The sequence below is a fragment of the Primulina eburnea genome, chromosome 8 (assembly GCF_022965805.1).
Source record: "Primulina eburnea isolate SZY01 chromosome 8, ASM2296580v1, whole genome shotgun sequence".
Lineage (NCBI taxonomy): Eukaryota > Viridiplantae > Streptophyta > Magnoliopsida > Lamiales > Gesneriaceae > Primulina > Primulina eburnea.
Window position 1 is genome coordinate 3,558,298 of NC_133108.1, and position 61,347 is coordinate 3,619,644.

At 34.8% G+C, this 61,347-nt stretch overlaps 10 protein-coding genes and 1 pseudogene across 14 annotated transcripts; 5 read left to right on the top strand and 6 right to left on the bottom strand.

Annotated features, from left to right (window-relative positions):
- LOC140838497 (phosphoenolpyruvate carboxylase 2-like) overlaps nt 1-4,607 on the bottom strand; it is a 5,707-nt pseudogene extending 1,100 nt beyond the window's left edge.
- Nucleotides 4,608-15,713: 11,106 nt separating this feature from the next.
- LOC140838496 (protein LIGHT-DEPENDENT SHORT HYPOCOTYLS 10-like) lies at nt 15,714-17,080 on the top strand. Its single transcript, XM_073204853.1, is given in 3 exon segments — nt 15,714-16,116; nt 16,119-16,527; nt 16,840-17,080. Coding segments are annotated over 2 exon segments (573 nt in total). The 5' UTR covers nt 15,714-15,911; the 3' UTR covers nt 16,487-16,527; nt 16,840-17,080.
- Nucleotides 17,081-20,707: 3,627 nt separating this feature from the next.
- On the bottom strand, nt 20,708-24,305 carry LOC140838488 (uroporphyrinogen decarboxylase 1, chloroplastic). Its single transcript, XM_073204844.1, has 6 exons — nt 24,166-24,305; nt 23,904-24,070; nt 22,776-23,158; nt 22,344-22,628; nt 21,618-21,853; nt 20,708-21,144 (listed from the first exon to the last, which is right to left on the bottom strand). The coding sequence occupies exons 1-6, from the start codon at nt 24,186-24,188 to the stop codon at nt 20,976-20,978; spliced, it is 1,263 nt and encodes a 420-aa protein (XP_073060945.1). The 5' UTR covers nt 24,189-24,305; the 3' UTR covers nt 20,708-20,975.
- Nucleotides 24,306-24,975: 670 nt separating this feature from the next.
- On the top strand, nt 24,976-27,801 carry LOC140838486 (uncharacterized). Its single transcript, XM_073204837.1, is given in 3 exon segments — nt 24,976-25,525; nt 25,527-26,914; nt 27,495-27,801. Coding segments are annotated over 2 exon segments (1,803 nt in total). The 5' UTR covers nt 24,976-25,015; the 3' UTR covers nt 26,820-26,914; nt 27,495-27,801.
- Nucleotides 27,802-29,095: 1,294 nt separating this feature from the next.
- On the bottom strand, nt 29,096-30,403 carry LOC140838495 (protein DOG1-like 3). Its single transcript, XM_073204852.1, has 2 exons — nt 29,768-30,403; nt 29,096-29,497 (listed from the first exon to the last, which is right to left on the bottom strand). Exons 1-2 carry the CDS (start codon nt 30,218-30,220, stop codon nt 29,267-29,269), a joined length of 684 nt encoding a protein of 227 aa, XP_073060953.1. The 5' UTR covers nt 30,221-30,403; the 3' UTR covers nt 29,096-29,266.
- Nucleotides 30,404-31,495: 1,092 nt separating this feature from the next.
- LOC140838493 (uncharacterized) lies at nt 31,496-33,362 on the bottom strand. Its single transcript, XM_073204849.1, has 2 exons — nt 32,492-33,362; nt 31,496-32,318 (listed from the first exon to the last, which is right to left on the bottom strand). Exons 1-2 carry the CDS (start codon nt 32,706-32,708, stop codon nt 31,537-31,539), a joined length of 999 nt encoding a protein of 332 aa, XP_073060950.1. The 5' UTR covers nt 32,709-33,362; the 3' UTR covers nt 31,496-31,536.
- Nucleotides 33,363-37,284: 3,922 nt separating this feature from the next.
- LOC140838489 (uncharacterized) lies at nt 37,285-40,974 on the top strand. Its single transcript, XM_073204845.1, has 8 exons — nt 37,285-37,453; nt 38,449-38,565; nt 38,707-38,900; nt 38,986-39,091; nt 39,182-39,329; nt 39,547-39,686; nt 40,201-40,367; nt 40,446-40,974. The coding sequence occupies exons 1-8, from the start codon at nt 37,393-37,395 to the stop codon at nt 40,737-40,739; spliced, it is 1,227 nt and encodes a 408-aa protein (XP_073060946.1). The 5' UTR covers nt 37,285-37,392; the 3' UTR covers nt 40,740-40,974.
- Nucleotides 40,975-42,473: 1,499 nt separating this feature from the next.
- LOC140838494 (pathogen-related protein) lies at nt 42,474-44,780 on the top strand. The gene is given in 4 exon segments (XM_073204851.1): nt 42,474-42,787; nt 42,960-43,092; nt 43,968-44,266; nt 44,409-44,780. Coding segments are annotated over 4 exon segments (741 nt in total). The 5' UTR covers nt 42,474-42,634; the 3' UTR covers nt 44,565-44,780.
- Nucleotides 44,781-44,877: 97 nt separating this feature from the next.
- LOC140838487 (protein GRAVITROPIC IN THE LIGHT 1-like) lies at nt 44,878-49,309 on the bottom strand. 5 transcript variants are annotated; one of them, XM_073204839.1, is made up of 3 exons: nt 48,876-49,309; nt 47,606-48,387; nt 44,878-46,508 (listed from the first exon to the last, which is right to left on the bottom strand). In XM_073204839.1, exons 2-3 carry the CDS (start codon nt 47,639-47,641, stop codon nt 45,156-45,158), a joined length of 1,389 nt encoding a protein of 462 aa, XP_073060940.1. In that variant the 5' UTR covers nt 47,642-48,387; nt 48,876-49,309; the 3' UTR covers nt 44,878-45,155. The 5 variants fall into 5 exon arrangements, with proteins under 5 accessions (XP_073060940.1, XP_073060939.1, XP_073060942.1 ...); XM_073204838.1 differs by having other exon boundaries at nt 47,606-48,507; XM_073204841.1 differs by having other exon boundaries at nt 44,879-46,508; nt 48,326-48,387; nt 48,876-49,307.
- Nucleotides 49,310-49,461: 152 nt separating this feature from the next.
- On the top strand, nt 49,462-52,133 carry LOC140838492 (uncharacterized). Its single transcript, XM_073204848.1, has 4 exons — nt 49,462-50,261; nt 50,834-50,951; nt 51,064-51,303; nt 51,942-52,133. The coding sequence occupies exons 1-3, from the start codon at nt 49,591-49,593 to the stop codon at nt 51,301-51,303; spliced, it is 1,029 nt and encodes a 342-aa protein (XP_073060949.1). The 5' UTR covers nt 49,462-49,590; the 3' UTR covers nt 51,942-52,133.
- Nucleotides 51,332-60,024, bottom strand: LOC140838485 (probable LRR receptor-like serine/threonine-protein kinase At1g53440). The gene is given in 25 exon segments (XM_073204836.1): nt 51,332-52,224; nt 52,636-52,786; nt 53,048-53,285; nt 53,375-53,585; nt 53,769-53,887; nt 54,017-54,151; nt 54,237-54,432; nt 54,963-55,327; nt 55,407-55,456; nt 55,543-55,581; nt 55,713-55,772; nt 56,020-56,085; nt 56,214-56,285; nt 56,453-56,524; nt 56,637-56,708; nt 56,816-56,887; nt 56,997-57,031; nt 57,033-57,069; nt 57,330-57,401; nt 57,549-57,620; nt 57,717-57,788; nt 58,323-58,391; nt 58,485-58,556; nt 58,889-59,066; nt 59,627-60,024. Coding segments are annotated over 25 exon segments (3,057 nt in total). The 5' UTR covers nt 59,748-60,024; the 3' UTR covers nt 51,332-51,813.
- Nucleotides 60,025-61,347: the final 1,323 nt, after the last annotated feature.

Below are 61,347 nucleotides of genomic sequence, written 5' to 3' on the forward strand. Positions count from 1 at the left end.
ACTGAACGATACTCTTCTGTGGCAAAACAATAGCGATTTCATTCATCTAAAAGTGCTCGCCACTCTGGTTTGGGTGAGATTGGGGGATTCTGTGTTCGAGCATGGCGGCAGTAAAGCGTTGGAGTGTTCTGAAGCACAAGTGCTCCTCCCCAAATGATTGCTCAATGACTTCTCCCTGAATCACACGAAGAGATCCATGTACCGTGTCTGGTGGTTGAGACAATATAGCAATGTGAGTGACCTCCTCCTCTTCCAAAAGTTCCTCCTCGACTATGGAACATCGTTAGTTCATGCCATATTTTTTGGCAACTTTTATAAGCTCCTCTTGGGCCTCGTACAATTGCCATGGCGCAGATAGCCGACCGACTTCTTTGTCAGAGTCTGAATACCAATCCTGACTTCCTGCTTACCATTGATCTCGTTTTTGTATCAATCAACTGAGAAAATACGTGCAACAGCAGCAGGAGCAGCCTCTAGATCAGCTAATCTCTCGAAAAGTGGAACAACTCTTAGTGGCTGCTTCACATGGCATTCACGTTGCAGAAGTTCGACAGCCGACACATCAGATGGGGCTGTAGCCATTGAAATTATATATATACCAAAGCAGTCCGATGGGAGTTCCGCCAAGATATGGAACGTGTTCAAAACATCGAAAATATTTTCCGTCTTTTGAATATCTAGTCCAAATAGGGGTCGCTTGCCACTGAGTTCAGACAGAAGCCATTCGTGCCGACGTTCTTCCGACCACTCTTTATATGAACCCATATCCAAGTGCTTGGTAATGGCATCTAAAACATCGGTGTGCCTGTCCGACTCTTGCCTTATGTCGAGCGTCACAAGAGAGAGACCAAAGGTTGAAACCTGCCTTAGAAAATCTAGCAGACTCCCATCAGCTATTGGACGGTCCCCACAAGCACAAAGCGATCTGTAACAGAGCTCGAGAGGCTCTAAGAACTGTGTAAAATTAGAACTTTATTCAGTCAATAGCTGAATAACCCCATATAGAACATCTAATATTTCAATTGTACCATCAGGAATTGGGGAGCACTAAGAAAACGTACAAAAGCAAGCAACTACTTGAAAGCTACACACACGGAGACTATTATTTACTTGTGACAGGAGGAAAATCATCAGTTTATCATAGAATTTAGAGTGGGACCTGAGCTTTAAATGACGTTCATGAAAATGAAGGAAACCTGCGCAACATTGGTGTATGAAGCATCGTCTGAGATGTCAGATGTTCCATGAGCTAATAAATGCCGGGAGCATTAACGTGTCTGATAGAACCTATCCCTCACGTCACCAAGAATGACACGATAAGGTTCGTTCAGTGAGATTGTCTTCCAAATCTCTGCATAACAAGGAAGATTGATACTCTTAACATTTGGAAAAATTGGCTGACGGTTGCTCACGGTCATAAAAACCGTAGATTATGTAATAGAATGCAAGTTGTTCATGTTTTGATGATAGAAATTTTAATGCTCTAAGCCTCTGATGAAATATTTCATAGAAAGAAGTCAGGTTGATAGAAGATAAAGAGAACATATTTGAAACTACATTATTGTAGTAGGGTACCTATAAAATATTTTGCATCTCTCCTCGAATATCTATGGAATTCATCTGCTCGAACACGAAGCTCATCATTGCAGCACCACATTGACAACTAGGAAACATAATGGAGTTATAAAAATCAAAATTCGCAAACATGTGACAAGGCTTAACACTCAAACAAGAAGAAATCCAAAAAACATAGAGATAATTGTTATGTGATTACTTCAAACATTAGATCCTCAACTCGAGAAAAGTACAGGTTAGCAGCCATCATTCTGGCCAATAAGCACATGTGACCTCAGGAGTTACCCTCGGATTGCCTGTCATTAATTAAGCAAATAAAGAAGCGTTAATTTAAAGAGGACATGTATAACCGTTTCTCAAGAACTCAAGAAAATGGCAATCTTTTATAATGATGTAAGTTTCACAACTGCCGAGGCAATCGAATCTCAGTAGTTTGAGAAACTATATGAATGGATATTCATTTGTCAAGGAAAAGTGAAATACCATCACGGTCTCTACTCATCCAAGAAGAAAATTGAATTAGAGGGGCATAATACGCTCTTTAATTCCTATATTCTAAAGTGCGGTATCAACACGGTGCAGAAACTTTGGTACCCCTTCCCAGATTGTTTCATGGAATTAACTCATCCCTGCCCTCATTTCATCTTGGGGAGCAGGGGGAGTCCTATGGATTTCATCAGTTCTGAAAGCAGTTTGAATCTGAAGACATGCAAGGTTTTTTTTAAAGAAACAAAAAAACAGAAAAAGAAAAGAGGCATTTACAAATGGGAAAAATAAAATAACTCCAAACTTGATAGGAAAATGAACCGACTCTATTATACCAAACCATGCCCTTGTCTTTTCTAAGAAGTTTTTTTCGAAATGTTATTTCTATTGATGGCATTATGATAAATCTTCCAATGGTGACAAATGTGAAATAGGAATTTTCCAACAAATCTTTTAGAGCAACACATTTTTTGTCTCATGTACTAACTCAGTTAATTCACGAGTATCAATCAACTCAAAAAGCTAGCATAGAATCATCCATATTCGAGTTCAACGATGTGACTGAAATTAGATAAAAATAAAAGAGTAGTTCCATCAAGGTGATCTCTTATCTCATGTAAATGCATTACTATTGAAATCCGTAAGTACATAAGAGTTGTGAGTGTATAAGATGATGGGCATTGACATTCACCTCCCTCTGCAACGTCTCATCAAGCTCCTGTTTATCATCAGGTGTAATGTCTTTGTCATACAACTGGGCTAAGCAATGCCGAGTCCTGAAAAGTGGTGATCAATTAGCGGGGAAGAATCAAAGAATTTAAAGTAAGAGGCGCTTTGCTAGGAAATGTATGCAACAAAACATCAAATATACAGTCTCCTTCTCGATGAAAATACATAATCCAAAAAAGAAAAAAAAAAGTTATAGTAAGAGAACCGACCTTCCATGCTTCAATGATCTTCTGATAGACTGAGTGGGATGAGCAGTGAAGACTATATCCACAGTCTGATTCTTTAATGCATCAAAAACTTCATGGGGAGATTTTTTTAGATCAACCACAAGTCGCTTGAGAGCCTTTTCGATGTCCGATTCGGTAGTTGCGGAGCTCTCATCCGTATAATCTCCCTTTTCAGTTTGTTCCGTCGATTGTAAGCAATCTATACCTCCTCAAACAAGTTGTCCAAGTTAAGCATGCGAAAGAAAGCCTTCGCAGTAACCATAGAGTCCCCAGGATCCAATCTTGTCAACACATTCCCAAGCTCTTCCAGCTTTTTAGGATCACGTTTGCTTTCATACTCAGCCGAAAGTTCACATCATTCTCTTTTTTTTTTTTTTTTTTTCAATGAAATTACTTCATAAAAAGATAGTGTATGTATAATTACACTGGCATCTCCACGAGAAAAGTTACGGGTTCGAAACTCTGCTTATGTTACTACAAATCATCAATGACATAAATCGCAGTGGGAATACATCAAGAACATACAATTTAAATATTCTTAACTATGACTTCGACATCCGACTTCTCACTCTCAAACACAGCACGATTTCTTGCATTCCAAACAATGTAAACCGTAGCTGGAAGAGCAACACTCCTCATCTTATTAAGGACTGAATCACCTCGGTAGACTCCTCTAAAAGCTTTAAGCACAGCTGTTGAAGATCCCATCCCATGGACTTCCTCATCCCAAGCCACTTCCAAATTTCATCCCAGATACGAGTCGAGACACTGCACCTGAAGAATAGATGTCAAAAGATTCAGCATTCACAGTACAAAGTGCACAAGATGTATCAATGGTATGTCCAAGTCGATCCCGAGTAAAGAACTTGTTATGAGCAAATAACCAAAGGGCAACTCCACGTTTTGGGAGGATGAAAGATTTCGTCAAGAGAGGCTTCTTAGGCCATCTTCCCACTGAACTAGCAAAGATACCATACCATTCATCTTTTCAAGAACCATAGCAAACACATGTTAAATCCAAAACTCAGATAGTGCTATAAAGCATGTACTAAAATCTTTACATAGTCAGGTCCACCATAAAGATTCATTCTTAAAACAAATAACAAAACCCAAAATTCCAAAAATCAACTTGTTTTGATATTAATATCTTGTTGATCAGAACCAAAGCAAATGCCCATTCTTGACTAAAAAGCTATTCCAGAAGATTAAATTTAGTTCTTGCACATTAATCTCAACTTGGATACACACCAAAATGTACACTTTCGCAACAAATAACTCCTACAATTGCAATCGTTGTTGAATCCTAGGGTTAAAACACTAATGAGAATCCATGATCGCTACAAAATCAATGCTCTTGTTCTAAAACCAAGGATCAATCTTTTTTACCATCGAAATAAGACAAAAATAGCGTAAAAATTAATTTATTTCGTGCCATTTCTCTAAGATCCAATCCATGCAAATCCTGCAGAATGTCAAGAACCGATCCAAAAGAAATTCATCATACTCGACGAGCTTATCATCCTCGGACACTTATACAGGAACCAAAAGCCTCAACTGGGCATCTATTAATGCCATCTTCTCCACATTTTTTTCCAGCCATGAATCCCTTAAATTACCTGATTTCTCAGCACAAAAATATAATATAGTCTGGACCTTGCAAAGAAGTGAGTGCAAAAATCAATAAAGAAAAGCCCACAAAAATCTGACAAAGACCAAGGGAAGTAGTGACTACACATGATTACATTAATTTTAAAGGATCAGAGATTCATAGAAAACAGCGTATTCGTGTCCAAGGCTTAAAACTTACGTGCAAAGATGGGTTTGTTTTTTTAACCTTTTCTGAAAGTTCCAGATTCAAAATCCAAATGCGATCAAGATATGACATTTTTATTGGCATATAATTCAAAAGCTTTGCAAATTAAACCTTTTAATCTATAATTTTTGATAAAATAAGTAATGAATATACAATATCATGAGCAAACAAACACACGCCCTTGTAAAAATCTATTCTTTTTTTAAAAAAATTAATGAAAATATGTTTGCTAATGTTTTTCATATTTCAAACTACTTGCTCTAAAATCTAAACTCCCCCCTTACAAGTTAGCAACTGGGTATTATTGGGCTGATATAATTCAAGCCATTCGTTGGAATTTCCATAAATAATTTACAAAGATTAATTCTTTAGTTTTTTTAACATTTATTAAGATATGAAATAAAAATATTATATAGATATATTAAATAAAATATACCAACTTAACAGATTGACAAATTTTAAAAAATAATTCTGCAATAAATTTTTAACATTTCTTGTTATCGTCATAGTTGAAAATTTCTTGCAGAATTATTTATTTATTTCCACTAATCCAATATTCTTCAATAATTATGGGTTTACGTTATGGGATTTGTTTTGATTTTCTTTGAATGTCAAAACATTGATTCATTTTTGTATTAACTGTTCGATATATTGTCTAAATAAGAAAATACTTTTGTTCGTTACATAATAATCTCATCTCTTATGGAGAGATTATGTTATGCATTCTGTATATTATATATATGTTTTTGTTGGGAAGTCTCATTTACAGGGAGATTACGTCAAAAAATTTGTAAATTATTGTGCAATACATAATATAATTTTGTTGGAAAGTCCCATTTACAGGGAGATTATGTAAAAAAAAAGTAATATAAAATATTATGTTATACATTATATTATGTTATACATTATATTATGTATTCTATTGCACACATCGCATGTACGTCGATCGTTAATATATATATATAGACTACAATCGCCCGAGATCATAAATATATATATATATATATGGGTATATATATATATATATATATATATATATATATATATATATATATATATATATATATATATTTGTGTGTGTGTGTATGATATAATCAATTAAAATTTCAAAAGTTTGGATAAAAATTAAAGAAAATGTTTTAGTACTTTTAAAATTTTTGAAAAGTAAATATAATAGTGATAAAAGAACTCGTAAATTTCTAAAATACTTTTTTTCCAAGCTAGGGCTGCAAAGAATTGAGTCGAGCTTTTATATTGACAAAAACTTGTGTAACATGATGTCACGAATCGTATTTTGTGAGACATATCTCATATTTGGTTCATCCATGAAAAAAGTATTACTTTTTATTGTGAATATCGGTAAGGTTAATCCGTCTAACAAATTGTGAGAACCTGAAATTCCAACAGTAGCAGCAGATAGCATAATATCAGCAGCAACTCATATTTCAGAAGATGGCATTTTCCAGCAGACCAAAATCCAGCAGATTAGAATCCAGCAGCAGAAAAGCGAATTCCAGCAGACAGTTACTGTTTCAGCTTAAACTTGTAACTGAAGCATTTAACAGGAAATAAAGAGTGTTAATGTCAGATTATGGCCTTAATTGGGAGGCCAACAGTCAGAATTTCACCTATAAATAGCACCCTCAAACAGCTGAATTGGTTTACCAAAATCTTGAGTTATCACTTGAAATTAGAGCTAAGAGAGTGCATTTTTGAAGCTGTGAAATCCAGTAGCAAGGCAAGCAGATTTCCAAACCTCAACCGAAATTCTTTAAGCAAATTACGGTAAGTGGGCTTATGTATAGTATCTTGAACTTCAGTTTGTTAATCTATGTTTTAAAGCAAAGTTTTGTATGATCGATTTCTGATATTTGAATTTTGAAGCACTGAAACATAGTGAACTAATGGTAGGAATATATATTCCGAACATTACTGATTACTGATTACTGGCCTCACCCCTTAGAGGAGAGACATATAGGGGACTGATATCAGTTTAGCCATAAAATTCACGAACGTGCTCAGTGCTTACTTGTTAAACTTCTGATTTCTGATTACTGAATACTGATTACTGATTTCTGAATACCGAATACTGATTTCCGTTATGAAAATAAGAATTCTGTATATTTTCGAATTACTGTTTCCGTATTATAATGATTTCGAAAACTGGGAGTTATTCCCGCCCCTGCTTACTGAGTGACAATCATATCACTCACCCACCAAACTCATCTCAGATAAGAGTACTGAAGAAATGTTAAAAGAGGAAGAGCAGATCCAGTTCTGGGGCTGGTGAAGAAGACTGTTATTATCAGTTTTAAATTATATTTTCCGCCGCATCTGTAGAAGCAATGTTTTGTCTGTTTTACATTGCCGCTGTAAAACATTTATCTTTGAGTTGTATCGGACAAGGAATTATTTCGTGTTATGAATAAAAGACTAGTTTCTGAAATTTTGTACTTCTGAGGCTTGTTGTTTTCGAATGTAAATTGGAGAGCAACGCCGGTGTCAACCAACCCCCGTCCCGGGGCATGACACAAATAAAGATTCGTGAGACCGTCTCACAAGAGATCTAATCTTTTATATTTTGTTTAAATAAACTCAATCGTGTAACTTTAAAGGGAATCTGAACTGTATTTTTAATATGATCTATATATTAATTCATTTACCTATCATAGAAAATCTAGTTGGTTGGTCAAATTTAATTTCTTTTCTCGTACAATAAAATTATTTATACGAGCCAACAAATTGGTGTAATTGTTTGAAATTTTTAATGATCGCGTTAATAAATTCCTAGGAAAATGTCCATTTCAGGAAAAATAAAAAATAAAAAAACTACCTTTGGAAAAGTTAACTGGGGAGAAATAAAAATAATAATCGGAAGTGGTGGGGGCTGTAAAGCATTATATGCTGATTAAGGCTTTTTAACAAATCTTTTCTCTAAATTTATTTGTATACCTACTATGGACATTGAAATTAATTTAGAGGAGACTTTTGAAGACAATAAAAACAAAATTAACATTTTTTTTAATTTTTTGAGAAGATTGTAATTTGGTCTTATATAGATTATCAGTGTTGTCAAAATTCAGTTTTAGTTACATATTATTCATTTTTTTTCGCATTTTTGTCATTTTTCATAGAGAATGTTGATATGTAACTATACATTTCAGCATCATATTTACATCACATCAATGTCATATCAGTGCCACGTGAGAAAAATAACTAAAATTGTAAAAAAAATATAATAAACTAAAACTGAATTTTGACAATCTGAAAAACTAAAATATGTTTTTTTTATCTTATTTATTTACATAAATGAGCGTCATTTTTCGTTTTGACGATCATTTTAAATTTGATTATCAATAAGACATTTTGTATTTTCCAGCATTAATTAATTGAATTTTTTAATCTAGTAAAATAAATAAATAAATTATATATATATAATATTTAATGATTGTTGCTCGCGCATGTGCTGTTATTCGAGATATGAAAAATTTTATATATTTGAATTCAAAATTCTCTATGATGAAAATTTTGACAGATTATAAAAAGTTAGGCGAGATTTTGACTAATTTATACTGAAATGTCGAAAAGATAATTTGTAACTACATATTTATTTCAGGATATTTTTATAAAAATTTTGAACTCATTATTTCGAAGCGCAATCGACGGCCTAGTTGCTGTACCCATTTCAAGATTAACAAACATATATATGGTTATTACACATCTGTTACATACACACACACACACAGATATATTAAACATCTTTATGTAAATTTGGTATTGTATAATTGTATTTGTAGTAGCCCGAATTCCAAATTGGGTAATTAACGGAGTAATGGTGATTAAGAAGGTTTAAGGTGTAATTTTGGCTATGGTCATGATCGGACGGACCGAAGAGGGTTCGGAAGCACCGAAGAGTTCGGACGATCCGAAGTGTAGTTCGGTGAATCCGATCATAGGTGTCAAGTGTTGATCGACACGTCATTTTCCATGCATGTTCGGACGGTCCGAAGTGTATGATCGGAGGATCCGATCATGAGCTGTCAAGAGCCAATGGACACGTAGCGTTCGGACGTTCCGAAGTGTTGTTCGGAGGATCCGAACATGGCCTATAAATAGTGCTCGGATTTCTCATTTGTGACTTGCCAATTCATGATTTTTGCCTCATAGTTGAGAGGATTTGGAAGGTTTCTAGGGTTAGTTGTTGGTCGAGCGATAGCCAAGAGCTGCCAGGAGTAGTAGCGTAGCGGCGCCTGAGTTTCAAGGCAATCGACATCAAAGGGCTGTCGAAGGACGAAGGTAAACCCTAAACCTTTGGTAGTACTAGGGAGTACTGGTTTTGCTAGTCGAGCATGGTAGTATTGATTGAGTATGCTTTTGATGCGTAGGCTTGTGCTAGACCTGATTAGCGGTGTTGCGTAAGGCTAGGCTTGCTGTGATAGAGGTACGAAAGTACTATCCGAGATATCCTGGTTGAGTATACATTCATATATGTGTTGCATGAGTATTTGCTGCATTGTTATATGTCATATGATGCATGCTATTATGTCACGAGTTATGATGCATATTGCATATCATGTTGAGCCGTATCTCCTTCGAGATAGCCTTTACTGTTGAGCTGTATCTCTTTCGAGATAAGCTATATCTTGGGGCCGCTCAGCCCTGTCTTGTGGACGCATGGACACCGAGAGTACACAGTGGCCGACGGGTCGGGAGGGCTTCGGTGGTCCGGGACATTTTAGGTCCACGTCTGTCTTGTAGTGGATGCAGTGACCCAGAGGTTGGACCGCGCGGCACTATCCACTTGGCGCCTCTAGACTGAGCATTTTGAGATCCTTTGTGATTCCTGTTTCTTGACTACCCTGGTATCATATCATAGCATGTGCATTTCATATAGGTTTGTATACTCATACTTTTGTACTGGGCGTTCTTATCGCTCACGTCCTCGGTTTTGTTTATTCTTGGACACCCCATTCCCACGGGGCAGGCCTCAGGTTGGATGGCTCAGGAGGAGCAGGAGGAGGACGTTGAGTAGCTGGTTGGTTTAGTTTTCAGTGTTTTCCATTTGATTCGATATGGTTGTACTGGATATTTCATTTTGAGTTAGTCTAGACTTCGATTTCGATTGGGTTGTATAACTATTGTTGTTGGCCATATTTCCGCTGTTATCTCTGATTATAATTAATTAGGTTAATTGCATGCTTAGTTTTTGATTAGTAGGTGATTCTGGAACGGGTCACTACAGTATTTTAGTTTTGTATTTTTAAATTTTTAATAATCTTGATCTTTTTTATATTGAGAATGATGATGTAACACTTGATACATCATTGTGTCAGCATTTCATCTATATCATATCAGCGTCACGTCATAAAAATGATTGAAATTACAAAAAAATAAAAATAGTAATCTAAAATTAAAATTTGGCAATATTGATTAATAGCTTAAAAAAAATCACATATGTCATGTTAGTAACGGATTATAAAAGATCTAATGCAATATTTATATACATCAATTCAGAATGTTCATTTTTATAAGATAATTTAAATGTATTGTTTTAAACAAAAACAAAAGCAATAAAAAACTGGAAAATAACTTTTATGAACGACGAATTTCTTTTGTGGTTAATAAATCTTGTAACAATTTATCTATCTATTATCCATTTTATAATCATTAATTTTTAAAATAAGACTCTCATTTTTAATTCCTCAATCTAAGAATTGAAATCAATACAATTAGCTCAAGTTAGTCTTAATTTCATGAGTTTAATTAGGGTCTCTCTCACACACACACACATATTATTAGTAACAATTAATATCTCATTGTCACTCATAGAATATCAATGAGATATTAATTGCAACTAATAATATATATGTGTTAGATTGTTAGAAGAGGCAAAGAAAACAACTTTCCAGTGGTCGAAAGAAACTATTTTCCAGTGATCAGCAATTCTATAAGTGACATTGAATGTATTTGCTACGGTTTATGTTGGACAAACCTACTGCCCATGATCAATAGTGATGCATGAGTATGAGTTGAGGCTTATGTTAAGTCATTTTATGGCTTATGGTCGTTAAAAAAAACGCTAGAGCAATTTGTACCAACTATTTAGGAATCTAGGTACGTAAGTCTGGAGGTCCTAAGTTCGACTGTTGGGAGATGTGAAAGAAACAACTTTTGATGGATGCTATATTTATGAGTGACGATACATGAATATATGCTATGATGCATGGATATAAGCTATGGCTAATGTCGGGCCAACTTACGCTTCATAACCAATAGTGATACATGAATATGTGCTAATTATGTTCATGTTAGGTCAACTTAGGTCCCATAATCATTACATTTTATTTCAATAATTTCTTCTTCCTTTGTTACTTTTTTCTCGAAGAAAAGGGATAAATGCCGGTAGAATTGGATTAGTTCGACCTTACCCTTGCGAATTGGGATGATCAACTGATGATATAATATACCGATTAATCATAAAATACCAATTTACTAGAAATCATTATTCTCTAATTACCTAATAAAGGAAAGACTTACGTTAATTGAGATTAGACTTGGTCACGTAAAAGCCACAAAAGCAAAGAACAATCAAAGAAATTAAGCCGACTAATGACAACAAAAACATCACTGACAGCACTATAACCGCATACTATTATTATAATTAAGCATTATTAGCTGCCTTAATCATATTAGCGACGATTGTTACCTAAATTTTTAGTTTTATTTTATCACAAAACAATTATTACTTCAAATTTTATTTTTATTTTATCACAAAATGATTATCGAAAGATCTTTTTCTGGTGAAAAGTATTCTGTTGAAGTATAAAAAAAATCAGTAGATCTATTGTGAGACGTTCTCACGAATTTTTATATGTGAGACGGGTCAACCCTACTGATATTTACAATAAAAAGTAATATTCTTAGCATAAAAAATAATACTTTTTCATGGATGACCCAAATAAAAGATCCGTTTCACAATATACGACCCACCGTCTCACATAAATTTTTACCAAAGAAAATATATACACGAGAGTTAGTACTAAACAAGGAATAATAATTCATATATAACTGTATATATTTTTTCTAAGATGTGGCTTCACATGATTGGGTGATTAAAAATTAGCTTTAATTAGATACAACTTTTGGCAAATCTTTAAAAAGAGTCAACTTAAATCATGTAAATGAAAATTACCTACTTTTCCTTGTTGGAGTCGAATTATGTGTGGAATGGTCCAAGCTTAGGCCAAATATTCTCACCTTTTTCCTATCCTAACCTTTCTAAACAAATTTTTTTTTTGGCTTAAAGTATTTATATCATATAAGACAGTTTCAGATATTTATATCTATATTTACAAAGAAAATAATATTTTTTTAGTAGATCGGTCGGATTGGATACTTGCCTGACAAAATTAATTCGTGAGACAGTCTCATAAGAGTTTTGTGTAATATAAAATAATTTTCTATCTTGAATCTATTGTACATAATAAACTAGGATGTCAGACGAGTTAGCCAACTTACACGCGCATTGGAAATGTTTGATTCGGGCTAAATCAAGTTTAAATTTAGGATCAACTTTGCTTTCAATAAATCAGCTCGTAAAATCAAAATTAATATTCTCAATATATATATTCTCAATATATATATATATATATATATATATATATATATATATATATATATATATATATATATATATATATATTGATATCCCAGGGATGAACCCATCAAGATCCGGCCCAAACTCCCGGCCCATCTCTGAGGCCCACAGCAGCACCCTTAGCTGCTCCCCCCATATCATCAAGATCCGGCCCAAACTCCCGGCCCATCTCTGAGGCCCACAGGTGACTGGCCCATGACAAGCCCAGGTATTCTCCTATAAATACCAGGTTTGAGCGTATGATAATAAATTCAATATGTTGTTCTCAGCAGCACCCTTAGCTGCTCCCCCCATATATCCTCAGTCACTGACTTGAGCGTCGGAGGGGCTATGCCAGGACACTCTCCTGGCCCCCTCTTAACGGTCTTTTTCTTGATTTCAGGCTCAGGGTCATCTTAAAGCCCACGTCTGAACTAGTGACGCTCGTTGGGATCGGACCCTAGATTTCCCGTGAGTATCATATATATATATATATATATATATATATATATATATATATATATATATATATATATATATATAGACACACACACATGTGCACAAAGACACTGGTATATATAAATGTCATCGATAAATTTACAAGCCAACCCCGATAAAATTTACAAGTTCAGCACCTTATAAATTATTTAAAACTGGAACTCATTACACCGTATAAAATAAGATTGAAGAATTGTTTCGAATTTAGGGACAATGAAACAAATCAAATATTAATCTATTGAAGGAGCAGCTTAAATTTGGAACATATTTATTGATTTGAGCACATTATAATAAATAGTGGTAGATTGAAATAATAAATATGGAGTATTTATTAATTATAAGTACGACGTGCGGGTGTAACATTAAATGGTAGATTAAATTTCACAAATTCAATAATAATAGTAATAATAATTAATAAATAGTTGGAAGCAACTGTCCCAGCCCAGGGTAGAATAGGGTTGGGGGTCCACCATGCACATAATATTTCCGATTTGAGTGCCAACAAGAAAAACAAACAAATTGTGCAATGGGAAAATGCAATAACAATAGATGCTAATCGCCATCGGTACTAGCATGAACGATTAGCTAAAATATAGCCATTTTTATATTTTTTTTACCATATAATATAATCAAATAATTAAAATAATCTGATGATTACTATTATTATAAATAATGTCAATTCCATGGATTTTTGGTATGTGAGAGAACCTTTCAAATCAATTAATGTGTCAAGAAGACTTTCATACCCTTATCGAAGTTTGAAAAATAATGAGAGTTGAAAATCAAGTGAGATATTACATGAGAAATAAGTTGGATTCATAAATTCCATCATATATTTTTAGGCAAGGAATATTGCATTGAATAAGGGATAGGTTGAAGGCTTATTTTATGTAATATTTGGAGTATTTTTTTTTCTTCTGATGTGGTCAAATACTAATCTTTAGATCATCAACATATATATTAACTTTCATAAAATGTGAGATACTCACGTGATCTAGTGATGTTGAAATTGAGGGAGAAACACTCTTAATGTATCAAATAGTCTTGTATTTTTTAATTTTGGCAAGTTAATGTTTTTCACTGGGAATGATGATGTCGGCACAATGTTTTAGCGCTATATTGGAGACACATCAACGATATGTCAGAAAATGACTGATTTTTTTTTTAAAAAAATAATAAGCAAAATAACATAATAAAACTGAATTTTAGCAATATAAATAATCAAAATCACAAAAATATAATATTATTGAACAAAAAATTGGAATTTTTCCATCATCAAAATCGCATGTTTAATGTTTGAAAAAAAAAATAAACTTGTGAATATTTGAAGTGGTTTAATTAGGTGAATATGGAAAAATGTTATATATAATCTACGATATATTATTATGATTATCTTTATTTATTTATATTATAAAGCATGAGAGTATCATGAGTAACAACTTTTGGTATTTTGGTGTCATATTTTTTTAAGTAGAAAAAATACCACTCACATTAAAAATAACTCAATTTTATTAATAATAAAAAAAAAGATTTTCGCTAAATTTGTAATTTATCAATAAATAACATATCTTATCCACTTTAAAAAATCTTGTAAATTTCTAAAAGTATTTATTTATCTTTATGATGTGTATAATGTTGGATTATATTGGGTTGTATGTATTAATTAACTTCAATTCGTGTAAATGAAAATTAAGGAATAATGAGTTTGTTTTACATGGGAAAATAAAATTGATATTGATGAGCTTATATTGAGTTACATTTTATGAAAGTGTAAGAATGATTGATCAAAATGTTCTCTCGCTTGCATCTCCGCCGGGGGTGCAAATCAAAGGTCTGATTTGCACTGAAAAAAACTTGACTTATGTGCAAACGTACGAGCGCACATTTGCACTGGAAAATGTTTGACTTGTGCGCAAGAGCGTGACCTATTTGCATGTCATACCAATCAAGGAAAAAATCGCATAGCTAGGCTATGCCACCTTTTCCTATTTTTAAATTTTTTCCAGAAAAGACCTTTCACATGCCTGACTGCCCTAGTGTTGATGCTCCATCTGGTTGCTGTTGGTGCTTCATATGGCTGCTTTTGATGAAAACCTTTGGCGTTTCATATTGATGCAACCAACTTATATAAATAGAAGATGTGCCAAACTCGAAAACACACCATAAACGTCCACTTTGTCCCACGTGCAAGCTGCTTGTGGTTTTGATTGATCTGTCGGTAAAACTCAGATATTAATTTTGTTCGTCGGTGTGGTTGTTTATGCTACATTGCTACAGGTCTATCCATTGTGTCTTGGAAAACAGTCGCCCGACTTAATCTTCGAAGCACATACCGGATGAGACGAATCTGTTTTTAAAAATACTATATATACTTGTTACATGTCTCTTGATTTACTTTTCTTGCCCTTCTCAATCCATGAATGAATAATAATACTAAATGAAATCAAAAGTTCCCTTAAAAAATTATAAATCAAATCTTACTCCAAATCTCAGGGGAGACAAGTTTCATGATCACTCTAAACTCTAGGATAAAAGTAGGATTATATATATACCTCTTTAATCAACCTTAGCCACTTTACCTAGCGAACAAACACTGGTTAATTAAAAAAATCGCATTTAGAAGTACTCTAAAATTGAATTTTGACAGGGGCCAAAACGTAATTCTTTTTTTGTTAATATACCTTTCGATGATGCTATGCTTATCCCAAATACACAAAAATAATTAAATAAAAGAGCAGCAGGCCAGTACTACTACACTTGGTACCATTAAAGGAAGAAAATAGTGTGGAAAATGAATAAAAAGAGAGGAACTAAAGCACTTTGATTGGACCATATCATGTCTCCTCCATTTGCCCTTGATTTGATTACCCACTTGATCATGAAATTCTTGCTCATTTTCTATTTGTTTGCAAGAAATAATTCTTGAGCCCAAATCAAGTGTATCGATATGATGCCAAATGCTCTAGTTGGAGGTCAGGGATCGTCTTCGTCCACGTCATCGTCGGCATTAGCTTCAGCTGCAGCTGCAGCTGCAACTTCAGCGTCAGCTTCGGCGCCTACCGATCATCAGCCGCCTCAGCTGAGCCGATACGAGTCGCAGAAACGTCGTGATTGGAACACCTTCGGGCAGTACCTGAGAAACCTTCGTCCCCCTTGGCCCTGTCCCAGTGCAACTACAATCATGTCCTTGATTTCCTGAGATACCTCGATCAGTTCGGGAAGACTAAGGTTCACATACAAGGGTGCATGTTTTTCGGGCAGCCCGATCCTGCGGGGCCCTGTACTTGTCCCCTCAAGCAGGCCTGGGGAAGCCTCGACGCTCTCATTGGTAGGCTACGCGCCGCCTATGAGGAGAACGGCGGCGCGTCGGAGACAAACCCTTTTGCGAATGGGGCTATACGTGTTTATCTTAGGGAAGTGAGGGATTCTCAAGCAAAGGCAAGAGGGATACCCTACAAGAAGAAGAAAAAGAAGAGGAAAGTTAGTGATCAAGGAATGAGCTCAAATTTTCATCAGATTTAATCTTCTTCAATATTTGAACATTATCATGACTAATTTCCGTGGTAAGTTTATTTAATTACGATACATATAATATAAATTAAGCTGCTTATTAATTAATCTTTAATTTCGATCGTACGTATAACATGTAATTTTCCGACCTTGCAGATTAATGATATATGCAGTATGTATGTATATATACTCTCCGATCAATTATTGATTTCTCTTTTAATACATACAATAATATGCATATCAATCTCGATAATTGAATGGATGCATCTCGTGGAGAACCCTAGATGATTCTATTTCGTCAAGAATTAACCCTAAGCCAAGTTTTCTTGAACCCTAATCTGCATAGCCCTTTCTCTTCTTCACAGTGATCATATATACCGCCATTGTTTCAAAAGACGAAAACGATACAGGGACTATAACGGATCAAGAAACACACCCTCCCCCTGTCTTGTTCATCAATATATATATTTTGAATATACATACGGTGATCACCCACTGTGGGTATCTATGTGAGCATCGGTTGAAGTAACGTCCAACTATTGGAAGTTCACGACGTTATCACAGTTGTGCTTACAAAGATGTCCACATTGAGCGTATAATATATAAATAAATCTCTGATTTTTATTTTTTTTATATTTGTGTCTTTCTGGATTTAATGATTTTGAGGAACTCAGATTATAGTGACTCGAGCACATGCAATCGCCCCATAAAATTTGTAAATCTTCGAATTTTATTGATAATTGAAAAATAAATCTTTTGTACATGTATATATCTTGATTTAGCAGCAACAGAATTCATGTCTGGTACATAGTTTTAATTTTTCTCATTTATTGAATATTTTCTATCATTTTCAATAAGGATTAATATAGTAATTGATGTCTTTTTCTTACCAAAAGTAACGTTATTTGTCATTTGGTCTCTTCTCTACAAGATCAGGATCAGATTTTGTGACGATTCCATTGGTGTGGACATGTTTATAAATTTTCAGTTGTTTATCTGCAATTACATAGATGACTTATTTGGAAAAAAAAAAAAAAGGGAAAGACATTAAGTATATTTTATTATAAGCCATTAAAATCAAAATTATCATATCTAGTGCGAATTTTCATTTAACTTATCGTTAAAAAATATTAACAAATCAAGTATTCCTCTGCATTTCTCCGTATAAAACTAATTTTCATCTTTTATAATTACTTATTAGTGTGTGTATAAATAAATCATGACAAAAACTTGTGTGAGACGATATCACAGATAATATTTTGTGAGACGGTTTCTTATTTGGGTCATCCATTAAAAATGTATTACTTTTTATGCTAAGAGTATTATTTTTTATTGTAAATATCAATAGAGTTGACTCGTCTCACAAATAAATTTGTGAAATCGTCTCACAAGAGAACTACTCATAAATCATTTTGAAATTAAATTAGTTAGAACTTGTAATTTCTGCTTGGTGTCGCTAGCTCCATTAATTAATGCACCATATTTGGGAGTGAAGCCTGGTTATTTGTCTAGTTGTCGGCCGATTTGATTAGCACAAACGTTCTATTTCTGAAGAATTTTTGTTTTTATTCTTCACGTGTATTTATTTGTATCGAGTAGGGTTGTAAATGAAAATTTTAAAATAAGATTTTTCATCATATTTCAGAACAAATAAATTCGTGTTTAGAATTAAATAATTTTTTGTAACATCTCTAGATTTTATATTAAGATTAAGAGCTTTTAAAATGATATCTCATCATTTAAAAAAAAATAAATTAGAATATTTATTTAATTAATTTAGTAACATTTCTTTTTTTATAGTGTTTGATGATAATTTTTTGAACTAGTATTTACACGATCATTTAAACTTGGACAAGGTTTAAACATTTTTAAAAAAAATTAAAGTTGAATAATATAGAGATAGTTCTATGTTAGTGAATTTGCCATAATAATAATAATAATTTTTTTTTTCGGATTCCAAATAGTGCATAAAATTATGAAGAATTCCTGATAACTTATCTTTATCCACCAAAAATAACAACCCCGTGATCTCAAAATTCAAACCCTTACACCCACAATTATGTCGGATATATAAAAAAAAATGTTTTAACAAACTTTTAAGCTCCACAGTTATGTGAGGGACATTGTTCTCAATTTCCATATTACAGGAGTGAACCAATTGAAATTGTCTTACAAAATTGTTATATGATACCGTCTCACAAGAGTTTTTGTGTTAGTTGAATAAAGATTAACATTTTATTTAAAAACCCACAAAAACTCATATGAGACGGTGTTACAGATCAATTTTGTGGGATGATTCATCAACTCGATCTAACTCATGAAAAAATATTATTTTTTATTCAAAAGTATTACTTCTAATTTATGTATGAGTCGTGTCACTCTGTCTTAAGTATATAGAATCGTGAAATCATCTCATAAAATACCTAATAAAAAAAATACACATTCGTATATTGTTTGTCCACCGTAATTTTAAGCTCTTGCATTACACATTATAATGGGATTTAAATATATTTAATATCAACGCAATTTTAAACTTAAATTCCAAATTCTCAACCCTAATCGAATCGTTAGAATCAAATTCTCTCATTCCAACAAGGTAAAAGAAAAAAAGATCGATGGAAAGAATCAAATCAAGAGGAAGGAAAAAATAAAGAAGGGAAATAGAAATTAAAGAGTATTTCCCTTGAGCAATAATAATTAAAAAAAATTAAATAAACAAGGATGAAATTTGATAGTGGATTGTAAAATGAAAGATCATGGAGACCCCATTTGGAATTTTAGCTTTATGGATTCTGAAAACTTTTATTGCAATAATGATGGATCTACGCATTTAGTATAGTTGGAAATTTTTTGTATAGTTATTTTTGCATCTTTCCCGGCCAAAACATTGGATAAATAATCGTTACAAATTAATTATTAGGCTGCTGGACATGACATCAATTGCCCTTTATATGTTGCGAATGAGCACACAAGCCAAATGTTACATCTGTATTTAATTTATTAATTGATTTTATTTATATATGTTTTTTTTATATATAAAAAGGGTAATCATTACTATTGCCTGCAATCTTTATAAAATATTAAATTCTCGAATTTATGATTAGTAACAGACAAAAGACTGTTTCAGAGAAATTATTGATCTGAATATGACATTTCATCCTGTGATGGAAACTTGGATTAGAGTCGAGCCACAATTGAAAAACCTTAGTCTAGTTATTATATACTTTCAATTTCAAACTTGGTAATTATAATTGTCTAATAGACTATTAATTTCAGAATATGTATTTTGTGAGACTGTTTCACGAATCTTTATCTGTGAAATGGATCAACTTTACCGATATTCAAAATAAAAAATAATACTCTTAAAATAAAAAATAATAATTTTTCATGGACGACCCAAATAAGATATTTGTCTTACAAAATACGATCAGTGAGACTGTCTCACACAAATTTTTGCCAAATTTTTAGCACACCACGCTTTATGTTACTATTAGAAATGGAGTGAGTCTCATGTGAGACCGTCTCACGGATCATAATCTGTGAGACGGGTCAAAAATACCCATATTCACAATAAAAAATAGTACTCTTAGCATAAAAAGTAATACTCTTTTATGGATGACCCAAATAAGAGATCCGTCTCACAAATAATACCCGTGAGACCGTCTCACATAAGTTTTTGCCTTAGAAATGATATCATTTTGACAAGTTAGTCTATTTTCTATCGAAAAAAATTCTTCTCAAATTCCAACATTAAAAGATAATGTGAAATCTTTATATTTTAAGGAAAATTGAAATCATTTGTTGATGATTCAATAACTAAGAATTAAATATATCATAAGGATAGAAACACTGGAAAAATCTAATTTTGATATTCATATGTGAGTTTTCCTAGCTAGCTTTGCAAGATCAATGATCAAGCAAAATTAAATGTCAACCTAGTCACTCTTTTTGTCCGATTCTTGAATGTGCTATTATCTTTTGCCTAAAAGCAACCGGCACTTGTAATCCAAGAAAAGTGTGGCGCACGAAATTGTACGAGTAGGGGTTGTTTTTCATATTGGTAGAGCTTAAGTGGATCGTCTCATGAAAATGGAGATAACCCCACATACATGCACCATTCGGATAAAATAAATTCAGATCTGGTACAAACATTTTTCAAACGTCGATGGGTCGGCGTAGTCGTGATTTTTAATAGAAGAAATGGGTTATCTTTTAAAATTATGTCTCCGGAGATGAACGAAATTAAATATGCTGAATTTCACAAGTGGTTATCATTTGCATTGGAAGGACTGAAACCATATCCCTCTGCAAAATAAATATGGCTATCAAGGCTTACAATTACTAAGAGTAGGGGGAAAATGACCAAAAGAACACCTTTGCTACATGGCAAAAATTAAACTATCTGCATCATGAATCGAGTTGAGTTCGTCACCTCGTACCTGGTAATGGACAGCCTTTACATACAACAAAACTCCATCTTGCGCGACAAGTAATATCATTCTCAAGCTACCAAATTGGGTTCCCCAAATGCATGGCTCTCGACTTGGGAATCGAACTTCAAACTTTTTGCAACATCGAAGAAATGAGCCACTGCTTCCTCGGGGGTACCAACAAGAACACCGTGGCCAAGATTGAGAATATGGCCCCTCGTTCCTGCACACTTTACAACCCTGACATGCCATACAAATCTTATCAGCTTTCCATGGAGGCAAAGAAGTTTAATAAAATCGAGCTCAATTTGTTGCATAAACACCCTTCAGTCAATACAGATGCTGATGCATTTTTAGGTTGGGTTAAATGTCTCGGTAATGCTAAGGATGGAAGTTGATATATGAAAACATTCAACTTTAAAAAAAAATTCTTATTGAGTTAGGCCTTTTAAAATGCTTTTAAAACAAAACTAGAAGCATTTTTATGTTTGAGTTTGTGAGTTAAAAAAAAAACTACTTCTAATTTTCAAATAGCGCTTAAGCTGAAGCAGTCAAAATTACATTTTTTTGGCCGCAAGATTTCAGTTTTTACAGTCGATATTCCGATCCCAAAAGCTTGAACCAAACATCAACATTCAATCAGAAAGTGATTTTAAAATAATAAAGTTTTTTAAAAAATAAATGCTAAATCAGCTGATGTTCTTTTGACAAACCTTTCGATTTCATCCGTCAAGGCAGGAAGAGGAGAAAATAGGTAGGCCGGGTCAACATTTCCTTGTATACTGATATCATTTCCTAGTCGTCTCCTTCCATCAGACATGTCTATGGTCCAGTCAAGCCCAATCACATCAACTCCAGTATTTTTCATTCGTTCAAGAAGCCCGCCATTTCCATTGATATAGAGCACAAGTGGGGTTTGTGGGCAGTTTTTCTTTACTATGCTTACGATCTGCACAAATAGAGGTATTCAGAAAGGGGACGGGGAAGAAATTTGGTGCATGCATCAAAAGCTGAAATGTGATCACACTAAACAAAAGAGACACCAGAAAAATGGCTGAGAGCTGAACTATTTTTAAGGAAGAGGTATAGTACATCTTCAAAAAATTTTGAAACCTTTTTAACTTGTCTTGTTTTAACCTATGGCAGTAGATGAAGCAAATGTTACCAGATAAGAATCTACATAGTTTTACAGTTCTGTACAAATCTGATACTATTTATTAAAATTAATAATAGGTATAAAAAACTTCAAAATGGGACAATAAGACAAGAATTCCAGCAATGCTGAGCCCTAAAACCAGGCAATTCTCAAACTCAGAAATACATTAATACGAAGCTCAAGAAGATGAATCATTAGTCTCTTCGGGATCCAAAGTTCATGATAAAAACAAACAAAGAGAAAATAAAGAAAAAACATGGACAAGACACGAAAAAGAAGTCACCTCATCAATATAAGGTTTAGACCATTTTTCCCACATATCAGGAGGCAGTTGGCCGCCCCAAGAATCAAATATTTGTATGCAATGAGCTCCAGACTTCACTTGGAATATGATATATTCGGTTATTGCCTTTGCCAAATGAGATAGAAGAGCTCTTAGCAAATGTGGTGCCGTATGGCACATACTCTTTATAGTTGTATATGTGCGAGTTGTCCCCCCTTCTACTATATAAGTAGCAATTGTCCAGGGAGCTCCAACAAAACCCAAAACTGCAGCTTGTTCCCCCACCTAGAATCCAAAATAATAACAATAGCGAGAATGATAACAACACATAAAATTAACTTTTCAAAAAGAAATAGGATCCATATTCTTTCAAACTAGTAAGAAGCTGTCAGCATAAACTAACAAGTAAATGGAGGATGATCACTATCACACCTGTTTACGCAGTATCCTAAGAGATTCTCCGACAAATTGTAGTTTCTCCAAGTCAATTGGGTGTAATGCTTTCAAACCCTCTTCGGAGCGAATGGGACTGTGTATTACTGGACCCCTGATCTCTTCTATATCAAATGGAACTCCAAATGCTGGTAGAGGAGTAAGTATGTCAGAGAAAATAATAACTCCATCAGGCCGGAAAGCTTCCCAAGGCTGCAAAGAAATTTGCACAATGAGATCAGTTGTCTCCGATCTCTCTCTGAAGGATGGGTATTTCTCTGCTAGCTTTCTATAAACAGCCATATACCTTCCTGCTTGACGCATCATCCATGCAGGAGGTCGACTAACTAGATCTCCTCTTGCCGCCTTGACCAAAAGAGGATCTGCACTCCGTATGGAAAAATCTAAAGTAAGACCAGTGATTCCATGTATTACAAAATTGAAAACAGAGGCAAGTTCCAAATAATGCTGCCATAAACAAACTCGATCCAAAAAAACACGATTCAGGCAGCTACTCAGCTAACATTTCCCAGAAAAAAAACAGGTGAACAAGCAAGTACAAAAATTAGTCACAGAAAAATAAAGACCACCTGAAGAGGATGGATAAAAAAATATTATGCCACCACTCAAAAATCTTAAATATGAGATCATTCAAACATTCTCAAATCTCAAGTCAATGAGATGGCAAACTACTTTCAGGCTATCAGTGTCATTGCACCTCATTCGTTCTTAGCAACGTCAGTATTTTGAAAGGTGGGAAAGTTCCATCATTCACACTCAACAAAAAATGCATGAGTCTAGGAGTTCATTCCACAACGGTAAAAACATCATCTTGCAATGAATATGTAAGTAATTTGAGTACAAATTTATCGCAATTACTCGGGCATATGCATACAACCAGATCATAAATCGCCAAACCATATATCTCTATTTCTGGGGATCAAATTCTCAGCCTTTAGAAACAATTCATATTTGTGTATTCCACCTCAAACAATAAAACGGTGACATAATAATTCAGAGTCAGTCGACAAAAAATTATGCTCCGACAAACAAGAAGGTCCGGAAAACCAAAAAGGTGTTGAAAATTGGAAGACATGAATGACTCGGGCTAAATGATAATTAAGACACCTGACGAAGTAACGGATGCGCGAGGGGAATTGAGTTTATGGGGTTGCTTGGCCTTCTTGTGGGAGAACACAACTGCACTGGCATTGTTACTGGGAACCAAATTCAAATCCGTAAACAAGGTCGACGATTTCCAGCTCAGAGCCAGGTTGCAATAATTGCAGTGGGCACTGCACAATCACAAACAAACTCGTAAATTGGCCGAATTGTACCGATCGAAAATGAACCAAATCTTTTGCTAGAGAGAGAGAGAGAGAGAGGTTGCCTGCTTAAAGTGGAGAAGCCCATGAAAACGTGTGATTCCTTGTGCTTCTCGCTGAGTTTGTTTTTCCTTATCGCTTCCCTCTCTCCGTAAAGCAACGAGTTCTCTTTATTTCGATCCTCACGTTTGACCCATCATCAAAGTTACTCTCGGATCTTTTTTATTGTTTAATTTTTATTTTCTTTATAATTATCATTGACAATTAGTGATCCAACAATTTTGAGAAAATCAGGTATTTTGTGAGAAGATATTACGAATTTTTATTTGTGAGATGAGTCAATCTTACTGATAATCATAATAAAAAGTAATACTATTAACATAGATGACCCAAATAACATATTCGTCTAACAAAATATGACCCGTGAGACCGTCCTCACATAATTTTTTACCTTTTGAGAAATATGATGAATGTTTTGGATTTGTATCATGGGTGTGGCTGAAAACACGCATTTGGTGTTGTGTATTTTTTACACAAGATGATTATATGATGGATCTCACAGTGTCAAATGAAATTAACAAATTATTAGACAAAGTGATCATCTCATGTAAAAAGAGCACAACACTAGATTGTTTGAGCAACATAAACCATAAATGATAAAATAATAAATAAAAACCGAATAATATTTCATGAAATAGTGTTATAAAGCAGTGTTATAAAAAAATTTTGTTTAAACGGAAAATTGAAAAACTTTTTAATCTTAAACTTGACATTTACACACTTAGTGCGTTTTTAGGACATTGTTTTAAATTGAATTTTTGTGTATAAAAAAACTAATAAAAAATACTGTAAAAAGAATATATATAATTTATCCCAGAATCCAGTTTGTCAGTGTAATTCGGATACAGTTCGAGGATGCAACTTCCAACCCCAATGTTCCCTCAGACATTAAACCCTCCTTTTCCCCCCTTTCACCTCTCTCTCGGTAGAATTATCAACCCTTTTTTCGAAACTATAGCCCCGATTCGATCGTACCCCAAGACCCCCAAACGCCATATAGTCTGCTCCCTGACGCCTAACCGACGATTTCACGGCCTAAATGCCAGTGTTCGGCCGGACTTCCGCTCATTTGCTGGTCGGAGCAAAGGGAAACAAGGAGGCTCCTCTTCAGGTCGTATAGAGGGAAACGCGGAGCTCCGTAGAGAAGCCAAACGCAATGCACGCCGGAAAAGCAAGAAGCTGGCGGAGAACCTATTCTACAGGTTGAAGAATCCCCACAAGAATTACCCTGATAATTTTTCGGAAGAGGAGCTACAAATGATTGGTCTAGGATATGATAGAATGGTGAGGTTTATGGATCAGGATGACCCAAATTTGAAGCACCCGTATGACTGGTATAAATATGGTCAATTCGGACCCTACTCATTGGCGTGGGGTAGTATTAGGCGACCCAATTCGTGGTAGCTTTTCGGATGAACGTGTGACCATGATTGGCGAGGTTAGGGATCAAGAGGAGTGGGAAAAGATTGAGCAGTATGATATGGCCGTTGATTTTCAGAAAAGTTTGGATGCTATGGACAAGAACAAGAGATTTAGGTATTATTGGGTTTTTGTAAGGCATCCAAGATGGACGATCTCGGATTTGCCTTGGCAGCAATGGACTTTGGTCTGTGAAGTGGTGCTTGAAGCCGGGGATCAGAGATTGGATAAGTGGACTTTGATGGGGAGGCTTGGGAACAATACGAGGACCATGATCACTCAATGTGCAGCCTGGATGAGACCGGACATAATATATGTTAACAGGCCAGTATACCAGTGTAGGTTTGAGCCTCAAGAGGAATTTTTCGGGGCATTACAACCGCTGCTTGATCCAGAAACTGAGGAGGATTTCATGTTTGAGCTGGAGAATGATGATGGAACGATGGAGCTGTGTACATACTTTGGTGGTTTGTGCAAGATGGTGAAGGTGAACCCCAAGGCTTTCGTGGATGATGTGGTGAATGCATATCAGAAGTTGAGTGATGAGAAGAAGTCAAAATGTTTGGAATTTTTGTTGAGTAATCACCCTGTGTTGTTGTTACATCCATATACCAAGGAGTGGAAGGCAAAGTTGGAGGAACTTGAGTTGGGGTGTGATGCACCTGATGAAACTGATGATCGTGGTGGCAACCTTGGTGAGAATGATTTCGTACTGGATTGGATTGAGGATGATGATCGTGATGAAGATGAAGTGAGTGAGGATGAAGAGGAGCCAGATGATTTAATTATAGACACGGAAGGAGATGGAGATGAGGAGGTATTGGGATTCCAGGAGGACGAGGATACTGGTCCAGAAGAGGATGCCTCGTATTGGGACGACGAGTTTAAGAAGGCCATGCGTAGCAATGAGGGTATGGAAAAACTTGTAAAGAGAAGTATAGAGACTTCTAACAAGTTTTATGAAGAGCAGATGAAGGCAATGGAGCAACGGAAGGAGAAGGTGGAAACCGTTGGGGACGGAGATGAAATAGAAATGAGAGGAAAGAGGGCTAAGGTCGGCCCCGAAGAATGGAAGCGTCTTGGCTATGGTCCATACAGAAGGAGGGTCAAGAAGAGTAAGATTCCACCTAGCTTGTTCCTACGTGCAGCAGTTCGGCCATTCACTTACAGGAATCTTGTAAAGGAGATTGTTTTGACGAGGCATGCTATTTTGGAAGGTGATATTGCAACGAGGAAATGAACCCTTCCCTTGCTGGTGTTGGCACTTTTTGATAGATTGTGATCAAGCTATTCGGATTTGATCAGGATTTAGTTGATCTCAAGGAATGCTCACAGGTAACAAAGTGGAGCCTGTACAAATCAAGTTCTAATGTCTAATGCTGGATGATCTACTCAAACTCTAATCACACTTATTTATTTAAGTTGTGTAGAATTCCTTCTCGCGACTTGAAATATATGGTTGATGTCTGGAAATAATGAAAATAATTGCAGGGAAGTGCAAAGTGATGATGAAGCATAGTAAATTCTAGTTATAGAATCACTTATTTGGAGTCTAATTGTGAACCATTTTGAAACTGCTGAAGCTGGAAGTGGAAAACGGAATCTTGGATTCATGGGTTTATTCTTTATTTTTCTGAGATATTCATTTGGTACTGCTTTTAGAATCAATGTCCTGAGTGTGTGGATCACAGCTAATTTGATGCTAATGAAAATTTTTTACTGCTTAATTAATGTTTATCTTGGTGTGTGAAGATGCGTTGTTAGGTGCTTGGGCTAGTTTGTGTGACATTCTTCTTTTTCCTAAGTTGCAACTTTATCGACACGATACTTTCTGAATCGTTTTAACATTCCAATATGATGCTGCGTCAATCTTATTTTGTTGTTCATAATTATATCCCTTCTGTCGCCAACACAGGGATAAATAAGGCCGTTCGGAGGAGAGGCAGCACCTCGTCGAATGCCTGGGAAGCATGATGAAGATGGAATTATTTTCTTCGGTTAAAATTAGTCTGTCTGTTGTTGAAAAGATAATCATCTGCATTTCAACTTTAACCCTTTTATAATTTGTGGTAGATAATCAAGTCGTCTGATTTTTCTCCCACAGTGCTGGTAGCTGTGTCCCTGCATTTCATTTCCTGTAATAGTTCTATACACATGATACCTCTCGATTTTCTGCCTATTTTGAAGACGCTGATGGATTGCAATACTTTTTTTTTTCTTTAGCATTTCTGCAATATTATTCCATTGTTTGGTTAGAAGAAAATAAAAAATTATACATATTACAAATACACTAATAAACCAAGGAATAGATTCTAAATATTCCATTGTGGTTAGAAGAAAAGGCACCATTTGCTGATCATCTGTTCCAAAACGAAGAGGAGCTGAGTTTCCAAGTGCATCATTCTTTTCAAATACTTCAGTATTGTTATACCATGATCGAGATATGCACTCCAAATTATCTTAAATTAATTATTTTAATTAATAATAAACTTAACTATATCTATTTAGCTAGCTAATCCTTGTAATAATAAAATAATAGACCCCTTTAATAATTATCAGAATAAATTATCGATCTACGAAAGAAAAACAAATAAATAACTCAATTATTATATAACAAAATATATATATTTATAAATCTATATATCTTGGTCCGACCGGTATATCACATATATATAATATAATATTTAGCTTATGATATTCTTCTATCCGCAGTCGTGGTATGTGTCAAATTGGACTAATTTATACATTAATGAGAGCAGCGGCAATTAACGGGAGACGCGTATAAAATTCTCGAAAACGTGTCCATGCAACCCATGCTTCCAACACATATGTTCTCATTTTAAAAGAATTTTTTTCGCTAATTTGTGAAAGTTTATGTTGTTTTTGATTTTTTGGTTTTAATATTTTTTCAAAACAATTAAATTTATCGGATATTGTTCACTTTGAAATTGATATTATTTTATGTGGTTCATGCGATAATAATAAAACTTATATTATACATATTAAAATATACATAAATAAAAATAAAAGTAGACGACAAAATTTGTCCTTCTGTTATGAGGTATTAAAAATCGTATTGCTTTATTTTTCTCAGTATTTTTATCATATTAATATGAATAATATAAATTTTATTTTATCTACATATGCCACATAAGATAAAAATAAGTACTAAATAAACGAATTCAATTGATTTTGTAATTTCCGAACAAAAAAACTACAAGTAACGAAAACAAAACTTAACAAAGATTAAAATCCAAAAAAAACCTAATTTATATTACTAAAATTACAAATTTTCCTTATTTTAACATATTTCATGCATTAACCAGCTGTATGAGACCTAAAGATTATTTTTTCCCTTGAAAAAACACATCATAATTAATTCAGACGTAAAGAATAAGTCTTATTAAACGATCTCGCGTATATATTTCTATAAAACACATCAACATGTCTATATTTAAAATAAAAACTGTTAATATTAAATATAATATTTTTATATATATCAAGTCGGATCAACAATCTATCTTATAAAATTGACTCGTAAAAATGTTTACATATATATTTGAGATCATGCAATGACTGGCAATATTCTCTCTTCGAGAACATTGCTAGAACAATATATTTCTAGATTGAAAAAGAGCGTTGCGCCATTACATGATAAGTAAGATTAAGATATTAAGTTAAATAATGTTATTGCCTAATATATGATCGACGATCTTGTTCTAATCCCCACCCACGAATCCCAAAGTGGAGTTCGGCGGCGGCAATAAAGAACTCCGCCGCCTGCTTTGGCGTCAGCAGCTCCACCAAGTTCTTGATAGTTTTCAGCCGTAGCTCATCCGCTTTTACCAAGATTCCGGCAAGCCTTTCAATTTTCCGGTCGATGTCGTCGTACGTTCCGGCCAAATAATTCGCACCCTCCTAATCAATTGAAGAATACAAGTTAATTAAGAAACTGACACTTAAAGAAACTATACATATAACGAAAATATTCTACATGAACACAATCGAAAGGTGGGGCTAAAATGTTTGAAATTTTTAAGAGAGCAACAATAATTGTATTTCGAAATCCAAAATTGAAACTCGAACTATTTGTACTTAAAAAAAAAAAAAGAGTAGAGTTTACATTAGAAGCATTTTGCATGATAAAGACTGAAACTCATGAGTTTAATGAATTAATATCTTGCATGCCTGCCACTCGGAGAGCTCGTCAGTTATATCGTTCTCTTCTTGCACAGTCTCACATTGAAGCTCACTGACACGGCGGAATTGTCCCGGAGAAAGATCACCTAGGTCACCGGTACCGCGGCCACGGAGAATATCCACCACATGGGACTCAAAAAGAATGCTAGACTCGGAGTAGATGAGGTGGAATGCGGTGGTGGGCCGCCACCCAGCTATCCAATGGAGCGACCTCTCTAGGACGGAAGTCCACGGCGCAGAAAAGAGCGATAAAACGTCGTAGTTGGCGGATGATGACTTGACTCGGTAGTATTCTTCATAGTGAAACATTAATTTTTGAACCAGATTCCGTAGCTGGTGGTGCTGTTCCTCTGCGGTGAGCGTCGGCAGCGCTTGGCGAAGCTGCAGCTGTAGCTGCCAAAGCTGCTCGATCCATGTGTTGTAGAAGCTGTGGAAACTCATCGTGCCCGACTGTAGCCACCGGCTTGTTCGTGAGATATATAGAGTCGGGAATGGTCGTGGCGGCGGGAGGGTGGATCTTAACGGATGGAGAGGGCTAAGTTTGGTGACTCAGTGGCGCGTGCCTCATACCTGGAAGAAAGCCATTTGCCATTTCCTGCTTCCTTGGCAACTCAGCAATATATTTTTGACCTTCTCATTTTACAATTATATGTAAATTGTTTTTTTATTACAATCGAGGCGGTCTCTTGTTTAACGTGAATTCGAACCTGTCTTCTAAAAGGTAATATATATAGATTTTTTTTATTTTTTAAATATTTTTAAAAAATTATTCATAATATTTTTCAATTATTTTTTATTAGATAAAAAGAAAATTTTGAGTTTTAATCTAATATAGAAAAATTATTTGAAAAATCTAAAGATAAAAAAAAAATTAGATATTTTGATTGAAAAAATCGTCGAGACGTTAAATGATGGATGATCATTTCTCTACCGTCTACTATTTTTATAGAACACTCGTTTCAACTCACATATTTCGTGGAATAAAAGTTTTTGTCAATCTATTTTTTATCTAGCTAGAGAAGTTTATGCTCTTGTATGATCACCAGGACTGTTGCCAATTATAAAAATGAAAACTTTTTGGGCATTTTTATTTTGTTTTGTTTTTTTTATTTTATTTTATTTTCAAAGTTGAATTATGTAATATATAGTAAATGTTGGTAATCTTACGATATCACGTATATGTAAATCTATAGTTTTAATAAAATTAGGTTAAAATAGATCCTTGGGGAATAGAAAACATATCATTTATATTAGAGTAAGTCTGTTGTGATATGGTCTCACGAATCTTTATCTGTGAAACATGCAACCCTACCGATATTCATAATAAAAAAATAATACTCTTAGCGTAAAAAGTAATATTTTTTCATGGATGACTCAAATAAGACATCTATCTTTCAAAAAACGACTCGTGACACCGTCTCATACAAGTTTTTGTTTTTATATTTTACTCCAAAAACAAAACAGCAATTGTTTAATACATTTTTCAATATTATATTTTTCCAAAAATTCATGCATTTTATTTATTTATTTATTTTACTTTACATGATTTCTTATGTCTCTATCATACATTAACATGAATATTGTTTCACGTGCTTATACCATCATTTTTTTTGGGTTTCTCCAATATTAGTAATTAGTTCATGGAGTACGAGTATTTTTGTAATTTGTTGTGGAACGTGATAATATCGACATTGAACAATATTATATAGTAGTTGACCAAGACAATATGATAAATTGTTGATAGATGTAATAATATTCTAGCGTTTACAAACCAGCCCCTCGCCTTCTCTTCCACCATTGCACTTGAATTCCTGTAAAGTCAGTTTCCGACCAACATTTTCCATTAGAACGGGAGACTTGTGAAATCTTGATACGGCACAGTTGGGGTCAAAAATACTAGAGGTCTTGTACTTGTGTGTTCCTCCCATTACAGGCATTACTGCACTGAGTTTGATTTTGCTTTCATAAGTGCTGCTATGTGTCTGTCCCAGAACACCATCGACCACGTCGCTCAGGTTGTAGAACTTGAAGGAAACTTCCAGATGTGCAAAACAATCATCATCATTTATGTCATAGCCATGCACTTTAGATTCTTGAGATGTAATTGGGACAACATGTGTTGTAATTCTTAGCTTATCGACTACTTCAATAACAACGCCATTTGTGTCGGACGTACGAGAGATGGAGAGTTCGTTCATCGTGTTATTGGAATCCCATTTGGAATCTGCGACTGTTGGGAGAGAGACTGGGTTGTCATCCACGGATATGACCAGATGGTCGGCCTTTTGGTCCCATGTAGATGTTTTCTGTGCAGCTACTAGAATTTTATGGCTATCGAACATCACGCCAATGGATTGTACCCAAGTGAAGTCTCTCTTTAAGTTAGGATTCCTTTTGCCGATGAAATGAGCATTGATGTGAAGATTGGAATCAGAGACTAAGCAGAAATCTTCATCTTTCCGGCCATGGAAATAGAAAGTGATGCCATCTCCACCAATGAATCGGGGATCTTCGCATACGGCACTAGGTACATTGCAGTCTGCGTTTGTTAAAGCACAACTAATTAAATGGATGACTTACGATCACAAAATCTAAACACAAATATATTTAGTCAAACGTTCTTGAATTATAAATTTTGCTATGATTTGAGCACAGTACGAAAACAACTTGTAAGAAAAAAAACATATACAGGTTACTACTGGGGTGACTTACTGCACACTGGCCTACAAAGAGCACAGTCCATCAAACAAGTTCGAGGACATGCTAATGGGCAAAGCAAGGGGAGGCGACACAGCGGAAAAAGTGGAGATCGGCATTTGACCAATCGTGGTAAGACGCCCGCTGTTGCATAAGCCCACACACATACAATCACTATCAATCGACCCCAGAAACCTACTTTCATTTTTTTGACAAATGAACGATCTTCCATTGCACTTGTTAACAAAGAAGATGTTTACTAACACATGTATGATCAGCAATACAACATTGGACACCTCGCCTATCCTCTTTTATAGACGAGAGGGACTTTCGATTAAATCGTTCATTCAACGCTTGTCCGAGTGTTTTACTTGTGAGATTTGAAGTGCAGGGCATGCATCATTCGTTTCTGACCATAACTCTGATTATTGCTTTTCTTCGTGTCCCTCAATTTCTTAATGAAATTTGAGGTATAATTCATGCGTACAGAGTTCAGGAATGCACATCCCTTAGGTATTAATTAATCTTCTCCAACAAACATAATCCATACGCATGACAAGCATGAATATTTTCGTTGAAACTGCAACAGAGGTATGAATTAATAAAACCTATATATGCAAGCATGCAGTTCATGTTCACGTTCGTATCTATAAAAAATTAGTTACTAAATGGAACTAATCCAACATTCTCAGATTATGACAATCATTAACAAGACATAATTAAGACTTAGAACTACTGATGATGATTGATAAACTCACCTAAATTCCTTAAAATAATTTATTTAACCAACGTTAAATGAACTGAAACCATACTGATCCGGATTCATTTTTGTATCCTAAATCACGCTCTTCTTGGGTTTTTAATACTCTCTTGATTTTTTGATGATCACTTGTTTTATATGAACGTCTAAGAGAATTATTTAAAAATAAAATGTAAAAGTAACGTTATGACATTAAAAAAATCATAAACTTTCTTAAAATTATCCAAATAACTCCAGTGATAGTCCGATATCCAAATTATTCTGTTCTATTTCATCGATATTTTTCTTTTCATTTGATTTGTTCATTTTCCTATCCATTTGTTTTAATGGCTTGGTTTTAACATACGATAGTAAAGTTTATATAAGTTAATAGAGTATTTTATAAATTATAAATAACGGGTTATTAATTATATTTGTATATATTCCTAATTCATTTTTTATTAAAAGTATTCTACCATTATTATTTTTATTATGACATTTGGATGCATGGAGGTGCGTAGATTTTTTCGCTTTAACGTTGGTTCGAATCTACGCCTTCCTTTTTGAGGGGAGAGACTTATGTCACTGAAAGAAATGTACGTAAAACAATCGATAATAAGTAATGAACTTTCTGTTCACTACAAAAACAGAAAAACTAGTATCGTGAACTTTAAAACTCCCAAACATACACATTTTTCTTATAAAATAAAAACGAGTAAGGACATATAACCCATCTTACACCAACTTTAGATTCGAGACCTCATTGTAACAAACATCTCTCTCAACTCTACAAAAAATCAATCACTCTCTAATTAAATGAAGAAGAAGATGATTATATAACTACCAATAAAAAGTTGTCGAAAGTTCAGTTTAACTCATTGTCGGTAAGGAACCAAGTAACTTCAGTTTGTTGAGCAATTAGACACTACAATCAGGGAGGAGGGAAGACTTGAAAATTTTGCGAGGGAGATGATTTGAGTTTTGGGAGTGATTGCACGTGTTTGCGGGCGAAACATGATATTACTGATAAAAACCAAAACTCAATTATTTTTATTTATCGTCTCCCTCTTAAATAAAGAAAGGTTCTTGCTTTTTCAGAACGAAAGTCCTAGCGATATACTACATAACAAAGCAGTCCACAGCAGATCACCGTTTTAAGCATATACAAATCCAACACTATTAGAGTGATAGGTTGGACTTATGAGCGCATGTCTGGTGATTCAGCCTTATCATGCATTTGATTCGGTTTTCTTAGCCAACTTCAAATTTTTATGCTGGAACTATATCCTACTTTTGTTTAGTTATTCAACCCACCCACAGTGAGTTGATTCATAAGTATACAGACCAGAGTAAATAGTTTAACATCCCTAGATTGTCTCACCCACCTTCTTTTCTTCTTGTCACTCCCTTCCTCACCTTACTTAAACAATCAAAATAAGGAAAAACGAAGACATAGCGGCAAGGGTCAAGAAAATATGCAAAAGATGGTGGCTATGTATGATAGAAATACGGCAAAGTCGGAATAAAACCCACAGAAACTATTGCCAACTGGTATCTGGTCGAACATTTCAAGAAGCCCTACTATTCGTCGAAGGGTTATTGGTAGTCGTTGAATGGTATAAAGAAGAGTTGGAAAAAACAGGAGAAAGTGGGAGGGAACTGGAAAGCATGTAGTTAGATTTGGTATCGATGATGGATTGCATAATTTACAGAACAATTAACTGAAACACAAATTTAGATAAGAAAGAATCGTTATTGCTAGTAATCTCAAAGTTTAACCTTTCACTCATACACAATAAGTATATGAAATACCATCCATATCACATCGAATTCATGACGAAATGATGATCGGATCATCCTATATTCGGAAGCATAAAACGAACATTATTACTCAATCCCTAAATCACAAAGAACCAAAGCTGATTTTAAGAGACAGAACCCAATTGCATAAATTAACACCCTAATTCAACATGCCTATAGTCTGAAGCAAAACAAAAAAACAAAAAACAAAAGCATCATTATTCAGCGACTTCTTGTACCACATTAGACGGATTCTGCAGAGGCGGTCCACCGTTAACATTTTGCTGCTTCTGAATCATTGATTTTCTTTCTAGATCTTTCCATTTGTTAATCCCCACAGTGCACAGAACTTCAAACCGAAAAACACAATAGAACTCTTCGATTAACACAAAATTGAAGCAGAAAAATGAATTTGCCAAAGATTATTGTCCGCGTACCTCCAGCTCCGACGAAGTAGAGCAGTCGAACTAGCTTCGGGCCGACCTCTTCGCCGACCGGTACAGGTATCATCTCTTAACTCCGACTCACGCTTGTTTGGTGACGAAACGGGCTTTGAGTTTTTATTTGGGCCGGTGGGTTGCTGGAAGATCCATTTATATACCCCCACAAGCATAACATCTCTAGTTTGAATATGCGAGTTTATTTATTTATTATTACTATTTTTTTTTTATCGATTATAAGCAATTATTATTATTATTGGATAGGCTGGAGGGTTTTCGCCATTGTTTGATTTCAAACTCAAGTCTCTTTTCGTGACAAAGATTTATGTTTTTGCACTACAAGTGAGCAACACATAGTTCGAATGTTTTCGTGATCATTATTTATTATTCAATATTGTAGTTTTCGAAAGAGAAATAAAATGTTGTAAACTTTTAAAATACAGAAAGTCGAACAGTAATCAATGAAAGCTATCGTGAGAAAATACAGTAAGTAAAACTGAAACAATAAAGCAAATTGAGGCATGTACAAAGTATATTCTCCTTAAAACTGATTTGTCTTTTCCAGTAAGTGTTTCGAAGATAAAGTTGAGCGACTGATTCCCATGATACAACGAGACAACCAACAATAACTTAGCGAGAAGGTACTATGTCAGCGAACTAAAAAATACCTGAATTTTATCATGAACTGGAGCAGAGTAGCAAGAGGCACGGAAGATAAGAGAGTCGAAAGTAATATATGAGTGTGAGATGTGGTTGAAAGACTCAAGGTTGTCTCTATATATACGCACCTGGGTTCCATATGGGCATCATAGATTGGCCATCCGAAAGGCCAAAGGTTTCTCAGCTGGAGCACCAACATTCAGTCATATGAAGCACCAACAGTCAGGCAGGTGGAAGGTCACATCCAGAAAATCTTGAGCGAATTTTTGAAAATAAAAATTTTAAAAATAGCAAAAGCCAAGTAAACCTTGGTGAGCAATTTTGCCTTGATCGATCTGAAATTCGACACACTCAGATTGCGTAAATTAGATCCTTGATTTGTACACCTTGTCATTCTTACACATTTACAAAAATATAACACATTTACAAAAATATAACTTAATATAAGTTTATGTATGCTAAGATTATTTTCTTATCCGAGGTATTTTTCATTTTTCATTCCAGATATATCGTTCGTTTAAAAAACACATAAGATATCTAATTTTCATTCAAAATTGGAAAAAAACCAATAGATCAAAGTACAAAGTCCCACATTATTGTCATAACTAGTTTTGTTTGCTCGTATACCCATTAAGGAGTTGATGTGATGTTTGATATTTATTAAGTTTGAAATTTTTTTATTTAATTTCCCATATTTGAATTGAGCTCAAGTCAAATATGCCAAGTGCGAATTGGGCTCAAACTCAAGTTCAAATTTTGAAACTATTCGACTTGATTCATTTGTTTGCGTCATGATTTGTTTGTGTCGTTTTTTTTAAAAAATCTCCATCTCTCCCATCTTTGAAAGGTTTTATACAATTTGATTTGTGTGTGGGTTTGATCATATTTAAATGAGCTGACTAGACCACAAAATATCTAAATATTTAAGCTTCAAATCCAGTTTGAACAATTTCAAAACAAATCAAATCCACTCCAACTTGCATTTGGTATCAAAATTTGACTTGTTTGGATAAATTTACATTTTTTATTTCACTAAAAAAAATATTACATGTTTTATTACTTTAAAGTATATAAACACAATATTAAGTCTCTCTGACATGACATCTTCTCATTGGCTGTACCACTTTCCTTGACCAATGAAAACTTTCTGTCCTAAAAACTCTTTTTTTTTTTAAAAAATTTCTGTCGCCAGGTTCTTGTATTTTTCCATCACTGAAACCCCAGATGAAATTGCTCCACAGATTCATCTTTGAGTAAAGTAATTGGAAGAATTAGACATGGGCAGAGAGGAAAATTCGATGTTGAATATCGCAATAATCCACCCTGATCTTGGAATAGGTGAATTGATAAATTCTAAATTATACATCTTTATGTTCTTGTACAATTTTTCTGTTTCTTTTACTTTTAGTGTTCAAGATTTTTGACCTTGTGGAATTGATCTATACATATTTATTGGAACTTTTATGGGCTTATGTGTCTTCGATGTTGTGAGCAAAAATGTTCGATTTTTAAGAGATTAATCGCCGCGAGAGAGATTATTTTTCGGTGTTATATTGTTGGGACCCTGTAGCATTTAGCGTACATTTGAGAGCGAGATTTATTTTTCGGTGTTTGGATTAATGATTAAGGCTTTGAAATCTCTGGCGCTTGGTGTCGAAAACCTTTTTTCTGTGTGCTGAAGTATAGAAACAAAGTAATTGTGCAATACATTTAAAAAAACACGCACACAAAATTTTGTCTTGATGGATAGCTTCAAGAAAGCCTTTTTTTTGAAAAAAATGAAACTTTGTTCAGGGAATGCATGAAAAGTGAGGGTTGACCTAGTTGGTATGAGAACGGCAGTTGTTCATTTAGATGATTTCTTTTGTAAAAAGGTTACCAAGGTTCAAGATTTATTAAAAGCAAGTGCTACTCGTGAGGTAAGAAGTCGTTATTGTATGGTTCGGTGTGCAGTTTTTTGAGGATGAAGCTCTAATATCACATTTTCATTCCTGTTTGGATGATAACTATCCTCATACTTTATTGCAATAAGAATGTGCCACGTTTATTCGGTGAATTTGTAGATATAATTACAGCCTTGACACTGCATTCTTAAGATTTATATATATATCTATGTTTTTGGATTCTAATGTAGTTTATTTATATTTTTGCATCTTTTTATGCATGAATTTTTGCTGAAGGAATTAATAAGGAATAATGGTACAAATGACTTGTATGTTTTGCGTTGATCCCATGATGATATTCCATGAATTTAAGGCTTTAAGCAAATATTGAATTTCTCAAAATTGGCAATATATCATACTGTCTTGCTGAATTTTAACTATCTGTGCTAGGTGGAGCAGAAAGATTGGTTGTCGATGCTGCTGTTGAACTCACATCTTATGGGCACAATGTTCATATTTTTACCTCACACCATGACAAAAATCGATGTTTTGAGGAGACAGTTTCTGGTGTGCTACAACTTGATTTTCCTTTCCCTTTTCCCTTTTTATCTCTTTCACTTGAAATTTGTATTCCTTTTCTAGGTAGTTCGTAACTAAATTTTTAATAGATGATAAGCATTCTGATCATGGACATTTAAAATTGAACAGGCATCTTTCCAGTAACTGTGTATGGTGCTTTCCTACCGCGCCATATCTTTTATCGTCTTCATGCAGTATGCGCATACTTGCGGTGTATTTTTGTCGCTCTATGTGTGTTTTTCATGTATCCTACATTCGACATCATCCTTGTGGATCAGGTCTCCGTTGTCGTTCCATTGATGAAGCTAAAGAAGGAATCAAAGGTTTGAAATATTTAAAACAACATTTGAATTGGATTTTATCTATGCTCGATCAAACCTATATATTTATGGAATTTTTGTTATCTAGGTTGTATTTTATTGCCATTTTCCAGATTTATTACTGGCTCAACACACGACCATTCTTAGAAGAATATATCGGAAACCTATAGATTATTTAGAAGAAATAACAACAGGTTGCGTCCAACATTGGGTTTCTACTTCAAATATTTTATGCTTCCTTCTGTGCAAACTTTGAATTTTCTTGAACTGTCTATCGATTGTAGGCATGGCGGATTTAATTCTCGTCAACAGCAAATTTACCGCATCTACCTTTGCAAAAACTTTCAAGATTCTCAATGCGAGTGGAATCATACCTGCTGTGCTCTATCCTGCTGTAAATGTGGATCAGTTCGATGAAGTCAATGCTACCAAGTAACATACACTAATTCTCGGTATCTTCTAGTTCTAGGATAAGACACGCCGTTTCCCATACCAAATTTTAATTATGTTCGTTTTTCCCATATAAATGCTCTTTGTATTATTTCAAATGATGTCTATCAACAAAATGATAGGGGAAAAAAAAGAAACAATAAATGAATACATGTACTCTCAGGGCAAGGTGGTCTTATTATACTACACACTGTTTTAGGTTGAATTTTCTATCCATCAATCGGTTTGAAAGGAAAAAGAATATAGACCTGGCTATATCCGCTTTTGCAAGGCTCTGCAATAATGAGTCCGATGTCCTTCAAGGTGGCAACAATGAAGGATTTACGTTAACTATTGCAGGTAATTTAGTTTCAAAGTAGTCAACAAAAATTTGACCATATGCATATGTTTCGGTTTATGTGTTTGCTGCTACATTTGGAAGCTAGTTTTGACAGGTTATATCAGACCTGGAGGATGTTTTTGATGACTGTATTGACAAGGATTGCCATTTTTAGAGGTCATAGCCCTATGAAACACCAAATTAAATGTCTTTCTTTCAGTAACACTTTGTATTTACCTATCTATTGCAATTGCAACAAGTTGCATTGCATGTTATTTTCTAAAGAAGACAAAATTCCTGTTGAAGAAATGTTTTAATCTAGTTTGTTAGCGTGAAAATGTGAACAGTTGTTTTGTGGTTCCATTTGATATCTAAACGTCAATAATTCCATCTTAAGAGTGCTCCTTTAGGCAGTTATATCCTTGAGTTTCTTTCTTGGCAAATGTTCTCCTCCCCCCTACTCTCTCCTTTAAGTTGTGCCGTTCTTCTTCTTTTATGCTTGGGGCAGCCTGATGCAACTATATTGAATGACAGGTGGGTTTGATAAACGCCTCAGAGAGAATGTTGAGTACCTGGAAGATTTGAAAAACTTGGCAGAAAGCAAAGGTGTGCTGGATCGAGTTCATTTCGTCACATCTTGTCCTACGTCTGAGAGAAACACCCTTCTTTCCCAATGCCTGTGCGTTCTTTACACGCCAAAGGTCTGTTACTCTCATAAATATTCACCGTCTCAACTGAATCAATCCAGCATTGTCTGATATCATATATAATTGTTGTAGGACGAACATTTTGGAATCGTTCCATTAGAAGCAATGGCAGCCCATAAGCCCGTTATAGCTTGTAACAGTGGGGGTCCAGTAGAGACAATCAAGAACGGTGTGACAGGCTTCCTCTGTGACCCTACCCCCCTAGAATTCTCTTTGGCCATGGCAAATTTTATTCAGAATCCTCAGTTGTCAGAAACAATGGGGAAAGAAGCTCGAAAGCACGTGGTGCAGTCATTCTCTACAAAGATTTTCGGCCTACATCTGAATGCATATCTAGTCGACACAGCCCGGAGAAAGAGTGAATAAGCTACATTGCACCGAAGTTGATGATCTTCAGGAGTCAACAGCGTCTTTGATAGTTATTGAAACATATCTTTTTTGTCATGAGAGTTGCTGCTTAGGTAGATAATAGGACATTTTTATTCTCTTTCGGACGAGAAGAGTTTTTGGAATACATATGGGAGAAATGTTTTAGGAAATTAAATGGCAAGTTTGATTTTGTCATGTGAAACAAAATGATAAATCTAGAAGTCGAATCATATCATAAATGTTGGACAAAAACTGTATTAAAATTTAAATATATTATCTTTCAGTTATAATTTATTATGTTAACTCCAAATTTAACACATCCTCAACCGTTCAAAAATGAACAACTGAAAGTGAAATTTATAATACACTGTCGGGTTATCCATATGTCGGGTTATCCATATGACAATCCAACACATGAAGAATAATACATACAAACATTATCGAGTGGTCTATAGGCTGTACAATATATAGCGATATACTTGAGTTTTGACAATCTTAAGATTAAGACTTGAACATTATTCAATTTTAAAAATTTGATTAATGATTATCCAACTACATATAATTTAATTAAATCGATATAGACATCTAACATAATATAACAATGAAATTAGTTTGGAAGTGATGAGAAGTTTAGTTTGAAGTCATACTCATATTAGACGACGTAAAAAAAAAGATAAATATTTTTTGGGATATGAAAACGAATCATTTTCTTCATTCACAATCAAATAAAACAATAAATTATTATCATGATACAATTTTGAAGCTAACACAATAATATTTTATGTTGAGTACATAACAATAATTATTATAGAATTGTTCATCATACGTTCACAATATATAGGTTTCACTTGCAAATTATTTCAGACGTACATTTTGGTTACCTTGTCGAATATTATTAATTTTAAAAATACTCCAATTTTTCTTTTTTTTTTGAAGATCATCACAATTTATATAAATTTTTAATGCACTTTTATACTATGCTAATTAATAGAAATACTGACATACATTAATTAAAGAAAATTTATGAGTTTTTAGTATTCTATACACAATTTAAGAATATTTTAAATTATTTATACCAATTTTCAGCTTGATTATTTAGTAGGATTAAATAATGAGTTTTCTGTTATTTTATTTTTTTTAAAAAAACTGAGAATATTATACAGGAGCCGAGCAGTCACCATGCATTCAATCAAACTATTTGCCACCGCCAAGAAACCCCTAATATAGTAGTGGATGATGCTCCAAAACCCAAAAATTCTCGAATTAAAATCTCACTTGCATAAGTTGTTTGATTAAACAAAAATCTCACAAATTTTCAAATATAAACAAATAAAGAAAAATCCATATCTACCACCAACAAGTGCAAAAAACCTAGAATGAAGACAAAATCAAACGTGTAATGTCGATGCTAGGTTTTGACACACATTTATTAATATGTCAGATTTAATTCCTATATGTCTGTTTTCTCAGCTTGAACATGCTCAATGTGCTTTATCTGATCGACGTGATTGCAGATTACTATGTTGTATATATTCTGGATTTATCCAGAACACACCAAAAATATCAGTCATGGGTTCCCATGATTTTTTTAAAAAAAAACCAAACATGAGACACGTTTAAATTGGCGGAGTCAACTACCAAGCTAGGCCGCTACATTTAATTTATTTACATAGATTTGTTTTAAAATTTTAGTTTTATCTTTGATTCATCTCTCAAGTTTGCATCATATATAGTATTTTACTTCAACTGAAGCTACTCATCCCTTTAAAAATACATGCTTTGTATACACGTACCCTAGCTAGGCATGTATTTATTAATTATATATATATACAAAATTTTCAAACTCCCAATTTAGTAAGAAAAGAAACCACCAAAAACAAAAGCAAGCAGGCATGGATGGAGAAGGAATTAGGAGTTTGGAAATTGCAGCAGACAGATACAGATCTTTCTTGCATGATGAAGCACAGAAAACCACAGAGTGGAGGCATGGCGGCCCTCCCATATATGATACTGTGAACAAGCTATTCGAAGAGGGCAGGACTAAGGTACTATGTATACACATGATGAATTACTACTTATCTACGGACACTCATGTTTGATTCAAGAACATATTATTTTGGTTTCTTTTTCCACAAAAATTTAAGATGAGATACGATCGAGGTTCTTGTCCGATCCGAAGTTACTACATGTTTTTTTGGTTACTTTTGTTTCATTTAGGAATGGGCAAAAGGATCTTTAGAAGAGGTGGTTCAGAATGCTATCAAGTCGTGGGAGATGGAGCTGTCCCACAAAACAAGAATCGGAGACTTCAAGACTATAAATCCAGACAAATTCAAGCTCCTCGTTAATGGTAAATTTCATTATTCATCATCATCCATGGAGATAAGAACCATGAAATAAAGTTAAGATTTCGTGTTGCTGGATGGAGAAGTTAATATCTTTAATTTCAGGCTGACTTGTCTGCGTTTGCATTAATTTCTTTGCTGACTTTTAGGGGAACTTACTAAATATAACTCCGACACTTCGTTCTACATGTGTACTGTCGCATACATGTACGAAAAAAATAGCGTGTACAATTTTTTTTTATATATAGATACTATTGTTATAAAAATTAAAATTTAAATTTTAAAAATAAAAAAGTCAGAATGTTAATTTATATGATTTTTAATAAGTTTGTTCAAACAGTTGAATAAATTTAAATTTTTTTAAAATATTAAATGTGTACAAAATAAATTTTGAATTTAAAAATTAATTATAGTAAAAAAAAGGGTATTTTGAGGTATGTTAAAAATGGTCTCTATCCCTTTAAAAGTAATATTTACCGTACTACGGACGAACAAATATGTCTTTTGAAAATAAGTTTGGTCTAGTTGTGTATTGAGGAAATTATTAGAAAATAAATTTCACAAAACAAAAATCTCGAAGTTATTTTTATTTTATGAATATTATAATAGGATAAAAAAAATTGACAAAAACTTGTGTGAAATGGTCTCACGGATCGTATTTTGTGAGACGAATCTCTTAGAAAAAATATTAATTTTGAGCCGATCATGTTATGAAATTTCAACTCTATAAATTGAGCTCGGTCCCTCCCCTCGTGTCTGGCGGGTCCGCCTTTCAAATTATCCTTGTTTGTTATAGTGGACAATATTTTCCAAAGAAAATGTGATTACAATATTATTTATCTATCTGTGTTAATTAACTTTGTTTCATGTAAGAAAATAGGGAAAGAGGGCCTCTCTGCCGAAGAAACACTTTAGCTGGGTAGCTACAATGCTTTGTTGAAGAGTTCAATGCCGGAAGAATTCAAGTACTACAAAGCAGATGAGGAGAGCTTCGAGTCGTCCCACGACATTTTCCGGACAGCGCTTCCCCGTGGTTTCGCCTGGGAAGTGATCACTGTGTACTCGGGGCCACCGGTGATCACTTTCAAGTTCAGGCATTGGGGTTATTTCGAAGGCCCGTTCAAAGGGCATTCTCCCACTGGTGAACTGGTCCAGTTTTTTGGAGTCGGAATACTCAAAGTAAGTTTCTACCCGCATATGATCACGTATTTGAACCTGAGCTCGATTCAAAAACTCCCAAAGCAAAATCAACTTTGAACTCGAATTCAGCTCACATGGGGATCATGAAATCTGATGTCTTTCGTGCATTGGATATTTACAGGTCGACGAGTCTCTCAGGGCAGAAGATGTAGAGATTTATTACGACCCGGCAGAGCTTTTTGCGGGGCTACTAAATGGACCGGTTCCAGGACCCAACACAGAACATGAAGAAACAGATTCATCTGCTGCTATGCATAAATGTCCCTTACACAAATAGATCCGCCCAGAGCACGTCTCTTCCTTACTGAAACTTCATCAAGCTGAATAATTTGCATCTGGTTTACTTCTCTGGTATTAGAGTGAACTTCGTGGCGAAAATCTACAACAACTATTAAATATGTCGTTCCGATGTTTATAATCTATTTCTTGAATGTGTTTTGTCAAATGGATCATGAAGCAGTGAATCTATTCAGATCGAAAGTCGCCTCATTAATTATTATTTCACACATCCTTAATCCATGACAAGTATTAGTTAAAACTTAAATACCAAAATAGGGTACTGAAAAAACCGAAAGTTGCTATTTGTACAAATACGAATCACCAAATTTCGGAGCATGAAATGACACACGGGATCTAGAGAGGGGTTGGTTTTAGTCCATAAACTTCCCTATTCAGAAAAAAAAACCAACATAAATTCAAGGACAACCATGGATCGTTTTACCCAATGAATAATTATTTGTTGCTCTTTTTTTTTTGGGACGGAAAAAAGATGATCGAGTAACCTCCAGCGTGATATTTGATGCTACGAGCAAATAATCAAGCCTTGCTGCATCTAACACAGCATGGTGTATCAACCCCGAGCTCACGATCAACAAAGATACACATGACATTGAATGATAGTCTTGCTTATCTTGAATCCTGGAAAAACTGTGAAACCAACTCGTGGATCAGTTTCCAGGAGGCCATCAGGCAACAAGAAAACCTCGTCGTTCAAGCTTTCCATGTAAACTTCAGAAAAACGACATCCCTTTTTGGCCTGAAAGATCGAGACCTTGGGATCAAAAGATAACGCCAGGTAATGTAGGAGCCAGATGTGTTTCACCATTTCACTGAACGCCAATAAGAAAGGCGTTTCTGGTATTTTAGCGGAATTAACCAAATTTCCTTGATCCATATCACCAAAAAGATGCTCTTCCATCTTCGGATTTATGAGTTTCAAGTATTTTATGCGGAAAAATGTCACAAAATTTGATCTAGGCTTCCAAGCTAAGCAATCTACCAGTTTCACAGACCTCGTCTTTATAAATCTGTCAAGATGTCTGGTGGGGCAATCTTTAAGCTCAAGCAAGGACTCTGGGGTGCAAAAATCTAGGTAGTTGAAACCATCAAACATTTCTCTACATACAAAGGACTCAAACGCAAAACTTTTATGATTCGGTGTCCAAAAGGAAATTCCCGGTTCAACTAAACTAGCTGCAGCATCCAAGTCCCACCTTGCACATTCCATCTCATTAATTAACAAACGAGTAAACGCTTGGACAGATTTTAAAGCTTGCCGAGAATAAGAGATAAAATGGCTAGGATTTAAGCTAGATGGTGGAATACTTTTTGGTATGATTGACTGTTCAACTGAGATTAGTCTCTTCTCTAGCAACTTGTTATTCTTACTGGCTTCAGCCAATTTGTGTTTGAGAAAGGTTAGCTCGGAGTCTTTAGATTTAATCTGAGACTTCAACTTCTTGCTTGAAATTTCGTAAGTTTTCAGCTGACTTGTCTGCTCCTGAATCTCAGTTAATGGCAAATTGATATCTGGGGACATCTTGTTTAACTGCTTCTTCGAGTAAGATTGCTTCAATTGAGACAAATTATTTAGCTCTGATACAACTGTTTGATCTGCAGATTGAATCCCATCAGCATCATAAGGATACTGAGCAAATTGTAACTGAGCATATGCAGCTTTGACAGAAGATATGCCAGCAAATAGCTTCGCAAGAAAAGCTTCTTTAACTACCCTGTCCTTCAGTTCCTCAAGTTCATAATTGAAGGATGTTATTAGGGAACTTTTCATCTGATCTTTCTTTATCTTTCCATGGTATTTAGTGTTGAGGATTCCATCATCAGGAGCTATTCCTGTCACAGCACGAATGTGTAAAACCTTGGCTAAAGTGTGTGACATTCGGTTCTCACTTGGGGTAACTGCAGAACGTTTAACTGAATCCATCTGAATCAAGAAATGGCGAATGACTTAACTCTTCCCGAACAAAATATACATAATGGCTTTAACATTCAAGTTAATATAACCCATGATGAAAGATAGTGCACAGATTTAACGGGCCATTAGGAAATAAAATGATTACCACTATTAAGATGCATATTACTGTGTTTCAACAAAATAGAAAGGATGTTAACTTTAAGTCTTAAGCGGACAACTAAAAGAAAATGGAAATTCTCATGATTTACCTTCAATGTAGACAAAGCAGAAAGACAAACAGAAGTTCATGGGAGGAAAAAAAACATACATAAAATTATCAATCAAAGCAAATGGCAAACTGAAATGAGATCAGATGTTTGATGTCTGATTGCTCAGTGTTCACTTACCATGAAAGATCGTTCATTTTAGTACAAGCGCTTTGCTAATATATAAAACTACAGCAAGGCCTTTATCCTACTAAATGAGTCGGCTACATGGACTTCTAACCCATTGTCCTCTCTCCTACTACATCTTTATCTATATTTAAATAAATTTTATCCTGTTTTATTGTTACTAACAAAGCCTTCTTGGGCCTCCCTCTTAGTTGGTTAATGTGTGTATCAATTTGTCATCGTTTCAGATCGCATATGTACTGGTACCGGTGTGGTACAAAGACGACCGCACTTAAAACCCAAAATGGCCACAGCTTAAAATTTGACCACCTAGCAGTTGTCCCTTAGCATCTCCAATCAAAAATGGATAAAGCCCAGGTGTAAACCGAACCAGTTCATGACAGAGGTGGACGTAGCAAAAAAAAAAAATGAGACCACACATCCCACAATAACAGTAGATAAAGAATGACGAGCCATGACTTGAAAATGATGTGAGAGCCACAGGTCTCAACATGTCATTTTGGGGGTAAAATAGGTCCCATGGGCAAAACTCAATCGAAAAATGGAATATAAATATTTAGCAACTTCAATTTATTTAAGAGGACGAACGATGATCGCCGTCTCTCAGTCCACCCTAGCCCTTTGCATCAACTAAATGCAAGCACAACTGCCAAATTAGTCTAGTTCAAAGCCGATAAAGAAAAAGGGCATAATTAGTCAAAACAAGGTAACAACCATCGATAATTGACCAGCACAATCAGGTCTTAACATTTTTCATTGGATTCCAAGGGCAGAATGTTCAAAGCCCACGGGAGTGGGAGCACACCGACCATGAATGATCCCATGAACAACCTCCTATTACATTTGCACAACATTTTTAGAACTGCAAGTTTTATTTCTCCCAGAAACAAATGTCAGGTTTGCTAGTGTAGCTCTCCCAATCATTTTTTACCATTGATCATGTGGACAACGAATACTTCACACGAGAGCCACACCACATTTAAGGAATCTCGGTGTAGGCTGTAGCGTAGAAAAAACCCCCAAGCTCAGGGCAGTAAAAAGTTACTTCAAATGCAGTAGAATATAATATACGGAGAAAATAAATGTTTGATAAGCATTTATCTCATGTCAGAGATCACCCCCACAGAAAGAAAATCTGAAGGGGCCCCCAGTGATTATCATTTCGAAGACACAGGCCACTATTCTTGACCTGCATTGAAAAGACGCAAAATGTATAAATCCATCCACGCCGCACAGAGATCCCACGGACATAAACCAAATCGCCAGAAGTATATATTTAACATTGCAAATCTCTTGACCCCACATTCACTATTCACTCCTCGAATCATGCGATAATGAACAGCATTTGATTGTAATAATATATTAAATTTCTAATCTTTTACCCTTCAGAAAACCCTCTGAGAATCGAGACGATAAGATGACGATTAAGGTTACCGTTCACAGCAGCCTGAATCCAAAGTAAGAAGCCATCTTCATCCACTAATTGCTATTATCACCTGAACCCCAGTAAGCTTAGTCCAGTATTGACAATATCATCTACACCTACATATACTAATACACAGAGAGGAAGAATGTGTGATGTGTGTATATGACTTTATGTATCGTACCCGAATACTCTAGATAGAAGAACAAATAAAGTTAGAATCTTCACGGGGTATTACATAAGTTTCAACTAAGCCAAAGAGAAAGGGACTCTGTTTGAACCTCAGAATGCAAACAAGAACCCAAAACCCCCAAGTCTTGTCTATGTAAAATCAATTGTAGTATTTTACCATTTCATGGTGTGAGGTTTTGATTAAATAATGTAATAATGGTACGACATGGGAAATAAAGAAAATCCAAAAAAGGATGCAACCGCTTAACGGGAAGTTTCCTAACAATGACTTCTTAAAATTCTATAATACTTCCAAGTTAAAGAATTAACTCCTCGTTTGGGATCAGTGAGTAAAAAGTCAGGCAACAAAAGAACAAGAAGTCTACGTACCTTTCTTATGGTTAAGATTTTTCAACTGTGATGAACTTTCTTGATAGTTTTGAAGAGAGAACATCAACTATTTAGTTCAGAAGTGGCAAGTTTCAAGGAAAAAATGGTGTCGTTTTCTTGATAGAGTACCTGTTTATGAATTATCAGACATGATTAATCTTGAGCCAAAAAAATTCTGTTGCGACTTGTGAGAGGAGGGGAAAAAGAAAACAAGACAAAATGAAAAACCCAAGGGGAAACAGTGTCGCTGCTGGGAAATTGAGAACGATATATGTAGGACACCAAATTCTTATTTATTATTGTTTGAACACTTTTGTCTTGTTGGGTACTGAGAGTCTGAAATGGTACAAGGGGAAAATAGAGTAATTGTTTGAGGGTGATTCAGTAAGTTCGCTAACGCTGTCTGAAAAGATATAAGATCTCTTAAATTAGAATCTTGTCTACTTATTTGATTGTACAATAAAGCATTTGGAGTGCCTAAATAAACAGTGTCCCACTGTTCCAGTTTGGAGAAAGTGTTTTTATATTTTTTGTTGACAAAAATTGAGAAAGAGTCTAAAATACATGAAGCAACCTGAAATATAGCTCTTAAAAAAAAAACCCTAAATCTACCTTGCTGATGACATTAGCGTTAACTATGTTGAACTCAACTGAAAATCTCTATGGGGCGATCGACAACCTGTGATTTCGGGCAGAAAGATGCAAGAACACAGTGATGATTTTGCTCAAAAGAATCATCAGCAATTGCCATTGCAGATCGCCTATCAAGCTCCCACACCCTCTAAATTACCTCGAGCACCTTCCGCAAAACTATGCCCTTCTCTTCTCCTCCTCGAAATTTTCCCATTCCAACTCGCCCTTTTTTCTTTCTTCAATTTCATGGGGGGCCTTCACGCTTTCGACTCAGTATGTGTCCACAAAATCGGGAAATCCCTTGGAAAGGAGCCTGGAAAGTGACAAAGCATCGCGGGTTTTCTTTAAAGAAAAGATTGAATTTTTAGAAATTGAGGATGAAAGGGACTGTGAAAAAATCTCTGAAATGAATGAGGAACTGGGAAATTTGGAGGAAGAAGTGGGGAGCTTGTATAAGGGAAGACATGAAAACGAGGCTAGTGTGAATTCTGCAGCTAAAAGAAACTTGTGGGCATTGTTTAATGATAAGAAGATGAAAATATGCTCGGGGAACAAGGATCAGATTGTTCATAAGGAGCTATCTTCTGATATGCAAATGTTTGCACACCATTTGTATAGGGAAGGATACTTCAATGGCGCGAATTTAATGCCAGAAAATAAGTTTGATTCCACTTGTTTTCGGGTCGGTTTTGCCCGTGAGTTCTTGAAGTTTGTGGCTGTAGAGTTTGGAAAAGATCACCAGGAGATTGCCAAGTAAGGACCAAGGATACTTACTTTTACGTTCGATCAAGGCTTCTTACTCAAATTTGTCAGACTAAATTCTTGTCTGTCCTTCTGTCCCAATTTTTAATAGTTCTCATGGTCCTTTAATTAAGAATTGAACTTGGTGGTCCAATGCTATTCACTGGCGAATGTTTATAGAGAGATTTAATAGTTTTTTATCACGTATTATAGACGAGGAACCAGAAAATTCGGCTAAGTTTGGTGAGGTAAATCGGAAGGATTGGCCAGAGGATTTTTAAAATCTTGAATCTCAAAGCTCATTCTTTGCTACTGTAAAATAGATCATTGTATGCAATATGCCAATATCCGAATGCATTTTTAGGTCGACAAATTACTCGTCCGTGGTTTCTCGCTTCATTACTACGACCTATCACAAAGATTAATTTTCTTTTCCTGTTGTTTGCGTAGAAAGATATAATTCAAGGAATTGAATTTCTTTGCTGACAAGTCTAGCTCCTTGAAAAAAAGATGTGTCATTATTTTCTTGCAGGATAGCACATTCGTAGTAAATTCTTGTAATGCATATTGAATTCGTATGCCAGATGGTTGTCTGCAGGTGATCTGAAAACGATAGCCCTTTTCGGCTGCCCGTCCTTTGGGCATAATAGCATTAATGCAGCCAAGAATTTGCGCAGATTCTTCGAAATTGAAGAACATGAGGCGAGTCTCCTTGAATGCTTTAACAGTTGGTCTCCTTGAATGCTTTAACAGTTGCATTTTTGCTTATGATGTGTACCATAAAAAGCTTAACAGCACAAGGTGTTCGTTTCAGGTTTGCCAAAAGTGCAGAATGAGACAATGGTGCAAGCGAGCTGATAAAAGAGCTTGGAATGGTGCTACCAAGTTAAGTTTGTCTGACGTGATAAGGGTCCTTGTTTTGTATGCAATGGCATCAGTACCTCAGCAGCTGGTAATTTCAAAGGAAATTAAGGATTCTGTTAGTCGATTACTGAAGGAGATCATAAATCTCAGTAAAACTGTGACCCGGAGCTTTCCCAGAACCGCATTGTAGGTAATTCAGTTGATTCTAATCTATTATGTTTGATGTACAGATCGTTTAAGCTTCTTCAATTCTGTCCATAACTTATTCCTGAGCTATTTCTGTTGCAACATAATAGTGATGAAAATTAGAAGTTTAATTTTCTCAAACGAATTTTTTAAAATGAATTTCGTCACGAAAAGGCTGTATGTCAGATGGATCATTGTATGACAAGAAATCATAAATTTTGATATAACGTAAAGAAAAACACAAGAATTCAGATTCCCTGTTGTTTTTATCTCGGCATAGAATCCAAATCCCACGGGGCCTAAGTCCTAATATCTATGTTCAAAGGTATTATTAATACATTTATATCGACCCAAAAACTCTTACTAATCAATATTACAACTTGATACAAAATTAATGTAGTATAATGTCAAGTACAACACAAGTAACATGGCATGAAAAAATGGAAAGATTTCTCATTTAGATGACCCCATAATTTGCCACGCTAACCAATCACGCAACCGAAAAATATGCATCTCAAAATTCAGAAATAAGCTTAGCAGAAGAATGATCTTTGCTATCAAAATCTTTACTAGACAGTGAGTTTGTGGAATCAATCCATGGCCCGTCCATTGAAACACCTCTCTGTTCTCTACCATCCACAGATATAGTTGACGCCCTTGTCTGGCTATCCTGCGACAATATTTCTAATGCTTTGAATCTGATCTCCGAATCCATCGGTCCACGCTTCACTAATGGTGCTTGAACCGGGATTTGGCCTTCGAGCATGCTCACCACGGAGGACATGGTTGGTCTCAGTGTTGGAGAAGGGTTGGCACACAAAAGTGACAAGCTTAACATCCTCAGTGCTTCTTCTTTGGAGTAGTTTGATTCAAGACTTGGGTCCACTAGTTCTAAGAGATTCCCTTGCTCATGTTGGACATAAGCCTAACATTTGAACAAATAGATACATGAAAGACAGAAATAAAAGGATTCTTGTTCATTTTGAACTTTGAAGGTGATCTTGCGTTATTGATGTAGAACCAAATGATTGTCGTTGAGTACAACTCTTAGTTAAAGTTTTTCAAATGTCATATTATCGGATGCTTAACTAATAGCTATCCATGTATGAGATAAGCAGAGCCGCAAACTCTTGTTCCTTCATCTACTGGTAGAGGTGACCTAGTCTCTTCAAAATGTAATTGTGTTACTTTTCTTATTTATCGGTACGGAAACTATACGAAACTTACAAGACCTATATTTCGATTGTTGGCACGAATACCTACAAGATCAATTGTACTACAAACTCAGTTTCAGCTGACATAAGAATAAAAAATTGAACAAATGAACGAATCTTACCCAATCTAGAAGATACACAAACTCCTCTTTTGGCCTGTAATTAGTGTTGCTCTTGCCACTGACAATTTCTAGTGCAACTATCCCAAAACTGTAGACATCTGCTTTGTCTGTCAAATAGCCTCTCATTGCATACTCAGGAGCCATATAACCTCTGAAAACATAACAAAAAAAAGTTGCGACTCTTCATCTGATACAAAGATAATTAGAAATCCATGAGTTAAAGTTTCATGTCGCAGGATCCAATGGCATAGCTAATTTTTCTTCAAAATATTCACAAGAATCCCAGCTTTCCTCGTAATTTGAAATTTTAATGCTCGCGTTTTACATACAAGAAGTAACACCACCCACAAAAACTAATACATATCTTTAGAAGAATTGTAAATCAAGAAAAGAATGAAGGGAAATGACATACACTGTTCCAGCAATTCTTGTGCTGATATGTGTGTTCTCTTCTTCATCGAGCTTAGCCAAACCAAAGTCGGAAATCTTAGCATTTAGATCCTTATCCAGAAGAACATTTGTAGCCTTAATATCTCTATGGACGATTTTCAGCCTTGATTCTTCGTGAAGATATGCTAGACCTCTAGCTATTCCTATGCATATCTTTTGTCTAGTGGTCCAGTTCAGGTTTAATCGTTGCTTCTCACTACCTAAATGAGGAAGCCAGGAGTAATAAGCCCAGCATGAGAAAAATTGTGGCAGATTTTAGAACGGTCAAGGTATAGGGAAGAATATTTACCAAAAAGCGCTCGAGCAAGACAGTTGTTTTCGAGGTACTCATATATTAGTAGCAGTTGGTTTCCTTCTATGCAGCACCCAAAGAGCCTGACAAGGTTGGGGTGTTGAAGAGCAGAAATCATTCCTATTTCATTCACAAACTCCCGGTTTCCTTGCTTCGACTTGGAGGAGAGCTGCTTAACTGCGATGACCGTACCATCGGACAGTACGCCCTAAAATAGACAGAACGATTTCATAAAAACTTACATGCCATATTGCCTGAAAATCTAACAGGAAAGTAAGATTTATGCTTTACCATAATCATATGTTCCATAAATTTGTTTAAATAAACTTCAGGAATAAATAGAGCTTTGGATTAAGGGAGTGAGAGAAGGTAGAAGTTTATGCCAACATACTTTGTATACAGGACCAAATCCTCCTTCACCTATCTTGTTAGCATTATCAAAATTGTTTGTAGCAGCTTTTATCTGCCTGAGTGAAAAATATCCCGTCTGTAGATCGAGTGCTCTAAGTTCTGTACCGAGAAGATTATGTTAAATTTGATCAGTCATCAAGGTCTAAGTTTCTTTCACAACTAATCAAACAAAAAACCAATGAAACCAATTTGAAGTACGATAAATTCCCAGAGGCTGAAAAAATTTACCCTTTTCTTGAGCATCTTTTCCTCCCAAACACCCTTTCTTCCAGAGAACAAATAAAACCAACAACACAGCAGCACAAGAGGAAACGACAATCCCAATAATAGCTCCCACTGAAAGGCCTGTACTGACATCAAAATCTGCACACAAAAAAAATTGGCTTGTCATGAGGCAGTCGAGAAGAATGTCAATTCGGGAAGCAAATGATTATGGATAAGATCTTACTTGGTGTCACTGCAATTGCAGATATTAAGGGTCCATATACACCTCTGTCGGGGATGGCAGTGGTTCCCTTCCCAGTCCAGTACAAGTGGATCTCTAGAGTACTACCGTTAACCAGGGCATTGAAATCCATGTATATTCCTTTTCTAACACCATTAGCTTCTTTTGCAATATCAAAGTCCGTCAAAACCACTTTCCCCTGCAAAGGAATTGCGGTTGATATAGAATGATAATCAAAGATCAATATATCTAATCCAGATAAAGTGCTCTAATTGTCTTCTCTGCTAATTATACACGACATGCTCATCGTAGCTCGAGTAACAAGAGAAGAAATAAAATTATAGCATCAAGTGTCTACTGTTATACCAAAATCTACAGCTCATGGTAATAGTACAAGCGCCACATTTCTACCAATGTGTCATGCAGGCAAACACACAGGGTAAGTGGGATCAATTGATGCAACCCAACAACCCTCATTTGGATGTTTGTACTAATTGAGATTGAACGCATAAGTTTAGCTTTGACATTAATTTTAGGATTGAGCAGTTACTATTTTACCGGAGCATTTAACTAATGGTAACAATATGACAAAAACTGTTAAACCTTACAACCACAAGACATCGCATTTCTGTTACTATGCAATATAATTAGCTAGCACAGAAGTGAGGAAAGTTGATATTAAATGTAAAGAAGAATCATAGGTTAAGTATCCTTCATGGATCCACTTACTTGGATAGCTACATCAAATACCCTTCTTCCGAGGCTGCTAAATGTGTTGTCATCAGAATACATTATTTCAGCAAAATGAAGACGCACTTTGTAGCTACCTTGGCGCAAGCAAAGTCCATAAAATTTGAGCGAAGAAGGTGAAAGACGAGCTGTCTGGTAAAATTCTGCATCTGTAGCTGCCATGGGAGAATAATTTGCTGCAATAAAACCAGCACGATCATTATTCATGTACACCCCTGTGCTGCTGTAAGCCCATCTGTCATTGGATTCAAAGTGTGAAGGGCCATTAGGGCTCGTGTTCTCGTCATATTCATCGCCTTGATAGCTGGTCCTTCCTCCTCCACAATTTATGAATAATGAATGACCTGCAGGTTTAGACAAGGGTGATTACACATGTTTATAGCCACATATTAATCAAAGATCTCAGGTAGAAGAAGACGTTACGATTGGCGTTTCTAGAGCAAGGGAGGTCCGGCCTCAAACACCAAGATATTCTGTCAAAATAGAATTGCCGAGATAAGGAAGATTTAAACAAAATATCTAAACTAAATGTCACTTGAAGATGGATACAAGAACTCACGTTTCGCTAGCTGAATTCGAATGACTTGCAACTAAGTTCCTGTGAGAGTGCAAGTATTGAATTAGCAATCATCAAAAGATTCAACTTAATGGATTAATTTAGAGAAATTTCACATCATTTTTATCATCAATATCATATCCCATAAAAAGCATCTATAGAGAAAAACTTACACATTGGAGAACTGGCAGCCACCTGAACGTGCTTGTGTGAAGTTGTTGTATGATACATCCCTGCAATAAATTAGGACACATTGATCATAAATACATTGGGTTAGTTCATTTTTCCTTCTTTTTATTTCTTAAGGTGTAAAAGCAAGTGCGTACATATGATAGTCTAAAAAGCATCACATGATAAACAGAACTGAAGATATTGCCCGATTCAGTTAACAAGGAAGCGGGAGGGCAATAATAATTTCATGGTAATAAATAATGGTACACTAGCATCAAATCTATAGTCAAAGCAGGAATAGATGCTTACATATTCTGTTTGCTGTCCAAAATCCAACTATGTATCTCTCCAGTGAGCGAGTTATGACCCAAAAACCTATATCATAATTTAAAATCTTAATTTGTTGATGAAACTATGAATGAAATTTTTAACATGGTTTATCAAGAAAAGAGATTCAAGAGAACCACGCACGCTAATCCATATTTAATGAACACTATACTTACAGGTTAACCAGACTTCTAAGCCCCCCGAGTCCATTCGGTACTTGACCATTTAACATGTTGAAAGTCAGATCTCTGCAAAGAAATATACCAAATATAAGCATAGTAAAGTATCTCCAGAAAAAAAAGAAAAACATAACAAGGTAATCTTTTTAAAAAACATTAAAGAATACAAGGTGCTACATTTCGACAAGTTCTTGTGCCAGTTCCACAAGGAAACATAAGAGAATATGCAGACTTACAATGTTTTTAGATTACTCAAGTTTGCCAAGTATTCTGGAATAGGACCAGTAATCGAGCAATTTCTTAATATCCTGCGTCAAGTGATTTTATAAATTACTACATCCATAGAAGATTCTCTCTAAATGGACATAGGGCACTACATTTCTTGAAAAAATAAAGAAAATAAAAGAATAAGATACTTACAATTCCGACATGGGTTGTATGTCTTGCAAATTGGGGAAAGTCATGCTCATTCCCTTAAGATCAGTTATCCTCCTGACAAAAGGAATAACAAAAGGAATAGGGATAGCAGAAACTTATGTGAGCACCGAGAAATTATACGAAATCGTACAGGTATTTGGTAAATGACGATTGTAACTTACAACTCCTTCAAGTTTTTCAATTGAGATATTGTAGCAGGTATAGGACCCTCCATTCCCGTACCTTGCAAATCTCTACAAGATATAAATATGACTTGTAATTAAGATATGATAACAAATGTTACTGTTCACGATAATTAAGGAAGAAAGACAATCAGTGGTATTAACTCAGATTTATACTCACAGTCTTTCAAGTTTGGTCCAGTTTCCAATAAAATCATGGTATCTTTCCAGATAAACTGCTCCCGTCGATCCTACTGAAAACCATGTAATGAAAGTTTCAGATACAAGTAGTTTTGAAGAAAAGTTTGGTGCAATCCTAGCTGACGTTGTGATGGATCATGGAAAAAAAGAAATCTAAAATTTGAGGATCATGTCCACGAAGTATGGCTTCGAGTAAAAGATGAAACACGTATTCTTATGGTTTCTATGCAAATGGCCATATAACTGCATAATTCAATGCCTCATAGCCAATGTCTAGTGGCTGAATCCAGTGCACTTCAAAATCATGACTTACAAATTTGTCAAGTTCCTTAGATTTGCATATGTTTCTGGTATAGTGCCCGTGAAGTTGTTTGCAGAAAACAAGCTGCAATAGAAATTTTCAACATAAGAGACCAATTTATATTCAAAACAAGCATAGGATTCAAGAAAGATGCAAAAAGAATAAAAGGCAGACCCAAGACATAACGGATTAAATAACAAAATCAATCTTAATTATGACAAAAACTTTTACATTCTCTTCAAATTGCTTAAATTTCCAAGGTTTATGGGAAGATTTCCTCCAAGCAGATTGTCCTCCAAAACCCTGGAGTGAAGGTAAACAATATGCAATCAAATACAAATCTATTTTCTTTTTACTTAAACTACTATGCAAACTATTCATATATAACTTATAACTTACAGTTCTTCAAGTGAGGTAATGTTGCCAATTTCCTCCGGAATTGAACCACTTATGCGGTTTCCAAGAATCGACCTATAATTATGGGATACTTTAAACCAATAGGTATCGTACAATCTACTCTTTAGGCTAACAATGTTTCTTGCTCCAGCCATTTCCAGAATCTTTTATAACAAATCTTTAGACAAATTCATCAACACCAATGGATCACTCGGTACGACTTGCCTATTGGATTGGGAAACATTGTATAAGATTGTGGTTGGTGTTGCTTATGGTTTAGAATATCTTCGCAAAGGTTGTAACACGAGGATTGTTCATTTCGACATCAAGCCTCAAAATATTCTAAAATCTCCGATTTTGGGCTTGCTAAACTATGCAAAAAGAAGCAAAGTATTTTATCTATGGCTGGGACGAGAGGGACCATTGGATACATTGCTCCCGAAGTATTCACCAGGAATTTTGGAGGAGTTTCTGACAAATCTGACATTTACAGCTATGGAATGATGGTTCTGGAAATGGCTGGAGCAAGAACATTGTTGGCCTTGGATCAGCTTCAACTATTTTGTGTTTTTTTTTTCTTTTCTGCAAGGAGGAGCAGATGGAACTTACAATATAGTTAAACGAAGTTTCCCAAAACTAGTTGGAATTGTTCCATTGATGTAATTTCGAGTGAGATCTCTGGAACGATAAAGAAGTGAAATATAAGTCTTCTTTCACAATGCATTTGCATTACAGCAATGGAATCACCTGAAAATAGAAGTTTTTCCTTACATTTCTCGGAGATAAGTTAGATTTGCAAATTCCACTGGCAAAGTTCCAGTCAAGTTGAGACCCTTCAACTGGCTGTACGTGCAAAACAAAAATTTGATTTAAAATTCAAATAATGAGAATTTTGTCAGAGGATTCAAGAACTCGAAATTCAGGTATGCATGCTACACGATTATCTAATGACATCGAGGATTATTTTTAATTATATATTTATGATCGCGCTTTGATTCAACAGACATGCAATCTGCAAACCTTGAGCTCTAGAATGCCTGAGGCCCCGAGTCATTTTCACGACAACATTCACTAGCTCATGGACTCAACATCACTTCTTAACAGAAAAGCTGACCTATTATCTGATATGTTATAACATTATGCAAATGTCGATCAGTATGAAATCAAAAGCTTACATGTTAGTGACATGGCACGTAGTGTTACTATCGAAAGAACAGTCACAAGCCACACCGCTGTATTTCTCCCCGGTCACAAATGTCGCGTTGAATCCATTACTAGCCTCTGTACAAGAGCTTCGACTAACATTCCAGTATGTGTTTTGTAGTTTTGAAGATATTGTTTGAAGAACTTGCACTGTAAATAACAGAGTTTCAAAAATTTAGCCACGAAGTCATGAATTAATGAATGAACATGTCAAGCAAAACTCATTTGTAAAAGTATACTTGCACGTGAATGAATATACAACTGGAAATTGTCATCTAATGAAATGGCATCTTGGAGATCGCAAAAGGAGGCACAAACTGGAAATTATCATCTAATTTTCTCTTGGCTTGCCTGAGTCTAAACTTTTTCATTAAACCAATAATATAATAAATAATCCCTTTTGGCTAAAATTGCTGTGTGCACAATCTTTTCATCCTTATGATGCTCTGAAAATTCAGAAAAACAAGAAACACCTCCATTATAATATAAACTAGCTGTGGATGTACATCAGTCATACACAATCTCCTTAAAAAAAACACACGCACACGCACATACAAATTTCGTGAATCAATTAATTAAAGTCCTAAGAAACAATTAACTCCCAGTTTCATCCGTCAGGAACAGTACTAATACTCTAAATTAAAATAAGTAACAAAGTCATGCACAGCTTCGCTAAAAGATTATTTCTGTCAGTAATTTAAACAGCGTACCTTCATCTTCAGGCAGAAGTTGAGCAACAGATGTAAAAACAAACGATGCACAAAAACTGACGAAGAAGATTTTCAAGAAATCTGCCCTCTTACAGACCCTTTTTCTAAGGAAAAAACCCATAAAAGGAAGTATCAAATGGGATATGTTCAGACACTGGAAATTCTGTCTTCGACCACCTTAAATTGCCTTTTATGTGTATGTATATGTATTTCCGCTTGTATATTTATAAATTCATGCTTCCAAACGTGCTTTCTGATTATATGCAAGCAAACCCGCATCAAACTGAATTTAGAATAATGAAGAATAGGCAGTTAAAATTGTGAAGGCTGGCGGGAGAATATAATATTGAAGCAGTTGAAAAGTCGATAACGATCTTTGTGAAAGAAGATACGGTGTGAAGGGGTCGAAATTCAATTGCGAGCGCTACAAAAAGCAAGGGGGAAAGGATTGAAAAACAAACAACAAATTTAGTAAAGAATATCTGATATACATATAATTTTTTTTGTCTGAAATTCAAATTTAAATATTTTCAAGAAAAAATAATTTTGATATAATATGTTGGACACATTAATTATTCATATTAGTATAACAACATAAGTGTGGCATTTGGGCTGTTTGAATTATTGTACGGTTTAAATATTAAAGTTAAACGGTTACAATTAACATTGCAACAATTCATATCGAAGTCAATTTCTCGTGTTCGATCACATAGATTGAAAGAATTATAACAATCTAGAGAGAGATTAATGAGATACAATAATTGTTTGAACTGTTGTACAGTTCAAAAAACTGACATGTTATAAATTTTGATAAAACATTCATACATTTGTTCTATATAATTAGATATGTAAATAATCCAAACCAAACCAAACAGTATCAAGCTTGAGCTTGGCTCGTTTAAGATTGTTTGAGGCTCGAGCTCGGTTTGTATTGAAATTACTAAGCTCGAGAAAAGCTCGAGCTCGGCTCGTTAAAAGCTCTTTATCATGTTAATCAAGTCAGGCTCGAGATTGATTCATTAACAGCTCGTTTATCATTTTTAACAAGTCTGACTTGAGCTCGAGTCGTTTTTGAGCTCGTAAAGAATAGAATTGAGCTTGAGCTTGATTCGAGCTTGATTCGAGCTTGTTAAAAATTAAATATATATATATATATGAACTAATTTTAAATTAGACATAAAAATACAAATTAATTCATAATAACTAAAACGACAAAAATAACAACTAAAAAACATAAACTCGCTATATGATTGAATATCCTAAAATAATATATCTTGCATCCAGATAACAAATTTTCGTCATACACTGGTATCACCATATAAATAGCATTGCAATAATTTTACTCGTGTTCCAAATAAATTTTATTTTTTAACCAATATAAATTCATTATATTTAATTTAATATAATATTTTAAGATAATAATTTGTAAAGTTACTCAACATATATATGACTTGGTGATGTAAATTTTTTGGGGAAAAAAAAAGAATATGTTGGTGTATTTATGAAATTTATTATGTTTTAAAGAATATTTTAGTATAATGATACACAAGTAAGATTAAAAATGTAATAGTGACTGTGGTGTAAATTCATTTTTTTTCAACAATGTTTTATGTTCAATTCCTTTCATTAACATTATACTTATATTTTTATTTGTCAACTCAACAAATGAACCAAGTTCGAGCTTACGAGTCGAGCTCGATCATACGAGCCACTTAAACAAG

Bases quoted from the DNA above. Each gene is read 5' to 3' on its own strand.
- LOC140838488 (XM_073204844.1), bottom strand. From the start codon at position 24,188: ATGGGCTTCTCCACTTTAAGCAG. The intron at 24,071-24,165 runs GCAACCTCTCTC...GTGATTGTGCAG, and splicing joins GGCTTCTCCACTTTAAGCAG to TGCCCACTGCAATTATTGCA. The intron at 23,159-23,903 runs GTGTCTTAATTA...TACGGAGTGCAG, and splicing joins CGCATCCGTTACTTCGTCAG to ATCCTCTTTTGGTCAAGGCG.
- LOC140838495 (XM_073204852.1), bottom strand. From the start codon at position 30,220: ATGAGTTTCCACAGCTTCTACAACACATGGATCGAGCAGCTTTGGCAG. The intron at 29,498-29,767 runs GCATGCAAGATA...TCAATTGATTAG, and splicing joins ACGAGCTCTCCGAGTGGCAG to GAGGGTGCGAATTATTTGGC.
- LOC140838493 (XM_073204849.1), bottom strand. From the start codon at position 32,708: ATGGAAGATCGTTCATTTGTCAAAAAAATGAAAGTAGGTTTCTGGGGT. The intron at 32,319-32,491 runs GTAAGTCACCCC...TAACAAACGCAG, and splicing joins TCTTTGTAGGCCAGTGTGCA to ACTGCAATGTACCTAGTGCC.
- LOC140838489 (XM_073204845.1), top strand. From the start codon at position 37,393: ATGGGCAGAGAGGAAAATTCGATGTTGAATATCGCAATAATCCACCCT. The intron at 39,687-40,200 runs GTAATTTAGTTT...ATTGAATGACAG, and splicing joins ATTTACGTTAACTATTGCAG to GTGGGTTTGATAAACGCCTC. The intron at 40,368-40,445 runs GTCTGTTACTCT...TAATTGTTGTAG, and splicing joins GCGTTCTTTACACGCCAAAG to GACGAACATTTTGGAATCGT.
- LOC140838487 (XM_073204839.1), bottom strand. From the start codon at position 47,641: ATGTTAAGACCTGATTGTGCTGGTCAATTATCGATG. The intron at 46,509-47,605 runs GTTGTTACCTTG...TTCTTGATTCAG, and splicing joins GTGCTGGTCAATTATCGATG to ATGGATTCAGTTAAACGTTC.
- LOC140838492 (XM_073204848.1), top strand. From the start codon at position 49,591: ATGATTTTGCTCAAAAGAATCATCAGCAATTGCCATTGCAGATCGCCT. The intron at 50,262-50,833 runs GTAAGGACCAAG...TTCGTATGCCAG, and splicing joins GATCACCAGGAGATTGCCAA to ATGGTTGTCTGCAGGTGATC. The intron at 50,952-51,063 runs GCGAGTCTCCTT...TGTTCGTTTCAG, and splicing joins TCGAAATTGAAGAACATGAG to GTTTGCCAAAAGTGCAGAAT.